The 69,491-nt window shown below is 58.4% G+C and overlaps 1 protein-coding gene across 1 annotated transcript; it reads right to left on the bottom strand.

Annotated features, from left to right (window-relative positions):
- Positions 1-19,872: 19,872 nt before the first annotated feature.
- Positions 19,873-66,823, bottom strand: CDH22 (cadherin 22; the record flags this gene model as incomplete). Its single annotated transcript, XM_081325355.1, has 11 exons — positions 19,873-20,792; positions 21,510-21,761; positions 25,905-26,022; positions 26,324-26,445; positions 44,466-44,602; positions 47,776-48,029; positions 48,243-48,436; positions 48,711-48,878; positions 54,262-54,381; positions 57,015-57,309; positions 66,602-66,823. 11 exons carry the CDS (start codon positions 66,821-66,823, stop codon positions 20,275-20,277), a joined length of 2,400 nt encoding a protein of 799 aa, XP_081181481.1. The 3' UTR covers positions 19,873-20,274.
- Positions 66,824-69,491: the final 2,668 nt, after the last annotated feature.

The raw sequence follows: 69,491 nt of genomic DNA, 5'->3' as shown, positions 1-69,491 counted from the left end.
AGCCCCTGGCCTTGGCCTTCCGAAAGGCCTTGAAAGCCGGGCCCTCTCCCCAGCACTGGGCTGGGGCTTAGACAAATGGCCGGCTTCTCTTCTTGCCCTCGTTGAAGAGTTCTGGCTATTTTTTGCATATCTGAACTAGCGTGATATTAGCCCCCTCCCCGTCCCGTGTCCCAGAGTGGCAAGTTGGGAGACCCTATAAATTGATTGCGTTAATAAATATATGTTCTCCTGTATTGTTGACTCAGCTTTCTATCCTTCTGAGGCTGGTAAAATGAGGATCCAGATTGTTGGGGGAAATATGCTGACATTGTAAACCTTTCAGAGAGTGCTGGAAAACACTAGGAAGCAGCATATAAGTCTAAGTGCCATTGCTGTTGTCCTGGGAACGAAGGCTCCCTTGTGGGATGCAGGAGTGACCACGGACCAAAGCCACCTGGGTCAGCCTTTAGGACAGGGGTCCCCAACCTTGGCAACTTTAAGACTTGTGGACTTCAACTCCCAAAATTCTGGCTAGGGAATTCTGGAAGTCCACAACTCTTAAACGTTGCCAAGGTTGGGGACCCCTGCTTTAGGAGATAACGGTGGGAGCACCCCTCTTCCTGGAAGAGCCCAAGAGACTGTCTGACCCAGCCGGAGCCCTCGCAAGGGTGTCCATGCCCGGCTTTGTCTCGGGCACAAGGGATGGTGGCGGCGTTTTGTGTCTTTTCTACTGGCCAAGGAAGATAGAAGCCGGTTCTTCAGTTGCTGGCCCTTGAAATGTCCAGAAGAACAAATGCAAGAATTATAACACAATCAGGAGTCCAAGGAAATCAAACAATAACGAAGATCCCGGGTGTGCTTAATCAACCAACAACACCCCAAATGCTTCAAGGCAAACTCGTAAAGAACCGTACAAAGATGCCGACTCAGCCAGTTTGACATTGAATGAGCCTTTGATGCTTCAGTTGACTTCTTTACACCCTGAACGAAAATGGCAGCCCTTCCGGTTCCGGGGTTTCAATCAGCCCTGAGGGACCTGTCCATGGTAGGTGACTTACAGGGGGCTGGACTAGAAGACCCCCAAGGTCCCTTCCAGCTTCGCTTCTAGTCTAGTCTAGTCTAGTCTAGTCTAGTCTAGTCTAGTCTAGTCTACATTCTGTTCTATTCTATTCTGTTCTATTCTGCATTCTGTTTTATTCTATTCTGTTCTATTCTATTCTGTTCTGTTCCGTTCCATTCTATTCTATTCTGCTCTATTCTATTTATTCTGTTCTGTTCCATTCTGTTTTATTACTCTATTCTATTCTATTCTATTCTATTCTATTCTATTCTATTCTATTCTATTCTATTCTATTCTATTCTATTCTATTCTATTCTATTCTATTCTATTCTATTCTATTCCTTGGGGCAGCCATGGGAGAAGCTGTTTTCCTCGGATAGACTCCCCATGGGGTGGGGGGAGGAGGAGATAGTGGTGAGGTGGAGTCCTGAGTATCTTCTCGGCTGCTAAAGAGTCAGTTTTTGAGGAGAAGGGCCCAAGGGAAGAACATGGAGGGGAAGGGCCCAGGTGCTGCCCCTGCTAAGGACCCAGGGGTTTTGCTGGCAATGTTTTGCCCTGATTGCAGGGGGATCCTTGGAGGTGCAGCCCCACCATCCCTGAGGAGGGTCCTGGGTTGGGGGCTCAGGTAATCCTTCCCATCTGGAACTGGCTTCAAGCAGAGTCCAGTCCAAGGCAGCCTCGCCCCAGGAAAGGGCAGGAAGGCTGGGACAGTGAGGGCCCCTCCTCAAAAGACAAGGCAGCGGCCATTTCTCCTGGCAGAATAGGACACTCGGCTAGAGCAGCTGCACTGAGGCCGTGTTCATACAACATGCTACACCTTAAGCCCAAGTGAATTAAGAACTGAGGAATTATGTACCACCAAGTCAGTGCCAACTCTCAGTGGCTACAGCCTGTAGACCAGGGGTCTACCTTGGTGGAGCAGTGGGCTAATGCCTCCTTAAGTAACACCAGCTGCCTGCAATTAGTGCAGGTTCGCATCCCACCAGGCTCAAGGTTGACTCAGCCTTCCATCCTTCCGAGGTAGGTAAAATGAAGACCCAGATTGTTGGGGGCAATTAAGCTGACTTTGTAATAACGCCGCTTGGGTGTGTGTGTGTGAAAGCCCTAACAAGCAGGCATATACATAGAATGAAGGCTACTGCTAAGTTTGTAAGCCGCCCTGAGTCTTCGGAGAAGGGCGGGATATAAATGGAATAAAACAAACAAACAAACAAACTTGTGGATTTCAATTCCCAGAATTCCCTGCTGGCTGAGGAATTCTGGGAGTTGAAGTCCACAAGTCTTCAAGTGGCCAGAGCTGTGGACAGACCTTCTCCAGGATGATCTGCCCCAACCTGGTCCTTTGGGTCTTCCAAACGTCACCATCACTAGAGGGCTGTGACAGAGTCCCTCCCCCTTGTTGCTGGCCGTCCTGTTTTTCTGTCCACCTGTCCCAGCATTATGGCCTTCCCAAGGGAGCCACCGGCCTTCGCCTCGAGCATCCAAAGTGGGCCGACTGGCTTTGCACCGTCCCTCGCAGCCAGGGAGGGAGGAGGGATGGTTGGGATGTGGGCTGCACGGGTGCCGTCTGTGTCCTGGGAGAACCTCGACAGCTCCTAGTCGAACGACGACGAGAGCCCTCCGATCTGAGCAGACTGTTTCCCAAAACAAAACGATTGCACTGGCCCGGTGGACACGGGACAGTGGGCGGCCCAGGGGGGAAAAGGAGGGATTTTAACTATGCAGCTTTTTGCACCAACGGCAGAACGGGCTTCGCTTTCTGCTGGGCCTATGTGGATCTGTCAGTACAGTTACCCTCTTGGCAAAATAATGTCCCAGGAGTTTCTTTTGCTGCATGGGCCAAGGGGACGGTTGACAGTAGCATCACTTGAGCCCGGTCATTTGTGAACAAATAACGCCACGGCAGAATCTGCAGGCTTATTTCACACAAGATATCGAACCCGAAACCTCCCATTCTCATTTACGTTTATCGTGTGAACCTGGAAGCAGAGCTGCCCAAGGGACCACCAATGTTGCTTGAGCTGCACCTCTGTTCCCAATCTATCAACAACTGCACCCCCAGCACTACCATCCCCAAAGACAGGGGGGGTTCTGGGCCAGCCCCTCCCCCAAGGGACTACTGGCTCGGTAGCCTCTTAGCAATCAAGTCATTGACAGGGGGCAAGTTGAACTGAGCTACCCACAACTCTTTGCACTTGCTTAATTAAGCAAACATGTTGTATCAACAAAACAAAGAAGACATAAGATTGCCTTCAAAAAACAGGCAGAGCAAAATATTTGTTCTACCACTCCAGCTGCCAGCATAATGAAAACAGCACCGTGTGAACCTCGGTCTCTCCACCCAGCCCCGGCTCCTGGAGTTGGCAGAAGAGTCTCCTGGCATGATCTGCCCTGCCCTGATGGCCCGGCAGCCCCAGGAATGAGGCTGCCAGGCCTGTCCTTACAGCTCAACTGCCAAGCGGCTTCAGAGGGGCAGCAAGTGCATCTCCCCAGCTTAGTCTCTTTTTCCACCTGGGGGAGGGAACCGCCACGTTCCCTGGGCTTTGGCTGCGCCTCAAGCTGCCAAGGTGACCCCGGATGCCTCCGAGCACAGTCCCTGGGTTGCCTGGAGGCCGGAGGGGCACGAAGCCTGGGAGCTGCTTCTGCCCTCTCTTGGGGGCCCCGAGTACCAAAGTGAGCCGAGGGAGGGGGAGGGAGGAGGATGTGGATGAAGGTCCTGGCTCTCTCCTCTGTCACTGACTGTCAGCTGGACACCAAGCACCAAGGACCTGACAGTTTAACCCTAAACTAAAAATATTCCCTTCTATGGGTGGCCCAAATCACGCAGAGAGCTCGACTAGTCTTTTGAAAAACCACCGAGGACATGTTGATGAACCATCTACCCTGCCGGTCCTCCAGGAGACAATCAGGCCTGAACTGGCCAAGCCCTATCCGGAGAGATGCCCCCATCCTGCAGCTGAGCCAGAAGGGCCATGTGGGCAGGGCCTGTACTTAGCAGCCCCATCGCCCCAGGGTCACGAACGAACTGCTATAGAGATGGTGCATATGCCGGGCCTTGGGGGAAGACAGGGACCCTGCTTCAAAAATAAGCCGCTGTGTTATGAGGTTGGTGGGCTGATTTTCTGTCACGCTTGGCCAGGCAGCTGCTAAGCCCTTGGAGAGCTGCCTTTATCCATCATTTTGAGCGAAGGGTGAAGTGAGTCACCAGAACTGCATGGAATCCAAGCGGCAGTCCGGGCTACTCTAAAGCAGGGCCCTCTTCAAGGAAACCAGCCCTGGCTGTCCTTCTGGAGGACAGACGCCGGTGCTGAAGCTCCTCAAGTACTTTGGCCACCAAATGAGAAGAGGGGACTCCTTGGAGAAGCCCCTGGTGTTGGGAAGGATGGGAGGCCAAAGGAGAAGGGGACGGCAGAGGAGGAGAGGGCTAGATGGGGTCACTGAATCTGGGCAAACTCCGGCAGGCGGTGAAGGACGGGCGGGGCCTTGCGTGCTGTGGCCCATGGGGTCACGAAGAGCTGGACACAATTTAGTGACTGAACAGCGGAGACAAAAACCAGGGCCCAGGGCCAGGCTTGGAAGACGCCCAGAGCAGATTCTCTCTCGGCAGATCCCACAGCCTCTTTCCCGGGATTCCAGAGGCCGGATCGGAGCACTTTTCCCCTAAAACATCTTGCAAGGTGGTTCTTCGCTTGAGTTTCCATGCAGTATTTTGTCCGGTTGCAGCTGGTCAGCTCTTTTGCAAATCCCAGTCGTGGAGGGTGAAGGGGGTGGACTCAGCTGCTCGGGACCTTTGGCCTCCACTGCCCAGTTGGACAAGGGATCGGTTAAGTCTGTGCCAGGAAACCGCCTTTCGCTGACCGATCTCAGATTGTTCCATTGCTTGAAGGAGTTTTCCTAGCAGGGCTGAATTAAGAGGTCAAGACGCTGCTTGCTTTAGCCCATCGATGGCACTTCTGACACGGGGGTCCTCTTGAGCAGATAATACGGACAACAGGTCGGGTGGGATTTACTGATTTTGCTCCCTCTTCATCCCAGACCCATCGGCTGTACTTTCCTCTCTTCAGGGATACAGCAACCTCCTTGTATTCTCAGAATCCCACAAGGTTTTTTGAGGCTTGAACATGGGAGATGTGATCATGACAATCCAGAGCACTTTCTGGCTGTGTGTTCCAGCTTAGTGCTGACCTTCCCGGAGGAGGGAAGGAAGGCAGAGATTTCCTTGGAAAGAAAAAAGGGAAATCCCCCTGGGCCGACAATGGCTTGCCTGTTGTTTTTCCCCGAACATGGTGATCTCTGCGTTTTCAAATGCATTCAACACATCACCTCCAAATCTAATCACAACAGAAGCACTTCACACAGAGGATGCAAGACAATCTGCACTCTCCCTTCCCTTCAGAGGCTGAAATGGCTGCAAATCTTTTCTGCCTCACTCCAACTAAAGGCCGGGCTGTCCCTTGAAACAGGCCAAAAGGAAGTACAATTCCTCCCGGGGGGCGGAAGCCTCCCCTTCCCCATGCCAAGAGACCCCCAAAGCCCTGGGCTGAAGTCACCCTGCCTGCTCTACGCCTTTGCTTAAGGCATCTGCATGGCTGCCCATCTTAGGAGGCAACTCTGGGTGGCTCCCAACAGCCGTAAATCCCCACGCATCATAAAACCAACTTGGCCCCTCAGCCGTCCTCCTGGGACTCTTCACAATTCCACCCCCCCCCACCAGCCCCGTCCTGCCCTGCCCCAGCACCTGGGGAAAGCAGCAGCTCCTTATGGGCTTCTGGGTAGCTAAAAGCAGGCGGTCAGGGAAGGGTCTCCAGGGGGCAACATTTAAGGGAAGGGATGCGGAGCGTGCCTGCTCTGTCCAACTGGCGGAGCTCTCAGAGACTGCACCAAGTTCAGCCCAGGCTGCAGTAAAGGCCAGGAGTGGGAGCGGGAGTGGAGGGCTGCCTGCCCGTCTCTCGGTGTCCGGGCTGCCCCTCTGGTGGTCAGGAAGAGGCTCTGAAGCTGAGGGCGCCCCGTGCTCCACCGCCAGTTCCAGCAGGGGGGCGAAACAGCCAGACTGACACCCCAAAAGGGAGGAGGAGGAGGGGAGCGATCCAGCAGGCAGGAGGGAAGGGCCTGGCTCCTTGCTGGAGGGCCATGTTAACATAATCCTCAGAAGGGTTTTCACAAAACTCTTAATTTCCATTCCTTTTTAAAGCTAATTTGTAGAGCCTTTAAATGTCAGGGTCCACAAAGGATGTATTCTAATTGAATCTTGGGTCTTCATCCTGCTGGTGGGGTCCCTGTTGGCCTCTGTGGTTCGCTTCCTCCGCTTAATCGTTTTCGCATCGTCTCTCCGGCTGAGAATCTGCTGTGCTGGGCAAGCCTCTTCACCGGACCCAGTCTGGGCCAGCCAGAAGCCCCTTCCTTCCAACCCCCCCCCCGTCCCCCCCCCCGGTCTCTGCAGAGAGGATTCCTAGCCAAAGCAACCTCACCACTATAGAAAATAAACAAGTACACTGCCAATAACCTGATTATAGTGATATAAAAATGAAATAAAAAATAATAAGGCAATGGCTGCCACCATTAGATTTTTTTCCTCCACCTTGGTGGACCCTTCATTTGCGGGGCGCCCATCCTAAGCAGCCTCTTTGGGCATGGGTAGCAGCCTGCCCTGGTCCAGCATGAGGCGCCTCCGTTTGACCCAGCCTCCCTTCTGCCAGAGGCAGGAACTGACTGCCAAAGCCTTTGCCAATTGGGTGCTGCACCGAATTCCCCAACTTTCCGCTTGGATGTTAGGAAATGCCCACTCAAGAAGGTAGTCAGTACAGGATGCGCCACTCTGTGTTCACCCCCCTGGACTGCCAAGGAGACGGCAACAAGAGGTGAGGACATTCCCAGGAAACTTTCTCTGCCCAGGAGATGAGAAGGGAAGATGCCTCCTCTCTTCCCAGTGGAGGAAGCAAAGCCCCCAATAGGGTCTTGCTGGTTGCCGCGGCTGCATGCAAAACTGCACCCAGGTTGTGCTGCTGGTGCTCTTTCACCACAAGGACTGCAGCCGCCGGCCCAACCAACTCCCCCCGCACTCAGCAGGGTCCCCCCTGCATGCAGCAACAGCCCCCCTGGATTTGTCCACTCAGCCCTGCGGCCACGAGTGGCAGTGAGTGTCCAGGGGTCGTGGTTTCGTCTCTCGCTTTCTAGATTTGCAGAGGCCAAACTGGGCAGGGATGAAAGCGGAAGCCTGCCAGACCCACAGAAAGCCATGGGGCAGGCAGAGGCCAAATTCACCTCCTGCGGCAGAAGGAGAGGACCAGAAAGGAGACCTCAGGGCGAGAGACCCTCCGGGTCTGAACAGGAGGCGGCCACGGCCATCCAGAGGCCGTGGCAGACATGAGGAAAGCAGCCCTTGACAGCCACGACGTGGACAAACTCCCGTGTTCATTTCCATTAATCTGGAGCACAAACCGCCCACATTTTCCAGGTTCTTTTTTCTGGACAAATTTATGGATGTCATAAATGGATGGAAATGAAACAAGACCTCGGCAGCCACGGCCCAGGCAAATGCCAGGATGGGACCTTGCCAAGAAAGCTGTTTGTGCGGATTGGGAGGGCATTGTCGTGGGGGGAGGGGCCAAGGCTTTGGGGGGCGTGGCTGTTCTTGGGGCTCTGGCTGAGTCTCGGGTGCCTTCAGGGCCCTGCACAGCTGGGCAAAACAGCCGCCCGGGGGCTCTGCCAGCTGGGTGGGGGTTTGAATCTCCCATAAAGCTGCTCAGCTCCAGCAGGCAGAAAGAGCAGCCACTGGGCTGGCGCTGCTTCTGCTGCGCTGGTGGGCAATGGCGGAGGGGAAGCCTCGTCCTGGGACACTTCGGCCCAGCTGGGGTCCGTGGAGAACAGATCTGGCTCTGAAGGCCGACACCACATCTTGCCCCCCCAACCCCCCAGCAAGGTCCAGGATTGAGGCTCCTTGGCTGGGCCTTCTGAGCCAATCAGGGCTGGGCGCCTGTCCAAACGCCTTCCCTTCGAGGCGGTCCGAGGGAGCCAGGCCCCAGGTTCCTTGGATGCTATGGTCACAGCCGCTGCGGGTCCTCGGTGTCCGGAAGCTGCAGCCACCCCCCAGCTCGTACCTGACAAGGAGAAACACGGAGACACCTCCGGATCCAACCACCGTCCAGTGCGGAGGAGGCAGCTGGGCTGATGGAGAGAGAGGCAGACGCAGGGACATGCCCTGAGTGCAGGCCGGCCTGGCCTGGTGCCATTGCGGAGCTTCTGCCTCCCACCCACCCAGGGGCTGCAAAATCCCTCTACCTGCTGCCCTTCCAGGCCTGACTGGCCCCTCCCCAGTGCTGGCAGCAGGGACAGAGTCCTTTCGCCCCTTTGCTTGGCAGGCAGCCAAACCCTATTCAGATCCCTGGAGGCCCACGGGGCAGCCCCCCCCTCACTGCTGTTGCTCCGCTGGGAGGGAGTTCTCTGCTTCAGTGTGTGTGTGTGTGTGTGTGTGCGTGCGCGCACGCGTGCTCTTTATGCTAAGTCAGGGAGGCTTTGCCAGTGGATGTCCAGCATCCTGGCAGTCACTGTCTGGGAAAGGAAAGCTGGAGGTTGACCTGGGTCCCTTTAAGCAGCATTCACACAACATACTAAACCACTGGTTTCCCCCCCCCCCAGCCTCTTCAGCTGCACAGCATACAGGCTTCCAACCCACTTTGAGACCCACAGAAAACCCAGCAACTGTTGCCAGTGGTGGCAAAGCTTCTTTGTAAAATACTATGGCTGGTTATAGAGGTCGTGTGAACACAGCCGGTGTGAGCTCGGGAAGTCAAGAGTCCTACATCCGGGAGGGGTCCGCCTGGCTGACAGTCTGAGCGGTCCTGGCCAGCCAGACCGGGTGCTCCAGCTGGAGCTGTGGAGTCATCTTGGGCCCCCGTCCTTCCAGGGTTGCAGAGGCTCCGGGAGGGGGGGGGACCTCCGGACATGCTGTCGCCAGCAGCCACCTCGTAGGGGCGCCTCATCCCAGCCCCGCGGGGAGTGAGTGGGGAGCAGAAGGGGCGAGACTGGGTTAGGCGGTGCTGCCGCCAGGCAAGAGACCTCGCCTGAGGGAGGGAAGGGTGACCCGAGGAAGGCTCAAAAGACGGCGGGAGACACACACACACACACACACGGGCACGACCCTCTCCTCGCACTGCTCGTCCCCCCCCCCCCACAATCGGCTAGCCCGGGTGCCTGACTGGCGGGAAAGCGCCCACCCCACCCCACCGGCTTGGTTGTGCCCGCGTTTTCCGAAGCGGCGCTCTGAAGCTCTCGCAGTCCTGCAGGTTCTGTTCACACAACCGGCGCCGAGGCTGGTTTGGTGCCAGCGGCTGGCCCTCCCCTCGCCGTGGCTGCCTCCTTTTCGCTGGGCCTGGAGGGGGAGGGCCGCAGGCGCATGGTCTGGAGAGCGAGGAACCGAGCTGCCCCCCCCCTCCAAAGCACTGGGGGAAAGTGGGTCGTCTGATTCAATCCTGTCCCACTTGGGGCAACGAATGGAAAAAAGCCCCCTTCGGAGGGGAAAGGGACTTCGGTCTCGTAGCTTTCGACTGCTTTTCCCCCCACCCTCGCGCCTCTTTGGGGAGCCAAGGGGACAGAAGGGGGGGAGCAGCGGAGTAACTGGCAGGTGACTTAACCCTCGCCCAAAATTAGCCTCCCCCCAATCTGTCTGCCCTGTAGGAGCAAGACTGAAGGGCCAGGGGATCAGCCCTTGCACCATCAGCGCTGGCGACCTCTGGATCCCCCCCCGGATTCCCCAGCCCCAGGCTAGAATCTCACCTGAGCCCAATATTTGGCCCCAGGTGCGGGGGCCGGGAGAAGGACGCCCCCTCCGCAGGGAGTACTCAGCCACGTAATCAGGATGTCGCCCCCCTCCCGAAGAGACGCTTAGCGAGCCCGCCAACCAGGCACCCGTGCTCGGGTGGGTGGACTGGGGGACATGCCGGGCCGGTGAGAATAAGCCACCAGCTGGGCCGCGCCCGCCCCCCCCCAGCCGCAGTTTTGCGAGGCTGGGGAGAGCAACAGGTTCTCCATGCCTTCCCCCCACCCCACCCCACTCCCCTCGCTTAACAAAATACACTACCCTTCTTCCCGGGGGGTGTGCTAGCTAGCCAATGAGAAGAGGGCTCCGAGCCCCCGCTGCTCCTTATTGGCCGCCAGAGTTCCCTCGCCCCCACCCGCGGCCCTGGAAGGCTTGAATGGACCGAACGCCGTGCGCGGACTGGCAATTCCGCCCGCCCGCCCGCCCGCCCGGGGGCCTCGTCCGGCTCTGCTCTGGCTTCGCGGCGGAGGCGAGACGGCGACAATTATCCATTTTAATTAAAGGCAGCGCGTGTGGCGAGCAGAGGCCGGCCTGGCTGCCTGACAGCTCGCTGCCACTCCGGGCTGCTGACGCCGCAGAAAGCGCCCCATCCGTCTCCATTAAGGCTGCCTCCCGCCTTCCCCGGGAGAGGAGATGCGGCAGGACCGTGGAGCCCGGGGCGGGGGGGAGGGGCTCCCGGGCAGCCGGAGAAGGTCACCCCCCCTCCAGGAGCGAGATTGCAAAACGCCCGAGCGCGGCGGGCAACGGGCCCCCTCGCCGCGCTCGGAGCTGCGGCTGGAGAGAACTTGGCTTCGCCGGGAGAGCCCTCCGCTGTTTTGTATTTTATATCAACCATTGCTACGCTTTTAATTTTAAAGTGAAATATCCGAAATGACTCACCATGAAAGGCGTCCAATTAAACCAAAGCAGAGCAGCAGCCAAATCGGCTGGAAGGGCCGCCTGGCTGTCCAGCGGGAAGAACCCCCCCTCCCTCCCTCTGAGAGCGGAGGGCCAAGGACCGCCCCACCTCTGGGAGGAAGAGATGCCTCCAGGGCAGGCTGTGGGTGCCCCCCCTGCTCCCAGCCCTCCCTTGGGGGCTGCACTCCCCATGGGGCGCGGAGGGAAAGCCCACTGGGGCTGCTCCCCAGAGCCAGCTATGCCTGGGTAAAGTCCAACTGGACATGCATCTCCATCTCAAAATGGCGGAAGGAGGGCGTGGGGGGTGGGTCTTCCTCTGGTTACTTGATGGAGAAGCTCTGCATTTGGGAGGGGGCGAGGCAGGCATGCAACCCCTGCTGGGAGGCAGTAGGGATCCCCGATGATGAAGCCATCCCAGGCAAGGGTGGGGGCGGAGCACCCTGGTCCTTCTCCAGAGAGCCCACCCTGAAAAGAGGTGGGGAAGGGGCTCAGCTCAAGACCAGGAGGAATCCCCTTACCCTGGGGAGGAAAGCTCTCTGCTCACTCCCCAGAGGAGCAACAGATCTTGCCCAGGATCGGGCAGCTGGCAGGACGGGGGTGCCAGAGTTGGATGCCTCCAGATGCTCTGAACTGGCCACCAAGGTGGCGTCTGCCCCTCCTCGCTGGCGCCTTGTTTCCGGCACCTTCCGGCCTCCAGACAGAGGGCCTCACGCAGACCTTCACCTGCTTTGAAAGCGCCACCGGCTTCCATGGCATGGCCGGCCCAGAGGGGGCCTCCGTGGGATGTTCCCTCAGGCCAAGCCTCGCCTCCCGAGCTCTAGGCATCACTTTCTCCAATTGCTGACCGCGTCTCCTAGCGCCTCTGGCTGCAACGGCACTTAAGCAGCTGTGTTTGCTGCCCTGCACAGCCCGACTCTGTGTGTGTGTGTGTGTGAGAGAGAGAGAGAGAGGGGGGGGTCTTGTCTGCTGATTCAGCAGGAAAAGGGCTGTGGGGAGGAGAGGGACAGAGGTGCAAGGCAATTAATTATCAGCCTTTGAACAGCCATAATTTTTTATTATCCAAATATGCAAATGCGGTATAAGCGGTTGTGTTAGTGTTTGGGGGGAGGGTGGGGGGGCCTTGCCTTTGCTCGAGCACAGGGACAGACGGGATCCCTCAGGGAGCAGCTGGGTGGGGCAGCCCCCCTCCTTGCGTCCTTCTGCCAAGGTGACCGATGCCCGCCCTTGCCTTGGGAGCCGGAGATGCTGGGTGGGCAGCGCAGGATTTCAACATGGACAGACAGGGAGAGCCGCAGGCTGGGCTGCCTGAGCTCCCTGCCCTTAGAAATGGAGCTTCGGGAGGGGTGCTTGAGGCCGTACAGTCCACCCCACTCAGCGTGGGAACCCAAACCAAGTATCCTGGACAGGTGGTTGGCCAGCCTCCCCTTGAACTTACCCAGTGAGGAGGCACCCCCTCTTGGGGGGGTGGGTCAAAGTTCTCTTGAGGGAGGGCTTTTTCCTAATAATCTGCTTGGATCCAAATTTACTCCTGCAGCTCCCTCCTCTGGAAGCTGAAGGGCCAGCCCAGACCTCAGTCAATTGTGCATCGGCCACTGAGGACCCTCCCCATCTTTGCCCTGCCACAGCCCTTGCTCCAAGCAACAGCAGCGCTTCTCTGCTTCCCACTAGGGGGCGCCATTAGCTGTCCAGGGCCCAAATGGAGTAATGGGCAGTCTCCTCTCTCACAGGTCACTTGCAGGCCTTGGGGAGAATATAGGACAGCACCAAATGCCAGGAACCCCCCCCCCCTTGAAACGTCCCTTGCTGGAGAGCAAGAGCCACTGCCCCTCTCCCCTCCTCTGGGGGGGCACTTGCAGGCACTTCCAGATGGGAGGGCCAGGCAAAGGTCCGCTGGGGGGGGGGGGAAACACCAGGAAAGGCACTAAAGCCAGGTCCTTTTATGACTTGTGGACTTCAACTCCCAGAATTCCTCAGCCAGCTTTGCTCAAGGGCTTTGCTGGCTGAGGAATTCTGGGAGTTGAAGTGCACAAGTCATAAAAGGGCCAAGTTTGAAGACCCCTGCACTAAGCCAAGCCCCTCCTCATCCATCCCAACTGCCCCCCCCCAGCATCCCTCAGATGCTGGCAGCACCCCTGGGCCTCCCTGACTCTGAAGGGGCAGGGTGGGGGGTAGCCGAAAATGAATGCAAATGGGGAATTCATGCTTGGAGTCTTGGGGGTGGCAGAGGTGATTCCCCCTCCCCCACCTATCAGCAGCTGGGCCTCCCCCAGGAGTTCCCCCATCAGGAGCAGCCTGGCCCAAGCCTGCCCCCCCCTGCAAGAGGCAAGTGCATCAGTCTCCCCTCACAGAGGCCTTGAGCTAAAGCGGAGCCAGAAGATTTGAGGAGGAAGCTCCGTGAGTGCCCCCCCATATGTCCCTCTCCCCCCTCTGGCTGCAGGTGATGGATTGAGAGGTGGCCCCTGTGCCCCTCCCCCCCAGTCCTTGAGAGGGAGAACAGATGGCCTTCGCACCCGCCAGAATCAGAATGACTTCCTGGAAAATCAGAGCCGGCTGAGGGGGGCCGAGGCCTCACAGGGCTGCGCCTTCCTTGGCTGAGGGGCCGAGCCTTCCGGGCTCCCACCTGGCTGATGGGGGGGCAGGGCCAAAAGGGGGTGCTGGGGGCAGCCATAAGGCAACCCTCCTTCTGCCATGGCAGCAGCCTCCCCCCTCCTCCAACTGCGCTGGGTCCCAGCGTGGCAGCCTGAGCGATGGGTTCCTACTGGCGGAAGCTGCTTGGGAGGACCTGGTTGGGGTCCCCCTTGGGACAGGGACTGTCCTGGTGCTGCAAGGGGCAGGAGGACTCCCGTGGAGCTGTTCGGCCTATGAAGGCTGGCTGGGGATGATGGGTCTTGCTGATAGACAAGTCCGGAGAGACGTTCCCAGGCTGGAGGCGCCCGTCTTCTGGCTGTCCCATCGGGGTCCCTCCACACGCGACTGGGATGCTGGAACCGGTCCCTGCTCAAGGCGGCCTCTTCAGGAGGGGCAGGTCCTCCACCCCCTTCCCAGGCTGCCTCTTCCTCTTCGAGGGGGCTTCCCGGCCGTTCCCTGCCCCCTGGCCTGGACGGTGCCAGCCTTCAAGAGCCTCCTGAATCTGGATTCCGTCTTCTAGGGATCTGATCTGCGGATCTCATTTGTCCTCGGGCCCAGCCTCGGACCTTTCTCAGGACAGAGGTGGCTTTTCTGCACATGGAGGAGAGGATCCTAGATCACCTTTGTGATCCCTTTAATCTTAGGATTCTATGACTCCATAGATTTCCATTAGGTCTTGACCTCTCCACATGTGGGAGTGCACAGACCAGACAGGAGCCTTTACCCAGCAATGACAATTTTCTCAAACCCTTTGCCAAAAGCACACATACACACACACACACACACACACACACACACACACACACGTGCCCGTTAGAGTCCCATCCCTGTTAGAATCAAAGGCCTGGAGCCAGAGAATCGGAAGGGACACTGCAGAGCCACTGGTCCAGCCTTGCTTGGTGCAGAATCTGCCAAAGTCTTTCTGATGCTCTCTTTGGAGGAAGGAGAACTGACCACTTCATACAGAAGCCCGTTTCACTGGGGGGAGGTGGGGACCCCAAATTGTCAGAAAGGGCCCTGATGGCGCAGTGGTCAGAACGCAGCACTGCAGGCTAATTCTGCTGACTGCTGGCTGCCAGCAGTTTGGCAATTCGACTCTCACCGGCTCAAGGTCGCCTCGGCCTTCCATTCTTCTGGGGACCCAGATTGTTCGGGGCCACATGCTGACTCTGTAAACTGCTCAGAGAGGGTCGCAAAGCACCGTGAAGCGGTAGATAAGTCTAAATGCTAAGTGCTATTGCTAAAGTCCTCCCTAGCCACTCTGCCCTTCCTTGCAGGCTTGACCCCCAGGGCCTGGCCTGCTCTCTGGGGCAATCGCCCACCCTTTCTTCTTTGAACCGAGGAGGAATTTCCTGACAGGGAGGACAATCAACCGATGGGACAGGAGTTGCCTTCAGCAGCTGTGAATGCTCCATCACTGGAGGCTTTCAAGAAGAGACTGGACCTCTGAAATGGTTGAGGGTCTCCTGCCTGAGCAGGGGGTTGGACTAGATGACCTCCAAGCTCCCTCCCAACTCTGCGAGTCTGTTCTATTCTGTGAAAGGCTCGGCAAAGTCCAGGGGCCCTACGTCTACCCCCACCCCCTGCTCTAAGCTGGAAACAATCCAAGAGGGGAAGAGGCTAGGCTGGCGCAGTATCTTTGGGGTGACCCCTCGCTGGCTCCTCTTGATTGCAGCCTGCCTACCCAGGTGCTCATAAACCTGCTCCTTGGAGGCCGTGCCCAGTACTGACATGAAGCTGAGGTGGAGCATCGTGGGGGCACCTTTCCCTTTTTAAAGATGGGGCCAACGGTGGCTGTTTTGATGAAGCTTTCTTGAGACTCACCGGTCCTCCAGAGGTTTTCTCAGAGTGTCCATTTGGGGCCCTGGGACATTGACCCCTCCTGGCCCTCAAAGGTCGGATCTGCTGAGGTCAAGATCTCTCCCTGCCTTGCCTCGGTCTCTGCCCTGTGTCCCTCCTTCCTCCAGCAGCAGAATCGTGTCTAGCTGGGCCCAAATAGGAACCCACCGATGTTTGCTAAGGGAGGCGGTCAATTAGCAACCCACCTCGGCTCCAAGTAGTCAGTGCATTATTTTCACCATCCCCACAGACCCATAGTCTGCAGTTTTCTACGCTTTCCGCGCTCTTTCTAAAAAGTTGGATATTTTCTTTATTATTGTTTATCATTTTTATATGGCCAAGCGGGCTCTCGGTGGCCCACAACTTATGAAAAACAATAAATAACAGTAAAAATTAAAGATACAGAAACTTAGAATAGAAATGCAGCATCTGCACTAGCCGCAAGCGCCCCCCCCCCTTCAAACAGTTCCCTTTGAGGCTTCCAGGCTGCTGAAGGGTGGGGGGAAAGTGACTTCCTGCAAGGGACCACTGAGATAGGAAAACCAGGCATCAGGGCCTCACCCCAAACCTCCCCCAAATGGGTGAGAGCCAGCTGCTTCTCCCAAAGGGATGGCCCACCCAAGTGGTCAGAGATATAGGGCTTCCAGCCTGAGCAGAAGACCTAGAAGACCTCCAAGGTCCCCTCCCATTCTGTTATTCTGAGATGCAGCCTGGCAGGCAAGCCAGGGCTAAGCAACAAAGGACTTTTAAACCAGGACTTCGAATGGCACTTGGAAGAAGCCATCAAAGGGCCTTCAAAACGGGTCTGATGTGCGCCTGTGGGCAAGTAACCGGGAGCAGCCCCACCACTGGATCTGGCACCCTCTGAAGGTTCCTGGCATCTATAACGCCGGCCCCACGTAGGGCGTGTGGCAGGCGCCTGGGTGAGTGGGGAACAAGGACCCCAGGCATCGGGGTCAGCTCCTCCTGCCCCAAACAATGCGCAGCTGGGCCAAGAGCCCCCCCGAAGCCCCTTCCCATGGGCTGCTGCAGCTCGTGCTGCTCTCTCTACCTGAGCAGCAGAGATTCCTGAGGTTCCAGAGGCTCAAAGGCTTTGGGGGGTGTTTTTGATCTCGCTCACCATCCTTTGCTCTCCTTTGAAGGCTCCGCGGATGAGAGGCGGCTGGGGCAAAATATGGAGAAGGCAGATCTGTCCCCAGGAGGTGAACTTCCTGTCTTGCTGCTACACAGCATCGTCGTCTTTTATTGTTTTGAACATCTCCGGCGAGCTTTTGTTCCTTCTCTTCGCCCCCCCCCCCCCCCCCCCGTGCCTTCATTCCCCCACTGTGAGCCTCACACCCTTTGGAGACCCCAAAGTGATTTCTTCCCCTTTCTCCCCCCCACCCCCCGACCAGCAGGAGGCGAGAGAAGGTCGGTTGGAAGATTCTGGGGTCCCAGCTGGGCTCCCCGTTCCAGAGCGCAAAACCTCTGGCAATGAGCCCCCGTCTACCATGGGCACCTTTGCCCTGTGCCTGCCGCCCTCCGAGGACCAGGCGGTCTGGCCACCCTCTGTGGGAAGAGCCGGGCACCCCTCCTGCTGGGGCTCCTTCCGGCATCTGCCGGGCTTTCCTATTCTTCTAACCTTTGTTTTTTGGGGGGAGGGGATTCTGGGGAGGTCTTCTTCCTCAAAACCTGTTCCTTTAATTTTATCTATCTCTCGACTTTGTTAGGCTTTGTCGCACAGCCAAATGTTCAGAGTGGATTTGGCATTTTTGTTTGCCTATTATGGAGTCTTTCCTAAGGACCTGGGAAAGGCAGATGTGAATGTTTGATGGCGCTGAAGGCCTCCCCTCCAGAGATCAGCTGTTCCAAGTCAAGCTGCCTTTTGCAACTGACTGATGGGGGGGGGCTCCTCTCTCTCCTCGGGAGGTAAAGGGTCCATGGGGAGGCTCTGACCACCTCTTGGCCCCTCTTTCTATAACAGCCCCCCCCCAACCCAGCCCTGGGATGGTCTTCATTCCTCGCCGGTGCCCAGGAGCAGCTTGTCTGGCCCACCTCTGTGTCTGTCTGTGTGTGTGTGTGGGGGGGGGGGTTCCTTTGGGTCCAGACTGAGGGACAGGACTGCTGCATCGCAGGAGCCACCCGGGTTCCCGGCCCCAGCCGAAGGTGCCAGGGCGGAGGGGAGGGCGGGGGACAGGAGGGAAGCGGGTCCTAAGCCTCAGGAGCGAAGGCAGCAAGAGCCCCTTCCCCCGAATCTCTTTTGCAAGACCGCTGGACGCGTGTTTACGCCCCCCGCCCCCCTCTTTGGGGCAACGGTTCAAGGACGAGGTAGATGGCCAGCTGCACGGAGGGGGGGGGCTGCTTCCTCCGGTTCCGCTGCCCCCTTACCCACGAGCAGCCAGCAGAGACCTGGCTCCAGCCCCCCTCCGGGGTCCGGCCCTCGGCAGAGCCTCCTGCAGCTCCGGAGTAATTTTCCCCAAACTGCCGGTGCAATTACCGTGAATTAGACCGGAGCCGCCGCGAGCAGCTGCCTATTGATTGGACCCAGGAACGGCCGTTTAGAGCAGATTAGGTTTGGGGGCGGGGGAAGGACCGGCGTCAGCCACGTCAATCCCTTCCTTTCAGGCAGACTCTCCCTCTTGCCTCCGCGCTTCCGTGTCCCGCAGGTGCGGAGCGCCGGAGCGCAGCTGGGCCTGCCCGAGGGGGAAACGGGGGTCAGCAAAGATCCCGGACGGTCAGCCTGAGGTCCGCCCAGAGACCTCTGACCAATGGGGGGGCGACGTGCTGGGCTGGGGGCAGGGAGGGGTGGAGGCAGCCGCGGAGAGCCCAGAATCCCCTCCCTCCAGGCTCCTTCCAAGTGGGCTGGTTGACCCCTCCCCCCACCCCAATGTTGGGGCTACCTCTGTTCTGATCAGGCCTGGGCAAGGAGGACAGAACGGGGGAGGGGGGCATCTGGGATGAACATAATTCCCACCCCAAATTCTGTGCATGCCCAAGTCTTGCTTAGACACAATGGAGGGGGGGACCCTGATTTTCCATAGCACTTCACCCAACCAACACCAGCATCAAAGCCACAGCAAAAGCTAGTCTGCAGCAGCTGACTAGCTCCCCCCCCCTTCCTTCTATGCCAGGCACCTGCCTAAAACGGAAGGTCCTTCCTGCTTGCTGGAACGCCAGGAGCGCCTCTGCAGCAGCCGGATCGAACTTTGATGGCTGGAGGACCTGCAACCTCCAGACCCCTCCCACCCCCTGTGGAGAGGGGACTCTCTAGGGTGAGGGTCCTCAACCTTGGCAACCAACTTTAAGACTTGGCTTCAACTTTGCTGGCTGAGGAATTCTGGGAGTTGTAGTCCACAGGTCTTAAAGTTGTCAAGTTTGAGGGAAGACTCCACCTGAATCGGGTGGTTTTGAGTGTAACCAGCTCTGGGAAGAAAAACACCTCACTGGGCCTGGGATCCTGCTGGCCAGCAGGGCAACAGCTGCCAAGTTGGCACTATGCAGCTACAGGGACTCCCTGCTCCCCCCCCCCCCGCTCTCTGCCTTCCTCACCCACCGAACATATCCAGGCCATCTTCAAAGGCCGCTGCTCCTCACGGCCTCTTGGACACCAACTCAAGAAGTCCACAGAATCTCTGGCCGGGATCAGCATGAAGTCGCCTCCTTGCATGCGGTCAGAAGAGTCCGGCAGCAGACAGAGCTCCCCCCCCCCCCGCAGGCCCTCCCTGAGGCTCAGCACACAAAGCCGCCTTTCCCTCCCTCCCTCCCTCCCTGCCTCCCTCCCGCCCAGAACCTGTACTCGTCCAGGTGCCAACGGGACCCCTGGGCCATTCCCACCCTAATAATGAGAATGGAGGCCCCACAGATGAGAAGGAAATGATTTATTTCACGTCCCAGAAGGACCTTGCAGGCTCACAAGGCTTGGGACTTCCAGGGGGGCTGCCAGCTCCTCACCACTTGGAGTGGGGGAAGGGAGGGCTCAGTGCCTGCAGTGTTGGGGGGGTCCGTGTGACCCCCTCCCCTGGCTGTTCTGCGTGCAGCAGTGGTCGAGGGAGGCCGGATGGAAAATGTCAGATACCCTGTTTGGCCTGTCCGAGAGCCCCTCGGCTCCAGCTGCACAGGGGGAGGGGCTGGTTCCCCACCTGGGGCCAGAAAAGAGCCACGGAAGTTCCTGAGCTGAAGGGCCAACAGCCTCCCCTCCGCCCCTGGCAGAAGCGGCCGGAGGGGGGGTCACAGTGGTCAGAGGGGCTGGGGGAGAGGAAGGGATGGGCAGATATCCTGAGACAAGGCCTCTCAGTCAAGGAGGAGTCAGCCAGTCAAGGGGGGGGGGCAGCAGCCTAGGAAATGCCCCGGGCACGGGGCGTAGGGGGACCATCTGCTACCGGAACCCTGGACCAGTTTTGTCCCAGCTCCCCCAGGGCCTCTTCCAAATGGAGTGGGGGGCTGAGGGTCCCCCAGGAAGGCTGCAGGCCCAGAAGGGGGCTGGTTGGCTCTGGCTCCCCACCCCCCCAGCCTGCAGAGGAAGGGGGGCAGGGGCAGCAGGGAGGACGGGGGGGGGAAGGGCAGCCAGGGGGAGCCTCTGCGCCTGGATCTCAGACTGGCCGGAGCGTTTGGCCAGGAGCCCAGGCCCGGGTGCCTCCCTCCCCACCCCCCCACCCCGCAAAAGCCCCCAGCGAGGTGGAGGAGGAGGAGGAGTGCCTGGGCTCTTGGCAGAGACACTGCTTAACAGATCAAAACTTGTCAAAGGCCGACAATCAAGGGACAAAATCAATTTAGCAACAAAAGGCCCCCCCCCTCTCACCCACCCAGGCAGCTCTCTCCTGACACAGATCTATTTAAATGATAATTTGCCAGAGGAGCTGCCTGGCACTGGTCCTTCCTCCAGAGAGGGGGAGAGCCTTAATGGCTGAGGAGGAGGAGGAGGAGGGGGCTCCAAGGGGCTGCGCTGGTGGTCAGGCCAGCCTCCTCCCACCAAGCCCCCAAGGCAGCCCCCTGCAGGAGGGCCAGGGCCCATGGGGGGACTTGCGGGGCCCTGAGGAGCCCTGCTCCGGTGGCATTGCGTCCCCTGGCTGGACCGGGCCTAGGTCTCCCAGCTGTCCCCCTCGGCCCGGGGCCCAGCGTAGAGCGCGGCCAGCTGCCGGAAGTGGGGGCCCCAGCCGCCGAGATAGGAGAAGTCCTGCTCGGAGCCGGTCGAGCGGGAGGTGATGGAGCTGAGGGAGGCCAGTGGGGAGTTGGCCCCCTCGAAGGCGTAGGTCTGGAAGGAGTCATAGGGGGGCACAGAGGGGTCGCCGTCCGCCTGCCCCACTTTGCGGCTGATGTAGTCTCTGAAGAGGGAGAAGTCCAGGTCTGGCACCTGGTGCCACTGGGGCAGGGAGTGCAGCTCCGAGGGCGGCGGGGGCGCCCCCTTCTCGTCCCCCCCCTTGGTCTCGGCAAACTCGTAGAGGCTGCGCAGGGCTGACATGTCGTAGGCCTGGGTGTCCTGCTCGCCCCCGCCCTCGTCGTTGTACTTGATGACGTTGTCGCGCATGTCCTCGTCCTCCTCTGAGGGCAGGTGCCCCTTCTGGTGCCGCTTCAGGGCCAGGATCAGGAGGACCAGCACTGCAGCCGGGGGGGGGGAGACATGGGGGGAGAGAGGCAGGCAGTGGAAGAAGCCCCCTGGCAAGGGCCGACCCCACCCCTCCCTGCCAGCCGAGGGGCTTTGGAAGGGCCCAGAGTTATCCTTGTGCCCGGTTGTCTGTGGTGATAGATAAGCTATCACCACAGGTGCAGAGAGAGCAGGGGAAATGTACAGTTAGAAATGAACTTTTCTGACAAACTAAAAAAAAAACGTGCAGTGACAGCCCCCGGGCACCTGCCCCCTCCACCAGGACCCGGAGACGCCCCCATCTCCTCTCTGCCCAGGCCCTCCTCCCCGGCTGACCCCTGCAAGCAGGCCCTGAAATCTCCAAGGAAGCAGCTCTGGGGAGGGGCCGCTTGCAGACGGGCCTCGTCCATCTCGTGCCCCCTGAACGGAGGGCAGGAAGCCCACCTGCACCACGTTGGGGGACTGGCCTGACTGGGGCCACCCCGGGTGCAGCAAAAAGGACCTGAGCAGCCCAAGGCAGGCCCACCTGGGCCTTGGGGCTGGACGGCTGCTTCTGGCTCTGATTCCCCCCCACCCGGACTTCCCACAAGGGCTGCAGGCAAGATGTGGCCGTGCCAGCTGCAGGCCCTCCCGGCAGCAACTCTTCAGCCAGGCGGCCTCCTGGGGCAGTGCAGTGCAAGGGACAGAGTGTCAGAGAAGCCCAGGGTACCTGGGGGGGGGGAAAAACTCACCCACGAGGATGAGGAGGCAGACCAGCAGGGCGATGAGGGCACCAGGGCTGAGCGAAGGGGACACCACGAAGGCGGTGGTGTTGCACGACTGGATGGTGCCGGTGTCGTCACAGCCGCAAATGCGGACGGTGAGGGTGCCGGTGCTGCTGAGGGTGGGGGGGCCACCGTCCACCACCAGGATGGGCAGCAGAAACAGGTCCTGTTCCTGGCGGTTGAAGCCCAGGTGCTGAGTGTGCAGCCCAGCCGTGTCGTCTGCGGGGAGAGCAAGACCCGTGGGGGAGTGCCAATGAGGGGTACCACCCCTGCAGCCCCCCCCCAAAAGCAGGTGCCGCCCACTCGGGCCCTGCCACCCAACCGCCTCTTCCTGTCCATCCCTCTGCAGAGGGCCCAGAGCTCGCTAGGTGAGACAACCCATTAGGGAGCCCCCCCCCGAGAATTCCCCACCACCACACATACTCCCCTGGAGGAGGAAGCCGGCTGGGGCTACTGCTGCTCCCCCAGCTGGAGCAGGGGGGGGGAAGGACCCTGTCCATCCTGCAGCAGGCAGTGGGGGGGCTGCCCCCTTGGGCTGGGAACCTCAGCCAAGGAGAGCCTCAGGCTGCTGGCCAAAAGAGGGTTTGGCAGTGGGACCAGGAGCCTGAAGAGGTGGGGGAGGGGTCCTCTCCACCGCTCGGGTCGCAGTGGAGGCTGGGCAGCCATTTGGCATCGGGATGTTTTCATTTGGATTCCTGGTCTGAGAGGGTTGGGCTAGATGGCCTCAGAAGCACCTGAGGGTTTTATGCTGCTTTCATCTTTTTGGAGTTGCCCTTTGTATATTTCCCCTGGGAGGGATGAGCGAAGACTGTTGGGAGAGGAGGCCACCAGTAGATATTCCCTGCAGGGTCAGCCAAGGGATGGTAGTCAGTCCAGCGGCAGCCTAGAGGGGAAGACGCTGGAGGAGACCCTCCCTTTCGTGACAGACCCGACTCCTCCTGCATGGGGGGGCGTGACGAAGCCCCCCTGGACTTCACCAGGAGAAACACATGGGTGGAAAATGCAACATGGCTGATGACCGGGTCCCACCTGCCCCGAGGAGGAGCCGAGCAGTCCGAATGGCTCCTCTGACTGTCCGAATGAGACGGCTGCATTAAGGCCTTTGGGACCTCTAGTTGCTGATGCTGCTGGATGGGAAAAGCAAATCCGAAGGCAGAATTACTGTGGAAATACGGGACCCAAGAAGCACCAAGACGGGAAAGCCCCCCCCCACAGAGAGAGATGAAATGAAAGGACTACAAAGTACATCTCAGGCATCAGCAAATTGAGACGGACTCGCACCGGGCACCTTGGGTCAGAGAATGCCGTCCCTTATGACTCAGGACACAAAGAACGAAGCAGACCCAGCACCGCTTTTACCGCCAGGAAGGGCGTAGCGAGAACTGATCTTGGCCACAATGCAATCAAGGACCAAATAATGTTTATTAGACCGTGGACAATCCTTTAATTTGACGAAGAAGAAGCTGAAGCTGATGGCTATTATGGTCAAGCTGCATCTGAAGCGGGCAGACCAGGCAAGGGGGGAGGGGCTGCTCCTGGCTGGGAACCGGATGCCCATGCTGGAAATGCTCGGGAGGAAAACAGATTTGGAAGCCGAAGTGGGAAACTCAAATGAAATGGGAGGATGGGCTATCGGTTCCTGCCAATCTAATTATTTCTTCACGGCTAATCCAGTCTCCCATCTCTCCGTTCACGGGCACCACCAGACGGAGCAAACAGAAATCAAATCGACTGGATCGCTGTTCCGGGGAGAGGGGGCTCGGCTCCAATGGCAAAGACGTGGCGGGGGGATGGCGCAAGCTGCTCGCCCGCAACTTCCCAAGTCGAGCGAAAGCCGCAGCAGAAGCATCAGCGACCGGCTTCCACGATCGGATCCTCGGCACGGACCGCCATCCCCAAGGAATTGCTTCGAGGCCCCGAGTCCCACGGCAAGTGGACCAGAGGAGCCGTGGGCGGAAACCAGTGAAGGACGCCTGTGAAAAGCGATGGCCAACAACGAGCAACGGAAGGAAGTCGAAAGAGATGGTGGATGTTGCCGGGAAGAGAAGGCCACACAAAGGTCTCCTCTAGGAGCTTAACGAAGAACTGCAGAGCAAGAGGCCCCATGCAAAGTGGCCGGCTGGGCGGCTGTAGACAACTCCCCCCCCCCACACGCACTCATTTGCGCTGACGATGTTCCCTGGTTGTGTAATGAAATGCCTGCAAGCAAACAAGTTCAGAGACACCAAGGAGACTTTACAGAGTACACAATATATTCTACTACGTTATCCATAATTTCACATGCTAGTAAAATGATGCTCAGAATCATTCTACACAAATTAGCGCCTTACATGAAACAGGACGTGCCTGGAGTTGAAGCCGGTTTTAGAAAACGCCAAGGAACAAGCGACAGAGCAGCCGAGGTCCGCTGGGTGAGGAAGAGGAAGGAAGACCGGAAAGAGGCCCGCGGCCGCTTCATTGATTAGGGAAAGGCCAGATTGGATTGTGTCAAGCTGTGGAATGCCCTCAGCAAACATGGGAAACCCCCCCCCACACCCCCCTCCTTGTGTATGCCCAGGACCCCAGCCCAGAGGAAGCATGGCGGAAGACAGCAGCTCCAGGCTGGCAAAGGGGTGCCACGAGGCTGCTTATCCCCCCCCCACCTATTTATCCCACCAAGAGACTTCATTCTACACCGAGAGAGGCCAGATTGAAAAAAGATGAGTGGGGCTTTAACGTGGGAGGAAGAAACATCAATATCCCACACCGTGCCGGGGACACCGTCCTGGCAGTCGACAATGCAAACGGGCTGCCGGCTCAGGCAAGAAGAGTCCAGGAGCAGAGTGCAAAAGAGGACCACGGCTGAAGGCGAAGAGGAGCAGGCCCAGAACCACGGCCGTGGCTCCAGCCCTCGAATCCGGGCTTCTGATTTTCAGAATGGCCTCTTAGCAGCAAAGGGACCAGCACCAAAAGATACGCTGAGACTCCTGCAGGGAAGGGCCTGGATAATTTCCAGGTGCCACCAAACGTTCTACCAAATGTTAAAAACTATGCACGGAAGAGTTTCCCTGCAACGCTCGCTGGAAGCAAATCTTGAGGGCTTAGAAAGAATATCGACGTTTTTGAATGATAGCGTTGGAGAAGATTCGTGAGAACACAATGAAAACATATAAACAGGTGAGGGGACAACACCCCCCACCCCCTGACAGTGTTTCCACGCATGTCACCGACAACCAGGCTGAAAGGCTCATATTTTGGACCCATCAGGCCCAGAAGGAAAAAGGCAGCATAAGGTGGACGCGGCTGCAGCAGTGAGGGGGGCACCTTGGGAAGACTGGGGGGCTGGGCTGGGGACAGACCCTCCCAGAGAAGATCCACCTATGTGGCTGCTAAATGTCGGCACAAACCAGATGGCACCTAATCAGTCAATTGATTTTGTATATTAGCGGCTCTGATTGATTTCCAGGGCTGGTCCAGAAACCTCCACAGCAGCAAGGGAGCCGGGAGGATGGAGGGGCCCCGGAGTTGGCTTCACTCAGGGCAGATCTGGAAGACGGGCTGCTACCTCTTCCTTGTTACTCTTGCAGATTGTGAGATAGAAAACTTTTTGCTTTAACCGCCATTAGACAATTGTTTTCCTCTTTTGTGGGAGCCCAGAAACGTAATCCTCACTAACCTTCCTTGCTGAGCAACTCTCGGATGGGAGGGGAAAAGGGGGGTGCAGGGCAGTAAAACTTGCCCATCCCCTTTGGGAGTCAACTTCCGGAGACCCTCCCTGCCCCCTGGGCTCAGGTGGGGAAGGACCCCCGAGAGGTAAAGTGGGGACAATCAGCCGACATCCTCCGGCCACCTGCCGGTCCCAGGCCCCGTAAGGGAAGGGAGCTGGGCAGGGCCACATTTGAGGCATGGCCAGCGGGCCCTCGTGTGCCAGGCCTGCGCTGGGCAGGGCAAGTCCAGGTGCCAGGTGGTGTTCCCGTGGCCCCTTTCGGCCGCTGTGCAGGGCGAGATTTAAGGGAGAGCCTCCATCTGGGCTAGCATCCATCACTGTCTCATCTTGGCTCCTACAGCAATATTTATAAATCACATCTCAAAACTAGCTACAAATTTGTACAAAGAAACAGATGGGCTGTTGGCGGCAGTTTGTCACCCACAGTATTTTTGCGGTGCCTGCGACAGCGAGGGAGGGAGGGAGGGAGGGAGGGGAGCTGGGAGGGCCGAAGGGTCGTGGGGGACGGAGCCCTCTGGGGCAGTGGGAGGGGGGACAGGGAGGACCAGGCCGTGGGCAAAACCCAGGGAGACGTGGCAGATGTGCAGGCAGGCCAGCGGGCGGAGTGGCTCCCTAGGCCTGACACACACACCCCCGGTTCCCCAGGTGAGGCGTACCTGTGATGCCCAGCAAGGAGAAGTGGCGGCTGCCAGGGGCCTCGGGGGCCAGCCTGAAATAGAAGCGATGGCCGCTTGGGGGCTCGTCCCGGTCCACCACACTGATGGTCTGGATCAGCTGCAGGAAGAAGCGTGGAGGGCCGTTGGGGGAGGCAGCAGGAGGCGCTGCACCCCCCACACACACCTGCACAAAGAGGGCAAGCAGGGCCAGGCCAGCCCCAGGTGCAGCCCCCCAGGAGTGGGCCCTGGGCCGGCTTGGGGAGCTCAGCAGACAGCAAAGCAGAGGCGCCGGGAGGCCCAGGAACGGAAGCCTGCAGCTGAGTGCCAGGAAAGGGCCCGGAGAAAAGGGCTTCCCCCCCCACGCCCCTGCCCCAGACCAAACACCCCCCCCCCCGCTCGATGGGGCTGATCCTCTGCACCTCTCCTGGCTTGGCATCCTCGCAGACGGCGGCTTCGTAGGGCATGGCCAGTTCAGGCGGATTGTCATTGACGTCCAGGATGCGAATTCTGAGCACCGTCCTGGACACTTGAGTAGGATTGTCTGGAACGAATGAACACACACACACACATGCTGAGGCAGTGGACCTCTCAGCAGCAGCAGCCCCCACGCCATCCCAGATGCCAGGCTGGCACCACAACCGCAGGGGGGAGGGGAGAGAGAGAGAGAGAGAGAGAGAGAGAGAGAGAGAGAGAGAGAGAGAGAGAGAGAGAGAGAGAGAGAGAGAGAGAGAGAGAGAGAGAGAGAGAGAGAGAGAGAATGAATGAATATCGTGGGGCTTCTGGCTTGGAGTGAGGCTGCCGGATGCTCAGCAGGGCCAGGGAGGGCGCTGGCTGCAGGAAAGTCCTGATTAGCATGCAAGCAGCACACAAAAATGCACAAATTCCCCAAGAGGCAGGGAAAGATCAGTCTTTAGAGGCTCGGCCCTTCAATATCAGTATTCTGTAATACATTGTTTCCAAAATTGTTGAGTTTTACAGCATTGCCAACAAACAGGGAAGATTGTTACATTTCAGCAATGTTCGAAACACAAAGTGCCAATTTTAGCGGTAAATCCTGGATTATTCTTCTTATTTAACTTATTTAAAGAAGTTCTTATTTAAGTCACCTTAATTTTAACAATTGACATATATATGTATTTTCCTATCTGCAAGCCACCCAGAGTCACCTTACAAGTGAAATGGGTGGCATACAAATTTAATAAATAGCTGCCACCCACCTCCCTGAGCCCCCTAGCTGAGCGCCACCCCCCACCCCCCCCTTGGCCCATCAGCAGCTGCCTCTGAATGATGGCCTCCAGGACTCCATTTGCCCCTCCTCCCACCCCCCCACCCCCCACGGGTCAGCTACAACAAAGAAGCCTGCAGGAATACCCCCCCCCCATAGCACAGGGGGGAGGGAGGCCCAGGGCCTGCCAGGTGTGCAAGAAGGCCCCTCCCACACACACAGAGGCAACAGAGGCCCTACAGAAAGACAGCTCTGCTCTGGGAGCAGGTGTGCCTGTGGCCGTGAGTCGGAGCAGGGGTGTGTGTGTGTGTGCGCGCGTGCTCTGCCCTTCTGGCAGTCCTGCCCCAACAGGGTGAGGCAGCTGAAGAGAGATCTTGGCTGCCCACAGACCCTGGGAGACAGCCACGCATCAACCGGCACCCGGGTTCGAACACTCAGCAGGTTCCCATGTTCCTCGGGGGTGAGGGTAGCTCCCCTTCTTATGGGTTCCCGAGGAAAGCTCCCCCCTCCCCACTTTTGTACAGGGGAGGGAGGAATTCCCCCTGCACCTGGCCTGGCCATGGTTATCCTTGGGTCTGAGCCCTTTGGAGCCCCCTCCTGACAACCTCTGCATTGGGGGGGGGCTGCCTGGCCATGTGCACTAAGGGCCTGTGGGGGGAGCACCTGTGCTTGCCCCCAGGCTGTGCTTCCCAGGGCTGGTACCTGCAGGCTCCTCCCATTGGTGAACACTCATCTGCTGTCTAGCTGCAGTTATTCACCATTATTCTGATTTCCTGAATTTATTTGCATCCTGTTTTTCAGGTCACAGGACCTCTTACCTGCCCCAGGTGAATCATTAAGAATATTAAAGTCCCAAGAAAATAGAAGAGTGAGCAAAAGAAACTCGCCGACAAGGTTGGATTTCTTTTTGTGATTCATAATAGCAATAGCCCTTAGACTTATACACCGCTTCATGGTGCTTTGCAGCTCTCTCTAAGTGGTTTACAGAGTCAGCATTTGCCCCCAACAATCTGGGTCCTCATTTTACCGACCTCGAAAGGATGGAAGGACGAGTCAACCTGGAGCCACTGAGACTCGAACTGCCAAACTGCTGGCAGCTGGCAGTCAGCAGAATTAGCCTGCAGTGCTGCATTGTGATCACCAGGGCTCTTAACTGCTTTTAAGGGGTTCAGAATTAAAGGAAACCTGGAAACAGGCTAAGAGAAGGAGCGTTTTCTCCACTTTGTTCCAGAAGGATGAAAGCCTGCTCTGTCAATCAGGCTGTCAGTCAACCATGCTGGCTAGTGAGGTGCACAGAGAGCAGGTTGTGGGCACATCGTGAAGGGCCTGGACCAGTGCAAAGACCCCGGTGCCAGAAGGGGGGGAGGGTGCAGCCAGATGCACTTGGGAAGGTCTCAACTGCCCCCCCAAAGAAGCCTCTCAGGGCCACCCAGAAGGTTCTGGGGCCATTAAATCAGGGGTCCCCAACCCAGGGTCCCTGGACTGGCACTGGTCCAGGGCATGCCAGAAACCGGGCAGCGCAAGAAAGACCAACCTCATCTGTGGAATGCGGGCAGCACACAAAACCAGTCATCCCCCCCCTCGGATCCACCGAAAAACCCTTTCTCCACACAACTGGTCCGTGGTGCCCCAAAGGTTGGGGGCCACTGCTTTAAATCAGTGCCTCTCTTAAGAAAGGAAGAAGCGTGGCTGGGAGAGGAGGCCAGCCGCTTGGAGAAAGTTACTGAAAGCCATAAATCTCCTTGAATGTCAAAGCTGACCATCTCCCCCCCCCCCTGGATCGGGGAATGTCTGTGTATCAAGCCCAGGCTTGGTTTGCAGACAGGCATCAGTTAAGTGGCTCAAAGGGGCCCTTGGGGGCCAGGCGGGGCCCTTCCCTTCTCTCCCCTTGGCCGGCAAGGGGAACGGAGACCCCACCACCCTTCGGCTGCCTGTCTCCCCTGAAGGAGACTTAGCCCAGCCGGGTGGGGGCCCAGGGAGTCTGAGACAATCTCCCCTCCCCTCCGGAGCCATCCAAGTCTGGGGTAATGAATTCTGCAGATTAACTCTGTGCTGTTCCGGGGTGCCTGCCAAGCTCTCCTTCCTGTTTCAGCTCAAACAGGCTTCGTGGCTTTGGGCCCAGCGAGAGAAGTTAAGCTGGGTCTCGGCGGGTGTGTGGACCCCTCCGTGCAGCCCGGACTGCACCAGGGCACCTTCAGGAAACCCCAGCTGGGGCATTCTCCGACTGGCTCTTCCTGGGCCCCGCCTGGCCTCCCCAGTTTTACCACCAGCCCTCCCCAAGGAAAAGCTCTCCGTTGCCTCCAATTACTATGATTTTTTTGCCAATGGCTGAGATTTCACAAACTCCCCAAGCGGGAAAGGGGTTGACTTTCCAGAGGTGCCTTCAGTGTTAACCTCTCCTCCTGTTTTCGGCTGATGTTCACTTAATTGGCTTTATATCTGGGTCATCCAACTTGGGAGCTAATGAGCAAAAGGTGGCTTCTAACTGGACCCCCCCCCCCGACCCCTCCTCCAGGCTTGCAGCTGGATCGCAGCTCTGTGTCTCTGCAGCAGCCGGGCCTGCCCAGGTCAGCGAAGGAGGCTCAGGGCCCACACCTTCCCTCTGGCCCCCCAAGAATGCACTGGGAAGGGCCAGCTTTGCAGGCAAAACGCTTAGAATTTTGAGAGGGAGGGAGGGAGGGAGGGAGGGAGGGAGGGAGGAAGGAAGGAAGGAAGGAAGGAAGGAAGGAAGGAAGGAAGGAAGGAAGGAAGGAAGGAAGGAAGGAAGGAAGGAAAAAGGGAGGGAGGGATGCAGGGAGGAAGGAAGGAAGGAAAAGGGAGGGAGGGAGGGAGGGAGGGAGGAAGGAAGGAAGGAAGGAAGGAAGGAAGGAAGGAAGGAAGGAAGGAAGGAAGGAAGGAAGGAAGGAAGGAAGGAAAAAGGGAGGGAGGGACGCAGGGGGGAAGGAAGGAAGGAAAAGGGAGGGAGGGAGGGAGGGAGGAAGGAAGGAAGGAAGGAAAAGGGAGGGAGGGAGGGAGGGAGGGAGGAAGGAAGGAAGGAAGGAAGGAAGGAAACCTGTGGGAATCTTCTTCCCCCACCCTAAACATTCTCCCTAAAATAGGCCAAAATGATGGTGCCAAAATCTGACTATTTAGTGCTAAGTTCCTGCATCTGATCTGAAGGCTTTTTAAGGACAGAAATAATGGGAGCTGGGAGGATCCCCGTCCCCTCCTCCAAGGGCCCTTTCAAGAGAGACCGAAGCCTCCCCTCTTCCTCCTGATTGCCATGACTGGCTGCAGACCCCCCCCCCAGAAAACATCCTCCCGTACCATACCTAACATGGAGGGTCTTAGCTAAGCAATCTTGGCTCTCCGAAAGTCAGAACTGGAGAAAACAAACCGCACGGGGGGGCCCTTTGGCGTCCCACCTCCCATTTTATCTCGTCTTTTCACAACGGGCAAGGAGAACTGAAGGGGACCAGCGCAGGCCCAGAGCGGATCTCCAGAAGGCAGGGGGTGCTCAGGAGGCCCTGGCGCCCTCTGGAGCTTGGCTGCCTTCCCCGGCTGCAGAGAGGCTCTCGTTTTGAGCCATCTTTGCAACCCTTCTCCAAAGAGGAGTCCCAGCCAGCGCTTACCAGACAATGGGATTGAGCTGGTCTACTTCTCAATGTCTACAGAGGAGGCACTTAGCAAAGAAAGCAACCTTCCCGGAGGGGGGGGGGTTCATAAGTAAAACCACAAGCAAAGCAACTTTAAAGCAAAGTTGAACTCAGAAGAAAAATGCCAAGAACCGAAGCAGCCGGGGAGGGGTCTGCAGTTGTGTGCAGGCTGTGTTGTCGGGTCTTTCGGGAAGACGGGGAGGGGTCCCCAGCCTTGAAAGTGGAGCTGCAGCACACCAACGATTTTCAGTCGGTCAGTCTCTGACCTTGCCTCTCTGGAGAAGACTGTGGAGGCGGTGGGTCGGTCTGCCCTGGGGAGACTCCCGGAGGAAACAGAGGAACTGGACCCATTTGAGTCGGCGGCCGGGCCGGGATTTAGCAGTTGGGTCACACGTGCAGGTGCCCTGTGGCCAAGCCAGGACAGTGGTAGGGTCTCCACCCAAACCCCTTAGCGGCTTTTGGTACTGGTGAGCCTGGTGGTTTTCTTGCAAATAGGTGGGCGTGGAATGCTGCAAGGACATCAGATGGTTGAAAAAGAAAAAAAAATGGCTTTGGAAGAATATCTGAAGGACAACGATGAAGATGCACTGAAATTAGTATATCAGGAAGGCTTTTACTGACTACTGGAGAGACCAAACAGGCCTACGAGAAAGACCAAATGAAGAACAGAATAGAGGCGTGGGAAGACAAAGCACTCCGTGGCCAGTACATTTATAAAAATGGCTGGGAAAGCAGATAATAACAAGACCTGGCAATGGCTAAGAGCAGGAAAGTTGAAGAAAGAGACCGAGGGACTAATCCTGGCTGCACAAGACCAAGCCTTAAGGACAAATGCGTACAAAGTCAAAATTGAGAAGACAGCAACAGACAGTCAGTGCCACCTATGCAAAGAAGCTGAAGAACCAGTGGATCACCTGGAAAGCTGCTGCAAGAAGATCGCACAGACTGACTACAAGCAGCGGCACGACAAAGTAGCAACAATGGTGCATTGGAAGATCTGCAAGCAATATCATTTGTCTGCAAGCAAGAACTGGTGGGATCATAAAATAGAGAAAGTCATAGAAAATGATAAACTGCTTTGGGACGTCAGAATGCAAACAGACAAGCACCTGCAACATAACACCCCAGACTTAACAATTGTCGATAAGAAAGACAAAAAAGTCTGGATAGTGGACGTGGCAGTGCCTGGAGACAACAGAACAGACGAGAAAGAACTGGAGAAGATAGCAAAATACAAAGACCTACAAATAGAAATAGAACGGCTGTGGCAAAGGCAAGCAAGGGTAGTTCCAATAGTCATAGGCGCCTCGGGTGCAATCCCCAAACAACTGGAGCACCACTTGAACACCATCATCGGCATTGACAAATTCGCCCTCAGTCAATTGCAAAAGGCGGCCTTACTAGGAACTGCTTCCATCCTGCAACGAGATCTGTAATACCATCAAACATCCACATCTGCCTATCCCAGGTCCTTGGGAAGGACTCGATAGGTAGAAAAAAATGCCAAATCCAGTCTGAACATCTGGCTGACTGTGTGAATAATAATAATAATAATAATAATAATAATAATAATAATAATAATAATAATAATAATAATAATAATAATAATAACAACGATGATGATGATGTCAGAAGGAACCTTAGAGGTCATCTAGTCCAACCCCCCGCTCAGGCAGCAAACCCTATACCATTTCAGACAAATGGCTGTCCAGTCTCTTCTTAAAAACTTCCAGTGTTGGAGCATTCACAGCTTCTGCAGGCAGGTTGTTCCACTGGTTAGTTGTTCTAACTGTCAGGAAGTTTCTCCTTAGTTCCAGGTTGCTTCTCTCTTTGATTAGTTTCCATCCATTGCTTCTTGTCCTGCTTTCAGGTGCTTTGGAGAAGAGCTTGACTCCCTCTTCTTTGGGGCAGCCCCTGAGATATTGGAACACTGCTATCATGTCACCCCTCGCCCTTCTCTTCCTTAAACTACACATACCCAATTCCAACAACCATTCCTTATTTGTTTTAGCCTCCAGTCCTCTAATCATCTTGGTTGCTCTTCTCTGGACTCTTTCTAGAGTCTCAACATCTTTTTTGCATCAAGGTGACCACAACTGGATGCAGCGTTCCAAGTGTGGCCTTATTCAAGGCCTTGTAAAGTGGTATCAACACTTCACGTGATCTTGATTCTATCCCTCTGTTGATGCAACTTAGCACTGTCCTGGCTTTTTCAGCAGCTGCAGCACACAGCTGGCTCCCAACTCTCCGGGCGCTGGGGACGGTGGCAAATGGCGTTGTGCAGATTCTTCCCCTCTCTTCTCAGGGGTCAGTTCCAGTGGGTGTTGGGGGGAAGGGGAGGGGTCCACTTTGTGGGGTGCTGCAGGCCTTGGTACTTTCTCCTCTCCTGTTCAGCACCTGCATGAATCTGCTTCTAAGCTCACTGCAATCGCTTCTCTGAACCCTGGGCCAGCCAGGTGAGGCTGTCAAGGTTCGGTCCCAGTGCCTGGAGGTGCTGTGGATTTGGATGGGGAAGATCTGCCTCTGGCCCAGCTCTAGCAAGGCTGACCTGTGTGTGTGTGTGTCTGTGTGTGTCTGTGTGTGTGTGTATCTGTGTCTGTGGGTGTTTGGGCTGCCCAGAAGAGGTAGCACCTCCCCCTTCAAGGTTGATGTGCAACCTGAGGGTCTGCTTGGACTCCAGGCCCTTGCAGGTGTCAGCTGTGGCCAAGAAGGCTTTGGCACAACTTCATCTGGTGCGCAAGCTGCACCCTTTCCTAGATCGGGGGGGGGGGGGGCTTGAGACAATGGTGTGAGTTCTAGTCACTCTGCAGCTTGACTGAATGGGGCTGCCCTTGTAGACCAGCTGGAAGCTTCAACTGCTCCAGAAGGCAGAGGTGCGGACGGTAAAGGCGGGCCCACCAAGCAGCTCTGCTGCCCGAGCGGCACCGACTGATGGTTTCCTTCCGGGGGGGGAGTGTGTGTGGTGTGTGTATGTGTGTGTGTGTGTGTGTGTGCAAGTCTCCAGCCATGGAGCGCTGCCTAACGCAGGGCTCGGGTGCCTGAGGGAGAGCCCCTCCCCATAGGATCTGCCCGGCTGACTCAACCTGGCAGGGTTGGGGCCCTCGGGGTTCCTTGGATTAAACAAGCTCCTGAGACCCCAGAAGTCACCTTCCCTGCAGCCTGGCCGGCTCTCTGGAGGGAGGGTCCCCCAGATCCAGAGCCCCCCCCCAGCTGTGGTTTAAAAGAGCCACCAAGACCTGGGGCTTGGCCAGGCCTTTGCAAGGCAGTGGGAGACGCCCACCCTGCTTCCTTCAATGAATGGACTTTAAGCACTTTTTGATTTTAAACCGCCTTAGTTGAGGGGGAGGCAGAATTTACCTTGTCACCCGGTCAGCGGTTTTATTGTAAGCCACCCAGAGTCACTTTGTGTGAAGCAGGGGCCCTATGAATTTGATAGATAGATCAATAGATCAATACAGAGGATAGAAATAAAACGGTTTTAAAATGCTTGGATTGCTGACTTAAATGCCGTATTGTCTACGGCGTGTGGAGATTTGCACCTCCACTTTCAGCCCCCTCTGCCATGCCCTTTGGTCCCTTCCCAGCTTCAGCTTCCCCAGTGGCGCCCACGGTCCCGTGGGGCTCCCGGCCCTGGAAAAGCTGCTGCTGCCGCCGGGTGTGGCCCAGGGGTGTGATGCCATGGGAGGGCTGTGCCCCAGAGTGGCACGAGGGGGGGGGGAATCCATTGCCTCCGCCAGCAGCTCCCTCCCCAGCGTCCCAGCTTGGCTGACTGACATGCAAATTAGTTTAATTATTTCTTCTTCTAAAATAAATTATATTTTGCAGAGACTGCAATATGTTGTGTCAGGCAAAATTACATTCAATATTTTTAAACTAATTGATGTCAGCCTTGAGAAAACGTGATTGACAGTAGCAGGGAAACAAGGCTGCTACCTAAATAGTTTCCTAAATTAAAATTAAACACGCCGTTTTTCTACATTTCCTCCTGGAGTTGGAATCCATTAATCTGAGGACACCATTGGGGGGGGGGCTTGGCACCTGCTGGTCCCAGCAGAAGCCCCCCCCATAGAGGGAGGCCTGGGCAGGAGACACTTCCAGACCCACAGGTGGAGCCAGGAGCAGTGGGAGGGGTGGGGCCACTTTTGCAGAGGTCATGGGGGGGAGGGCAGATCCACCTGGGGTGGGGCAGGGCATGAAGGGCCGGGAAAGAGGGGTTCCCAGGGGGACCCTGCCTACGTGCCCCATTTCACTTGGGGGCCGTGCAAAGCAAGGATGCTTGGCAGGGCAGGCACATCCTGGCCCTGATCAGCCACCCCCAGAATCCTGGGGTGTCGCTCCTTAGCAGCTAGTTTTGGGGGTGAATGTGAGATCCGGACTGGTGATGGGAGACCAGCTGCCTGGGGGAGGGAGGCTGGACCGGTGTGTGTGTGTGTGTGTGTGTGTGTGTGTGTGAACGAATGGATGGGAATGTGGGGGGAAGAAAGGACGAAGGGCTCTTCGGCTCTTCGGGCTCCCCTCTTTGCTTGGGGCCTGAGGGCCACAGGGGAGAAGGGCTTTGGCCTGGAACCCAGGGGAGCAGAGTCCCCCACAAGCCGAGCTGATCATACAAATTGGGGGGGGAGCAGGAGAAGGAATCTATTTGAAGGTGGGAGATGCATTTGAACCGGGAAGGTCCACGGGGACCCCCACACACAGCCCAAGCAGGGAGGAGGTGGCTGCAGCAAGCAGGTAAGGCGGAGGGGGGGAGAATGCCCCACCCCAGTGCCAAGCCCCAAGGCAGGAAAACCTCTGCCCCAGATGGCAGCCGAGTCCCAGGAAAGCAGGGTGAGACCCCCGCCTGCTCCTGGCATGGAGAGACACCCCGCCCAGATGCCCGGTGGTTTTCCCTGGCACTCCTCTTCTCCGGGGTCCGGGACCACCATGGGCACTTCTGCTCCCCTCTTCCTTCCCGGGGGGGGGGGGCAAAGGCAACGAGAGAGCGGCCCAAACTGTGGCTATGGTTAAAGCCGGGCCCTGGCAGGGGATTCGTCCCCTCCGCTCCCACCGGCCGCTGCCAGAGCCAAGGAAGGCAAACGGCTCCCTGGCACAAACCTCAGCCGGGAGCTCAGGTCAACCTGATGAGCCGGCCCCCGTCCTCTCGGCCAGCCACAACCACAGCTCGGTGCCCAGCTGAGAGGGCAGGACCCACGGCAGCCCAGCTGCTGCCCCAAATCCTTGGGCAAGCTCAGCCCTCCTCTCCAAAATCGGGCAGGGGAGAAAGGCCGGACATAGCCGCCACCTCAAAGTTAGGCCACGGCATTTGCGCCATCAAAAATGGAGAAGTTGGGGCTCCCTACAGCCGTCCGTTGCGGGGTTCCTGCTTCCCTCCTACCTGCAGCTGTGCCCCACAAAGGCTGTGCTGGGGGGGGCCCTCCTGCTCCTGTCCTCAAAGGAGGCATGGCCTGGGTGGGGGATGGGCGCCTCTCTCCCACCCTGCACGCCCCTCTCTGCCTTCCCTGCCGGCTCCGGGGGCCGAATCTCCCCCCCCCCGCCTTGCAAGGCACTCTGCAGGCTTACCTTTGCAACTGCCCTTTCCAGCCAGGGATTCAGACATAAATTGCACTTTAAATTCAATATCCGCCATTAATATTTCATGATTACAAAACGTTAAGGATAATGTCAGTAGCAGGAGCGCCTAGACAGCTAAAATGGATGAGTCAGATCTTCCTGACAGGAGAGCCGCCAACCGCCTGCCCAGGCACTAATGCCGCCTGACAGGCCTCCCAGCGGCTGCCCAACCCGTTGGCCCGGCACCTGGCTCGGCTGGGCTGGGAAGCAGAGAGCCTGCCGGCAGCCGAGCCCAGGAATGAGGCCGTCACCCGCCAAACGCACCGTGCCACTCAGTGCCCCCCCATGCCTGCTGATGCCTCCCCAACGGCTTTACCCCCCCTTTCTTTTCTGCACAAGCATTTGCCACTGAGAATCCGCCTGCATTTGTTCCTTGGCACCCGGCACCCGACCTGCCGAGCTGCTCCCTCCGAGCAATGCCCGCTTCCACCTTTGACGCCTTCTGAGCTCGGGCAGAGGGGAACATTCTGCCCTTGGACCAGGGCAAGACCCAAAAGGTTTTGGTGTTGGGGGGGCACCTTTTCTGCCTCTGCTAAGCAGACCTGGAGCCTCTCCTCCCCCTTGGATCAAAAGCCCCCCTCCCCCCCAATTCCTTTGTCCTCCTTAATGAGCAGCCAGAACAAAAATGCTTCCGGCAGAATTTGAACCCTCTTCTGCTGGCACTTCAGCGGAGCAGCCAGTGTTTGGGCCAACGTCCCCCGAGGTTGCCTCCATCTCTTCCTGCCAGAAACAAGCGGAAATTATTCCTGAGGGTTCTTTGCTTGGGATGGGAATGAAAAGCGACCGGAATAAACGGGGGCGCGAAATGAAAGGAATCGGGGCCCCTGGCGTGATGCGGATTCAGGAAAGGCCGACGCAGTTCCAGCTGGCACCCACGCCAAGCCTCACGCCAAGCGGCAGGCGTCCGCCTCGCTCTGTTCTGCCCAGTCAGACCAGACTCGACGGAGGAGAAAGTGGGGCCGAGAAAGGCAGAGACAGCACCAGTGGGGCCCTCCCTGGAGGAAGAGGTCTCCCCCCAATACGGAGGGGGGGGGCAGAGCCCTCCTGGACTGCCGAAAGAGCTTTGCAAGAAGCAGGCCAGGAGTGACTCCCGAGCACAGCTGGATCTCAACGGAAGCGGTTTGAGAACAGAGCTCCCCTCCCTTGGCAGCCGCGGTCGGCCTTTGGGGGCAGGGATGGACTGAATGTCCTCAAGGAGACCCACTAAGGCGAGCATCCTGTATGGTGCCAGCCAGGAGGGATGTGCGGCTGCCCCAGGCGGCCTTTTTCCCTTGTGTGGGCAGCCTCTGGGCACACCCTTTGGCTGGAGGGCAACGCCGAGGGCAACTGAGGCAACCTGGCCAGGGGAACCCATGGCAGGCAGGCCGGGGGAGGGTACAAGGAGTGACTCCGCATAGCCTGCAAAGGGTTCACCTCGACGGGCAGGAGCAGCAGCTATGGAGGGGCTCCAAATTCCCCACAACTGCATCTGGAGGGCCCATAGCATGGGGGGTGTGGGGAGGAGGAGGGCAGCAAGGCTGACTTCAGGCAGAAGCTGTTCCGCAACACAGGACCACCTTCTCCCACCCACCACCCACCCCCGGAGGTGCCCAGAAGGGGGAGGTTTTGCCTGGGAATCTGGGCATTTCATCGACAGCCTGCTGGATCAAGGCGAGGAGGGGGCAGAGTTCCCCTCCCCTCCTGTCAGTGTGGGTCTCCTGCTTCCCTCCCTCTTTTCCCACCTCCCATCCAGACAAGCGTCGTCCTCCTTTCGCTGGCTTTGGATGATGCGCTCAGCGAAATCCGGCATCCGCTGCTGCACCGGCCCCTTCCGAAGCGAGGGAGCGCGGCTTCCACCGGCACAGCTGAGCCCCGAAGGAGGGGAAGCGCCGGGCAGCAGCTTCAAAGACAAGGTGGGGGAGCCTCCAATGGTGGCCCTGGCTTCCTCCGCCTTTGTTTGAAGTGGGGAAGAGCAGCTTTCGTGTGGGGGGGGGCTTCCTCTTTGGGGAGGCAGCTGGGGAAGGGGGAGGGAGGGGGAGGGACCAGTGATGCAGCTCAGCCTCTGCCGAGGAGGGGAGGGGAAAGAGGCCCCCTCTGCCCCAGAAGCACCCAGGTAGCCTGGCTGGGTCCCTCGCCTGCCTTCACCCGGAGCTCAGAAGCGTGGCATGTGTTGTGTGTGCGTGGCTGCTTGCGAGGTGGGGAGGAGGAGAGGGTTGCTGCTCACACAAACATACCCCTGGCTGCCCTGGTTCCCCGGGGTCAGAGGCGAGGGAAGGGAGCCTGCCACGAGGCAGCCACCTCCCCCCACTCCAAGGCCTGCGAGGAGGTGCTCTGGCTGGGCAGAATAGGGGATCTCAAGTCGGCCATGGGTGGGTCTCCCCCTGCCCCCCTCCCTGCAGCCAAAGTGGTCTTGGGACTTCTGCTGCGCGTCCCATCCTGGCGCCAATTCCTCCTGGGCAGCTCTGGATCGGCTATGGGGTGGGGGAGAGGCAGCAGGTTTTCGCTTTCCACGAAAGGAGGCAGGCGTGGAGTCAGAGGGGAGGGGGCGGGCCCCGGCTGAAACAGCCCAGGGGTGTCCGTGGGTTGGCAGCAGAAGGACATCAGTGCTGCTGAAGTGCAGCCCGGAGGAGCCTGTTTTCCCGAGCCCTCCAGAGCCTTCCTGGCTAAACCTGGTTTGGCTTGTAAGGTTCAGACCAGGCGCTGCTGAGTCCTGGCTTGCGTCCCCTGGCTAACAGCTCCCTCGGAAACCGTACCCGCAGCTTTGCAGAAAATGTGTTTGCTCTCAACCTTGAACCCAAAGCAGATCAGCCCCTCCCCCCCCCACAGAATTGCAAACTCAGCTGAGGCGGGTGAGAAGGTTGCCTCCTGGGTAATTGCTGACTGGGGGCAGGCGGATTTCCCAAGAGCTGCTCAAGCCCCCCCTAACCCCGCGTGTGCTTCCTGCTGGCAAAGGAGGGATCGGAGGGAGGCTCCGACAGGAGAGGATCTCCACAGCTCAGGGTTCAGAGCGGTGGCGCCCTCGACGCTCCCTGCGCTTGGTGCTTTCCTGGCAGAGGTTTCACCCCCACACGGGGGGCACCCTTGATGGAGGGCAGGGAGACGCCTGCAGAGCAGCTCGGAGAGTCCCAGGCAGGCCTCTCGGTTCCAGGGAGCAACTTCCCAGAGCCAGGAAACGGGTCTCCCAGCGTCCCTTATCGGTTTCCCCTCCAAATAAGTGGCACACCTGAGAGCTTGAAATGCGAAGAGGCGCATGCCTTCCGTGGCCGACATCTTAAGAAATTAGCCTGAGCATCAGTCCCAGGCATCCACGAGAAGATTATGGAACGATCCTTAGGAGCGCTTGGTGGGAATGGAGCAATTAGCCAGAGTCACCAAGAGTTTCATTTCCTCCCAAACAAATTGTTCTAAATTAGGGGTGTCAAACTCAATTTCATTGAGGGCCACATCAGCATTGCGGTTGCCCTCAGGGGGCCGGGTGGGTATGGCCAGGGTGGGTGTGGCCTACTGGGTGGGCGTGGCTAGAGTGCATATGGCCTACTGGGTGGGCGTGGCCAGCTCTACATTGTTCGCCTCAAGGGTGCCTATGGGGGCCTGGGCAGGAGTGGGACAGATCTGAGGGTCTCTGGCAGAAGGAGATGGGACCAGGGCAAGTGCCAAGGCAGTGGGGGCCGTTCCCTCACTGTTTCCAGGATGGCTTCGCGGGCCACATGAAACCACTTCATGGGCCGCATCCGGCCCCCGGGCATTGTGTTTGACATGTCTGTTCTAAATGAACCTTATCTTCTTGTAAGTGTGGCCTTACCAAGGTATTCTCATCTATAAAAGATGTTGAGACTCTAGGAAGAGTGCAGAGAAGAGCAACCAAGATGATTAAGGGGACCGGAGGCTAAAACATACAAGGAACGGTTGCTGGAATTGGAGAAGTCTAGTTTAACGAAGAGAAGGAGCAGGGGTGACATGATAGCAGTCTTCCAGAATTTCAGGGGCTGCCCCAAAGAAGAGGGGGTCAATCTATTCTCCAAAGTACCTCAAGGCAGGACAAGAAGCAACGGATGGAAGTTCATCAAGGAGAGAAGCAAGCTGGAACTAAGGAAAAATTTTCTGACAGTGAGAACAATTAACCAGTGGAACAGCTTGCCACCAGAAGTTGTGCCTGCTCCATTTTTGGAGGTTTTTAAGAAGAGATTGGACAGCCATTTATCCAAAATGATGTCGGGTTTCCTGCCTGAGCAGGGGGTTGGAGTAGAACAGGGGTCTCCAACCTTTTTGTTTTGGTGGGCCAGTGGCAGAGGGAGGAGCAGGAGCCTTAAGTGCGCACGTGTGCGCACACGTACAAACAGGCTGCGAGCATGTGCACCACACAAATGGAACTGCGAGCATGCGTGTGAGGCTCTCCGACGGCGGCACCTGTGTGATGCTTGAGGCGCTGCCTCCTCCAGGCTTGCAGCAATACCACCACCACCCCGAGAGGCTCACACCGTGGCCTGCAGCAGTGCCGCTCCTGGTGCAAGGATGACACTGCTCCCTGCAGGGGACAGACGGAGGCCCTGCAGCTGGCCCTCGGACCCATCGGCGTGTGGAGAGGGCTGGTGGCCAGAAGCAAGGATGGGGGACGTCGACCAGGCCTGACCAGGATACCTCCTCTCTGATGACAGTCTTCCAATATCTCAGGGGCTGCCCCAAAGAAGAGGAGGGGGTCAACTTATTCTCCAAAGCACCGGAGGGCAAGACAAGGAGCAACGGATGGAAACTCACCAAGGAGAGAAGCAACCTGGAACTAAGGAGGAATTTCCTGACAGGGAGGACAAATAACCAGTGGAACGGAAGTTGCCTACAGAAGTTGTGGGTGCTTCAACACTGGAGGTTTTTAAGAAGAGACTGGACATCCATTTGTGTGAAATGGCATAGGATCGCCTGCCTGAGCAGGGGTTGGACTAGAAGACCTCCAAGCTCCCTTCCAACTCTGTTATTCTATTCTGTTCTCCAAAGCCCCTGAAGGCAGGAGAAGAAGCAACAGATGGAAACTAATCAAGGAGAGAAGCAACCTGGAACTAAGGAGAAACTTCCTGACAGTGGGAACAACTAACCAGTGGAACAACTTTGCTCCAGAAGTTGTGGGTACTCCAACACTGGAAGTTTTTAAGAAGAGATTGGATAGCTATTTGTCTGAAATGGTATAGGGTTCCCTGCCTGAGCAGGGGGTTGGACTACATGACCTCTAAGGTCCCTTCCAACTCCGTTATTGTATTCTATTCCACTCATTTAACAAAAGGCTCAGGGGGTTCATAGCCTTGTTATCTAGTAAATGAGGAACAACAAACGATATTATCGTTAGTATCTACTGTGCTATGGATCATCTTGCCAAAGGGAAGACGTGGAGGATGCTTTCAAAGAAACATGATTTGATTTTAATTAGTTAATTTTCTTGACATCTGTTGGGAGACTCAATCTTCCAAACAGCCCTTTCAGGGAATGCCTGAGGACTGGCCGACCCCATTCTCTCTAGGAAGGTGGGAGAAAGGGCGGCCCCCATAAGGCCAGCAGCCCACAGGAAGACTTAATTAAGGAAGGGGAAGGAGCTGGGGGTGGGTGGGGAAAACTGATGACGTAATACCAGAGTCCTTAATTTTAAGGGAATTTTAATGTGTGTCTCAGATTTCAGAAGACCATTTTTTAATAAACGGACCTCTATGGCAGGAGAACTAAAGAGAAAAGAGCTCACAAGATTGCTGGTGGTGGGAGATACTAAAAGGAGAATAGCAAATAATTGCAATGAGAAATTTAAAAACGGAGTAGAAAAAGGCATTGTGTCTGCTCAGAGGATCTGCAGACTGAAGAGGCGGTGGGGAGCGGGGGGGGGGGGGGGAGCCGGAACTGCAGAGGCAAGGAAGGTTCCTAATGAGCGGAGGTTAGCCAAGGAATCTGAAGAATAACAGAGAGGACTTTTCAAAATACAAGCAAAAAGAAAGGAAGTCAGTGCCTCGCCGGCTGCTTTGCAAGGGTGGCAACATGCTAACAGGTAATAAAGGAAGCGCTGAGCAGCCTGAGTCTCCCGGCACCAGGCTGAGCTTTTCAGGAAGAAATTGCAAAGAGCAAAGGGGAGACGGGCGGAAAGACGGTGTGGGAAATCACCATTTACTACCAGTCAGTTTAAACCTCCTGGCCCAGATAAACAGCATCCAATGAGAGTGAAGATTTGGCTTCGGGGAGCGGGGGGGGGGGAGGGGGGTGCGAAGCGGTAGAAAAGTGGAAGAGAGCTTTGAAAGAAGACCAAGGAGGTCCAAGGGAGCTTCAGACCCCCATAAAAAGTTTTAAAACCACAAATAAGTGTAAGTACCCCGAGAACAATGTGATAATTCCCGAAGTCAGAAACAACCTTTACCAAAAGAGCCCTGCCTAATTTCTCTAACGGGTAACTGAGATTGCTGGAAGGCCACAGGCGTTTGTTGTTGTTCAGTTGCTAAGCTGTGTCTGACTCTTTCAAATCCCACTGACCCAAATACGCCAGCCTGCCCCCCCCCCCCCCGGCCCTCCATTGTCCCCCTGAGTCTGCCCAAAGTCAGGCCCTCTCTGTCGACGTTACACCGTGCGACAGGCCTAATATACCTTTACTTCAACAGCAACCCTTTGACAGAGTCTCCCATGATACGCTGATGACACAGCCAGTTGAGGGAAGGCTAGATGGCACAGCAGCTGAGTGGATGCACATCTGGCTTAAAAATCCTAGCCAAGAGCCAGTCCTCAACCTTTCCTTACTGATGTCTATGGAGGTTCCCCGTCATCCTGGTCCAGGTTGTCCCAAAGGTGCTTTTTCAAGAGGCGACTGGACTTTCCTGTTTTTCTTTGAAGACGTTTCGCTTCTCATCCAAGAGGCTTCTTCTGCTCTGACTGGACGGTGGGGAATGGGAGGATTTATACTCCTTGCAGACCGCTGGTATTTGCTCCACACCCATTTGCACCACTCAGGTGACCTTGAGGACACAAATAAATCTCCAAGTGGTCTCAGCAACTCTCTAAAAGAATGCAAATGACCAGATGTCTGCAAGGAATATAAATCCTTCCAAATCCTCAGACAAAAACCAGAAAGTCTACTTTAAGATAAGAGAATCTTTATTGTCATTTTACTGTGGGCACAACGGCATACATCAAAAATGAAATTTAGTTGCCTCGTGAAAAAGCACCATTGGGTTTCCTTATCAATGAAAACAAGACGAAAAACTCTTGAGAATGACAGCCGTCCATTCCAACTTATCAAACACAACAAGGGTGGTTGAACTAGGATGGTCTTCACGCAATGACCAAAGACTGACCAGAGAGTGAGGAGAGGATCTTGGGGTCTCTGCAGTCCAGGTTTAGCTGTGCGGATCCACAGGACTTTGAGTGGACCACGATAACGGCACTTACACAACAGGCTTTCTCAGTTAATACGCAGAACCATCGTGGCCTTGCACAGCAGACTACCTAAGACCACACTAAGCCAGCTGCAAAGGCATCTTTAGCCGATAAGCCAGTTAGACCTGCTGCGTGAACTGAGCCCTCACAGAAGCCCCCGAAACGGGCGACCAGGAGGACTGGTTGGCCTCATGCGCAGCCTTGCCCCCCCCCAGACCCCCCTGGGCCTCCGCAAGGCCACTCCGACCCACCCTGGAAACATGAAGAGCCCCTTGGGACGGGTGGCACGGCCAAGGGCTCAGCCCTCCTCCAGCCCTTTCTCTGCTCCCCCCCCCCCGCAGCCCCTTTTCCCCACAGAGGCCTCTTTCAAAAAAGCAGAAGGGAAACAAAGCAGAAACGGGGAGGGGGAGAATCAGAGGGGCAGGGGCAAAGCAGACACACTCCATACAGAGCTGTGGGCAAGCTGGACGCCATTGGCACACCCAGGACCAGCCCTTCAAAGGTAGCCCCTTCTTGCCCCCTCCCCCAAATCAAGATGGTGCCGCTCGTCCTGAGGACCCCCTTTTTGCTGCAGGGTTCATACAACCACTCTGGGGCGCTTCTGCCAGGCCAGCCTCCCCTCTGGGGGTGGGGGCAATGCCAGGCACCGGGTGAGGCTCCAGCAGACCTCCACTCGCAGAGGCCTTCCATGCAACCACCCCCCCACCCACCCAGCCCTCTCACCAGCCTCCATGGCCAAGACGGTGATGTTGTGCCAGCCAGCCGTCTCTCGGTCCAAGGCCTGCCTGGTCAGGATGGCTCCAGTCTGGGCGTCGATATCAAAAATCTGCTCCGTGTCCTCGGGGCGCTCGAGGGCATACCTGAGGGGCCCAGAAGACGGAGCAGCCATGAGCAGCTGGCCAGACTAGGCAGGACTAGACGGGGGGGGAGGTTGGGCAGCGCAAGGTGGGCAGCCTGACTGGATGGGAGACCCGGCACTGGCACAGACCCAGCAGCAGTCTGGCACCGGGCGTGCCCGGGTCCTTCCACGAGCCCCGCCTGTCAGCCCACCCCCTGCCGTGCCCTGCCTGTGTGCAGGAGGTGCCCGTGCCTCTTCCTCCCCTCGGGAAGGCCTAAACAGGGCTGCCAGGGCCGGGCCCGGCAAGCTGTCCCTTCCAGCAGTGCCCTTGTGCAGCCCAGCCACCCGAAGCCAGGGAAGAGGCAGAGGCCGTTTCGTTTTGGTCTCCCCTCTCCGTCCCAGCCACAGGTCTCCCCTCCTGCCCCCCCCCACGCATGTGCACAGAAGGGTTCATCACCAAAGAGCAGCAGCTGCTGCCAGGGACAGGTGGGGGAGGGTCTGCCCAGGCGGGAGCAGGGCAGGCATGATAGGCAGGCAGCCTGCAAATTGGCGCTGGGGTCTCTTCTTGGCTTCCCTGCTTCTGCTGATCGCGAGCCAAGGGTTGGGCTGCGAAGACTTCATCAGATGAAGGTCAGCATTGGGGGAATAGCTGTGCGTCCCCCACCATGGAGCTCCAGCTGACACTGCCGGTTCTTTGGATGCCCACCCCAGCCTGGTGGCACCCAGAGGGCAGAGAGGCCGCATTTGTCTAGCTCTTTGCCAAAGTGCCTGTGCAATAAAGTTAATGGCCAAGAGGAAAGAGCGGCCAGGCGCTCATCAGATCTGCAGACATGTCAAACGGGAGGAGGCCCCAGAGAGGGGGCAGGAGGAAAGGAGGCCGGAGGGAGGCTCCCTCTGCCCCATAGCCCCAGGCCCTAGCAAGCGGGCACCCTGCCAGCCCGGGTCCCACAGAGAGCAGCCACCACAGGCCAGCTAGGAACTGCAGCCCCTCCGTGTTCGCAGCACCAGAGCTCCTGCGACCGGCAGAAGCCATGAATCCCTGGGGCAGAAATCCACTCGCCCAGACCCCTCTGGCCTTTCCAAGCCCCCCACCCACCCACCCACCCCGAGCCTAAGTCCCAGCCTCCTGGGGCAGCAGATGGAGATGCTGCAGGGCAGGTGGGCAAGGGGGCTGCCGCAGAGCTCCTGACGGCCGTGGGCCGGAGCTTCTGGGGTGGGGAAATCTGGTCACACGGCCACCATCTGACACCTGCCTGTCGCCGTAGTTACGAAAAGCAAGACTCCCCTCTCTGCAGAAGCCCCACCAGCTCTTCTCCACCTAGTTAGGGCTTCCTGCCACCCTCTCTCTGTCCCATCAGGTCCGACAGGAGAGGGGGGTGACGGGCCCTGCCTATCACGGAGCTTCCTCTGCCAGCTGGGGGGGGGAGAGCCTTTCCTGCCCGCCCTTGGAGCATCATCGCCCCGGAGGTTGGGTTGGCCTGGACCGGTTTGCCTCTGAAAGGCTCCCACGCCACGGCTCTGCCCACCTGCCCGGGGGTCCGGTCGGGGTTCGGAACACGCTAGAGAAGGCTGGGACGATCGATGCAAGGCTGGCCTGCTTATAATGATGCGTTATCTGGTTTTAAAGGAGGTGTTGTTGGGTTTTTTCCTATATATTTGTGCAGGTTTATTAGCTTTGTCGTTTGCTTGGTCACCTAATTACGTGAGCTGCCCAGAGCCACAGCTGGGAGACGGGTGGATGTGCCCATCGCACAAACAGAGGATGGAGTAAATAAATACAAAATGTCACCACTCTGGCTAATTCCAACCGTGCTTTCCAGAAGCAAATGCTAAACTCATTTCAGCTCTGCCCCCTTGACTGACGTTAAGCCCGCCTGCGCCCCCCAGCTCAGATAGTGCAGGCTGGCCTTCCTTTCCTGGACAGGCTGTTTTATTCTCCGGAGCGAAGGCGGCCTCGGTAATCGCTTCCTGGAATGGCTTTTTAACCAGCCTGCTGACTTTCCACTCTGCGAGGCCCCGCCTGACCTGCCGTAAATATTTCAGCCGCCCTTTTCTCATTCGGAGCCTGAAAAAGCGCCAAGAGCTGCGCCCCCCTCGCCCTTTGAGACCCTTCCCCACCCATTTCCAGACAAGAAAGGAAGTGTTTGTAAGCCAGGCTGAGCTGGCAAATAAATCTAATGAATGAACGGAACAAACAAAGAAAATGTGACACTCCTTGACCATCTTTCCAGGTGTGTGTGTGGGGGGGCAGTGTTCCTTGATTTTAATCAGCTCAGAACCCCCCACCCCTGCTCCTGGGCTAAGCCCTGCGGAGACAGGGGGATGCCGGCCGGCCTCTTTTTGTGGCCAGGTGTGGCTGTCAGTGGCCCTGACCGTGGCGGGCGGGCAGAGTCAGATAAGAGGCCGCCCAGCTGTGAGGGGGGCAGAAGAGGCTGGGAAGAGATTTTTGGACATGCAAGATTCTGTTTATGGAAGCTTACACTAAAGTAGACGCGGGTCCTCTGGCAGGGTCCCCGTCTGGTCTGCCTCGCAAGGCTGATGCCAGGAGACGCCTCTTTTCACTCCTGGGGATCTGGATGGCCACGGGTGCCACACCACACCGGTCGTGGTCTCTTGCGGCCGCTGCACAACCGTGGAGAGTTTCCTCCCTCCCTTCTACGCTTCCTGCCTTTTCAAAAGGGGAGGGGGCTTCCTGGGTTCTGATCTCCCCCCTCAAGACCACCCTCCGGGAGGCCTCTCTGGCGTGGGGCTTCCTGGGCTTTGGGGCCAAGTGTCCGAGGGGGGGCTGTGGGCTGAGCCCATCGGAAGGCTCCAGGCAGCTTCCCCTGTTGTCCGGCCTCACATCCTCCTTGACACACAGGGTCACACCCACAAGGTCACACCCTTCGCAAGGAGCCTGAATCCCACCCCCGGCGTCCATCATGGACTGTGGCCAGCTACCCCACTCCCCTCTTTGGCCCTTGGAGGCCTGGTGACTGGATTGGTGCTTCCAGTCCCCAAACCACGCAAAAGAGCCAGGTCAGCCCAGGAACCACAGACCACCGAGTTCTCTGGAGTGGGCAAGGTCCAGCCATTTGGCCAGCTTTGCTCCGGCTGTCCAAGCCAGCTGGCCACTCTCCCTTCACCAAATCCACGTCCCCCTCCCTCCTCGCGCCACCAGCCCTTCTCCCAGAGGGAGGAAATGACCTCACTGACCGAATGGGCCTGCTGGCCGCATCAGGGTCCACTGCAGTGACCACCCCGACCAGGGAGCCCACCAGCGCATCTTCCTGCACCTCCAACAGGCCGCTGGGAGGCCGGAACTCAGGGGGCTCGTCCGCATCCAGCACAGAGACCAGCACGATGGTCTGGTCCCGGAAGGTGTCCAGGTCCATAAAGCGGGGGTCCGCAAACTTATTCAGCGCCTCCAGGACCACGGTGTGCACGGCCTGGGCCTCGAAGTTCAGCGGCTGAAAGAAGGAGGCGGGGGGGGTCACTGTCTTCTTATCCCCCCAGCCCCCCTCCCGTGACCGACCCCTTGCATTGGGGCCCATGCAGGGCAGGGGAAGTGGGTCTTTCCCGTAGACCCCTCCCCAGAGGATGCATCCACCACGGCTGTGGGGCGGGCACATGCTTCTGCCTCCTGGGCAGGGAAGACCTGCGGTCCTGGGCTCGGGGCTCACCTGCTGCAAGGAGACCAGGGCTTCCTGCGTGCTGCTGTCTGTGGCCACCCGGAAGGGTCCCGGGGCCCCCTCCTCCTCCTCCTTGATCTGGTAGGCCATGTCTGTGTTCTCCCCAACGTCGGCGTCCTCTGCCCTCACTCGCCCGACCAGGGTGCCCACCGGGGCCGTTTCCACCATGCTGAACTGGTACATCTCTGGGGGGGAGGCAAGAGGACAGAAGAGCTGAATTCTGATGGAGCGGGGGGGGGCTGCCAGGAGGAGATCAGGGCATGAGACGCCAGGCGTGCCCCCCCGCCACCATTCAAGGCTCTGCACCCCCTCCCTCGAGCTGCACATGGGTGAGAGCAACCAGGCGCTGTGGCAGTGGGGGTCCTAGTCAGCAGCAGCAGCCCACGCCCCCACACCTGGAGCCCATCCTCCCTCCATGGCAGCTCCCCCGCCCCCCAAAGCCCCAGGCGGAAGCCTTACTCTGGGGGAAGCGAGGAGGGTTGTCGTTGACGTCAGTGATGACGATGGTGACGGTCGTGGAGCCCGAGAGGCCCCCCAGCTGCCCCGCCATATCCGTGGCACGGACCACCACCTCATAGTGGTCCTGGGTCTCCCGGTCCAGGTTGGCCACGGCCGTCCGAACCACACCTGCAAGAGGCCCAGGGGTCTGTGAGGTGAGGGAGTCCCCCAACTGCTACCCCCCTCCATTCCAAGCAATCCCATCCTGTCCACAGAGCTCCATAGAGCCGCAGGGGGGGGTCCCTTAGAAGGAAGATGGGGAGGGGGGAGGGCAGGGCATGTGGCTGAGGGGGCAGGCTTGCTAGAGGCCACTTTCCTGGACATCTTCTGCTCGAGGTCCCAGCGGGGGCTCCTCAGCTGCCCAGCGCTCTGCCCCTGGGGAGTGCCCAGCTTGGGACCAAAGAGTCTTTCTGGATCCTTTGGATGAAGCCCAGAGCAACATGGGGGGGCAAGGGGAGCCCCACCCCCACCCCACTCCTCTCTTCTGAATGCCCACAGCCGGAATTAGGAAAGAAAAAGCAAGAAAAAGGGGGGGTGGGGTGGAGGCAACTGGGAGTCCTGCTGGGGCTTCACCAGCGGCAGCCCCTCCCCCCCCACCTGGGCTGAGCCACGGAAGGTGTGGCAGCTGCGGATCCCTGTGAATCCTTGCGTGGCCTGTGGGGGCCAGCCCTGGGCTGCTGCCCTGCGCAAACTGGATGAGAAAAAGGGGAGGGGCTGTTGAGTGTGGGGTCTCGAAGAGGCAAGCCCACCCACCTGTGGGACCCCTTTAACGGAGCCCAGAGGGGGACATTGCCACGTCTGTCTGTCCACGAGGAAGGCTCTCACCGGCTGCAGCAAAACGTTTGCCTTAATCTTGGCAACAGCAACCAAATCAAGGCGTGAAAATGCTGCCCTCGTAGGCAACTCCCACGCAGACCAGAGAAATAGGATTGCTGGTCACAACAAACAGGGAACATTTTCCAGATCCTCCAAATTACTGTGCTTAAGAACGGTGGGCCACGGCGCTGGCAGGAAGGCATCACGCAGAAGGCAAAAGGAGGCTGTCCGGTGAAGATCAGACAGGGAGAACTGGGGGGTCCCCAGACTACCCTCCTCCCTCTGCAGCCCTTCGGCTGAAGCGCGCCTGTCGCGGTTCTCCAAGCTCCCGGCACCCTCTGACATGTCCCCTGGAGGTCTCCCGACTTTTGTGGTTTGGTACTTTACGTTTTGCAAAGACTTTGCAATTTGTTAAGAATAATCTCAGACTTTCTCGTAGATACCCGGCAGGAGTTTCCCTGAGCCGCCGCCCTGAAGTTGAGACAGAATCACGATGTTCCTGTGACATGCGCGGCCCAAAAGACCCCGGTGGGGTCTAATTGGGGGGATACTCTGAGCCCCTCTGAAAGGGGAGCGCTTTGGGGTCACTTTGCTAAGTGGAGGAAGATGGTCACAACTGGCCAGCCAGCCAGGCCACCTAGCCACCGGGGGTCCACAGGCCCCGAGGGGCAGAGCACCTCCCTTGCTGCAGCCCCTCCCTCCCAAAGACGGGGGACAGGGGGGCAGCTGGCCAGAGGAAAGGGTATCAGCAGGGATGCCATGGGCAGAGGGGCCCAGCGGGGCTTACAGGCTCTGCCCAAGAGGGCCGAAGGGCCCCCTTACCTCCCCTGTCTGAGCCTGGCCAGGAGACGACGGAGCCCAGACCCAGGAGAGGGAGAGGCTGGGCGGGTGGGGTGGCCTCCAGGGTGCAGGAAGACCCCCAGTGCGGAGCCCAGCAGGGCCTGCAGCTGAGGACGCTCCGCTGCCTCCCGTTCCCAGCTGGCATTTCCTCCTGGTCCTGGGCACGGGGCACCGACAGGCGGGCAGGCCTGCACCCCGGGCTGCCTTCCTTCATGAAACCTATTTCCACCTCGCTGCAATCCAAGAGTACTCCTGGCAGCTTGCAGAGAACAGATATGGGCTAAATCACCCATACAATAAAAGTAAAAAAATGTACAATACACAACATAAGGCACAAATAAAATACACAGAAGCGAAGATGGCCACATTTGACCCTCCCCCGATCTTCTGCAGCTGCTCAGCCAGGCAGTCCTAGCTGCTCCCTCGAAAGAAGGTCTGGAGTCCTGAAGGGGGGGAGGAAATGCAAGAGGGGACCCCCAGCCATCGGAAGGGGGGCAGGAGGCACTTCCTGCAAGGCCCTGCAGGCCACAGCCAACCAGAATCTCAACCAGCTGAAAGCTTTCTGGGTGGGCAGTGGGTGGAAGAGTTTAAATTAAGCAAGATGTGGAGGAGGAAAAGGGGGGGCAGCCTCTGGCAGAACTGGTGCTCTTTGAAGTCTTGCAAGAGGGAGGGAGGGAGGGAGGGAGGCCCCAAGCAGAGACCACTACCACTTCCCAGCAGCGTCCCTGGGCTGAGGAAGGCCCAGGGGCAGCTGTGGGGTCTCCTTCACCTGCAGCCAGAGCTTTGCCTGGGCTGTGTGAGCCAGGGACCGATGGGGCGAAGGCAGCCGCTTCCCCACCACCACGTCCGGGTAGCTGGCCACGTGACCCACGCAGAGACTGCCTGAGCTGAGCGGCCTGGAGCGGCCGGTGTGTCCCCTCCTCCAGAGACGCCTCTAGCAGAGGCAACCTGCTCCGTGGGGGTTCCAGGGCCAGGCAGGTGTGGGGGCAACCCCCCCTTGCATCGGGCCTGATACTGAAGCCAAAGTGGTCTCATCGTTAGATAGTTGCCTCCAATTTAGGTTAGTGAATTGGAAACTTGCAGGGGGGGGCTGGGAGGCTGTGCAGGCGGCCTCTTCCCTCCCTCCCTCCCGTTCAAGACAAGACTAGCCACTAATGCCTCCCACCGCCCGGGGCCTTCGTGGCTCCCCTCCAGGGACCCTTCAGAAAGTGCCTAGGACAATTGGCCGTGGCTGCCTGGCCACGGCCGCTTCACCCAGGCCCCCCAGCCACAGCCGACCCACCCTGGGTGTTCATGCTTGGCTGGCCCTCCTCCCCTGCCCTGGTGGGTGCGGTGTGGAGCTTCCCACCACGTCACCCCACTCAGCCTGGTCAGGAGGGATTTGGTGATGTGGGGAGAACGGGGAGCCTGGGCCAAGAAAGGCAGCTGAGGGGACGGCCAAGGCAGAGACGGCATGGCCTGCAGCTGGATGGGGGGGGGTGTCAGGAGGCTCCGGAAGGACCCCTCCCTGAGTTCTTGAGTGGTGAATAAGGCTGGGAGGGGGCTTTCAGACTTGCAAGACTGCTGTCAGACGTGGGAATTCTACCCTATTTTACGTTAACGGAATAATTATCCTCCTATCTCCTTTACAGCCCAAGAATCCAGGGAGGGTCTTGTCTGAGCCGGTGCCCCCACCCACTATGCAGCCGGGGGCTGCTACACCTCTTCTCTGGCCGACCCTCGACCCTCGGCCAATTCCCTTTTCCCAGTTTCCCAGATGGCTCCCGCAGGCCGTCACAGGAAGCTCTCTGGAAGCAGGGCGGGCGATGGAGGCGCACTGCCCAGACTATCGCCTCCACGCACGGGCGCCTCCCAAGCACATTTGTGCGAGGGTGTCGCTGCCCCTGTGTTGGCCCTGGGCGCCCCGTGCAGCCAAGGTGGCAGCTGAGGTGCTCCTCCTGGGCCCCCCTGGATGTACAGGAGAAATCAGGTCAAAGTCAAAAAGGAAACGCAAACAGCTCTCATTATCATACATTACAAAAAATGAATGTGCCAGGTTTTATGGCTCCTTTTACAGCATTAATGATCACGATGGCTCTGCCAGTTAAGCTGCCGATCCGGGCAATTAAACCGTGAGCTCCAGGCCCAGGAAGGCTCTGCCCGGTGCATGGCGGGAGATGCTCTCAGCCCCTGAACGGCAGGGGGGCCCCAGGGCACGGCTTGGCTGCTGGGCCAGGAAAGGAGGGGCTCTCCCCCCCAAACACAGAAGGGGAGCCTGCAGGTAGGGGGACCCAGCCAGGAGAAGCAGCCCTCCCTCCTCGCCTTGAGGGGGGGAAGAGAGGGGTCTCCAACCCCCCCCCCCCCCGTGGCCCCTGCACCCTCCCCTTGGCCTCCCATCAGTGGAGCAGTCAGCAGGAAGTCCCAGCCTGGCATTGCCTGGTGCCCGGGCACCTTTCCCAGTATCTGCTGCTCTCCAGCTGCAGGTCGGGAGGAAGCTGGGTGAGCTTCCACATTCACCTGCCTACTGACCTCTGGCCTTTCCTGCTGGAGAAGAACCCCCACCCCCTCTCCCAGCTGCCCCTGCCCCACTGGAAAGGCAGCCCCCCCTCCTTTCTGGCTCTGCGTCCAAAGCAGCGTTTCCCACCTGAGCCTGGCTGGAGGGGGCTGCCTGGTGGGCCTGCTGGTTGGGGTCCCCCTAGGGCCGCTCCTGACAAATGTTTCCCAAAGGAAAGCAAAGACCCTCCCCCAAAAGAGACCCACGGGCTGTTAAGGCAGAACCTTTGGCCTGCCGAAGACCGGCGGAAACCCAGTGGGTCCCTCCTAAGAGCACCTCCACCTCCAGCCACTTCAGTGGGGCAGTAGCAGCTGAGAGCCCCCAGGCTGCACGTGGTCTTTGCCTCCGATGGAAAGCCCTGAGCCCAAGGACGGGTACATTGGGGGGAGTGGGTGGCAGATGTGCTTCTCCCGCAGCCCCACCGCCTCCTTCGCAGCCCTTTGGGGCAGGGCAAAGGCCACAGCCCCACCGCCTGCCCCACTGCCCCTCACAGAGGCCTGCTGGTCACGGCTACACCGCGGGACCCGAAGGAGGACTGTGGTCCTTCTGGGTCTCCATCTGGAGAAAGAGAAACCCCCCCAGTTCCCCCACTGCCCCACCCGCCTCACCTGACCCGTGTTGCTGCCCCCTGCTTGGCAGGTGGCCCCTCCCTCTGTTGGACCCTCTCTGGCCTGGGGCACCTCCCTCAACCTTCACAACTGGGGGGGGCGTCGTGGTGGGGGGGTCTGTTTGAGGTGGGGCCTGCTGCTCTCCCGAGGTCTGGGGGAGCTGGGACCGAGGGAGGAAACTGCCCCCTCACCTTCCCCCCTCCCCTCTGCCTGGGAAGCCCTCTCGCCTCGGCTCCTGGCCCCTCGCGGTGACATCATCTGCTTGGATTCATCACGGACAGATTTCTACAGCAGCTTTATTAGGAGTTATTAAAGGATGGAGCGGCTTCCACTGTTCATTCATTAAATATTAATAGAGCATTTATAAAGCAATCCTTAATTTAAAGTGTTACCTTTAATCAAAGGCCTGATGCTAACCAGCCAACTCTGGAAAACTGAGGAGGGGGGCTGCCCTGCTTCCTCCCACATGTAGCACCCCCCCAAAGAGTCCGGGGGGGGGGCAGGGAGCTGCTCCGGAGGATTCTGAGAACCGGAAGCGGCCTGTCTGCTACTAAGGGGTGGGGGGGGGGACAGGCCAGGGATCTGAGCCACGCACACACGCACAAGCAGACCCCCGAGGCCAGCCTGGATCCTGACCGCTCCGGCCAGGGCACCCGAAGCCCTTCCTGCCGCCTGCCTTTCCTCTTGGGGGCCCAGGGGACCCACTGGCCCTTACCGGTCTTGCTGTCCACGGTGAAGTGGCGCTCCCCCTCCAGGACGCTGTAGACCACCCGGGCGCTGCTCCCGTAGCTGGGGTCGTCCGCATCGGAGGCCAGGAGCTGCATCACCGAGGTCCCTGCAGGAAGGGAGGGGGGGCAGGTGAGCAGCAGGAAGGGCCTGGCTGCAGCCCCCACCCCATCTGCCAGCCCATTGCCTCCTCCGGTGGAGGCTCCCCTTGAAAGGGGACCAAGGCCGGTCAGACGGCCCTGTTAAACCATGGGTCAAGCCCTGGCTTGTTAAGGCAGCTCTCGGGCCTGGCTGCCCCTGAGATCTGACCCCCTTCCCCTTCTGACAAACAGGCAGCACGGATGTGGGGGAGTGGGGAGGGGTCTGAACAAGAGGAGGGGCCGCAGAGGAAGCTGACTGGCCCCCAGCAAAGCATTTGCCCAGGTAGAAAGGAAAGTAGGAAAGCAGGACAGGATAAAAACAACACGACAAACTGCCCACGAAGAGCAGAAACTTCAGACACTCTTAAATGTGGCCAGGATCCCCTTGGAAGGTCTGGCCTCCGGATACGAGGAACCAGCGGGTCTGTCCAGTATTGGGCCCACTCCTCGTGGCAGTCCATGTGAGACGGATCCAGGTGCCAATCCAGGGGTGCGAAAGGACCACCAGCCAAGCCCGAGCCAACCAGGAGATGCTGCAGCTCAAAAGGCCAATGCAATCTCGGGCCGCACAGGAGATCGTGCGTCTATTGTGCTGGTGGGGCTGGAGGTGAGCCCCGAGTCCAGTTCTGGGCACCCCACTTTCAGAGGGACACGGAGAAGCTGGAGCGGGTTCCCAGAAGAGTTGCCAGCAGGGGGAGGGAAAGCCGGTCCTGGGGAAGGGCTGAAGGAGCCGGGCAGGGTCAGCTTGCAAAGGGGAAGAGTCCGGAGAGAGACAACTCTTGCACCTGTCAAACCTGTGTGCAACATGAGGCACACCTGCAACAGGGGTCAAATGTGTGTCCCATCCTCGTCAGCCTGCTCTGTTATTCGCCCCCTTGCACACACCCCCACCCCCACCCGAGAAGCTGCTGGCAAGAACTGTTATTCAAAATGTGGTGGGCCAGTGCAGTGAATTCCTGTCCGGGGGGGGTGGGGGTTCAATTGCATGAGGCATAATGGCCCCCCTCCGCCTGCCCCATTCGGGGCTCCTTCTGTGCACCACGGATTCTGCTCCCGGCAAACCCAGGCGATGCTTTGCCAAGGGCAGCGGCAGCCCCCTCCCCACCCTGATGCCCCCCTGGGAAGCCCAGGAAGAGGCTCCTGGTGGGTGCAGTGCCCAGTGGGTGGGTGGGCGCTGCTGCTAACCCCCCTCGCCCACAAGCGTGGCTGCATCTTGCTTAAGACAGGTTGCTAGTGCCTCCGCAAGGACAGGAGGCCGGACTCATGTTTGCTGCTGCAGTCAGCGAGACAAAGAAAGGCAGGGAACCGGCAGGCAGATCAGAGCTGCCCACCCACGCGCTCCAGTCCTGCCAGCTCAGCTTGGCGCTTCCCGGGTCCCTCGGAGGCCGCCGGGCACAACAGCCCCTCCCTTGGCAGGAGCCCCTTTGTTTCGCCTTGGCAAAGCACGTTCGCTCTGCCCTGCCCGCCCTCCCCCGTCTGGCACAGCCGCTGCTTCCTGGAACGCCTGAAGACCCCGGGCCGTTTTCAAAGTCTCCCGAGACCACCTGAAGCCCCCACCCCTCGGAGCCCCAGAGGGGCCCACGGCTGCCTTTCGCTGCCTGCGTGCCCCCCCCCCAGAAGGGGGCAGGGAAGGTCTGGGGCTCAGGACCTGTGCTGAAAGAATCCGCACCTGGGGCAGGAGCTCCAGCCCCAATGATGCCCAGCGGCTCCTTCTCAAGGGGGAAGCAGAACAACAACAACAACAGCACAACAGAGTGTTTCCTTATAGTCAAAACCATACCAGCCCATTGATAAATAGTCCTAGAAAGACACCCAGCAGATCAAAACAGTCAACCCAGTGCGGTCCAGGCGTGTAAGGTGGATCGACGGACTGTCAGCACTTACGGACTCTCAGACTTGGGGCCCGCCTGAAAAACGCCTTGGCTGCTTGTCCACCGCTGCCCTTCCTGGCGCCTGGCGTCTTCAGGGTCGGGCTAGGGCTTAGCCGGGCTCCCTGTGCGGGTTCTGGCTGTAGCTTCACTGCTGTGCAAGAGAAGCCCTGAAACCGGCTCGCCCCGGTCCTGGCCGAGCAGCCACGCGTGGGGCTCATTTTCCAGGGCTGCACAATAAATATATCCACCCCTAACTTGCAAGTAAGGGGGCACTGGGTGGGTGCTTTTGAAGAGACCCAGAGGGATTATTTGGGGGCAGAGGGAGCAGGACCAGGGCCCCCTCCTTTGCACCCAGATGCTGCTCCTGGCAAAGGACTGACACCCCCCCCCAAGAGAGACACAACTCTAGGTGGGGGCTGTGGGGCTGTAGAAAAGACTAAAACTGCCCCATTGTGCCATTTCCTGGAACACCGCCTCGTTCACTTGGGGGTTCAGGCTTAAACCCTCGTTTGCGCTTCTGGCTGTAAAGAAACGCATCCTCCTCAAGCTGCAGCCACCTGGGCCAGGCACGAGGCCTGCGGAACCTTTGCCAGCTGTGCTGGGGCCAAAGGGGCCGGAGAGAGCCCGGTGCCCACTGGACATTCCAGAGCTGGGCAGGCGCTCCCCCTCCCTGGTGGCCCTGGCTGCTTGGGTGGAGGGTGCAGAACTGGCCAGGCACCGCCGGGACTCACCAATGGGGGAGAGCTCGGCCACACTCCCGATGTAGGGCCCCCCCAGGAACCGGGGTTCGCTGTCATTGATGTCCTGCACCTTGATGACAAATTCTGACTCGGGCTCCAGCAGCCGGTTGGTCTGGCGGTCCCGCGCCTGAGCCCGCAGCGTGTAGAAGGTTTTTCGCTCACGGTCGAGGCGCTCCGTGGCGTGAATGTCCCCCGTCAGCTCATCGATCAGGAAGATGGTGCCGGCCCCCTCCCCGGAGATGGTGTACTTGATGGAGCCGTCCCCCTCGTCGGAGTCCGAGTGAATCTAGGGGAGACAGGCGCAGGTCAGGCGCAGGGCGGGCAGCTAGGATTGGGGCCCGGCCGGGGGGGGCTACTGACCACAACGCCTGCCCCCTTCACAGCAGGGAGGCCTCAGAGAAGATGGGGCGCACATCCGCATCTCAGCCCTCATCCTTGACCTTGGCCTGGCCATCAGGGCTTCGCCTAGTGCTTAAAAGAGGAGCCGGGCGGGCGGGCAGGGGGCTGTGTCCCAGGAAGCAGAAACCTTGAGGACCCTGCAGACCCTCCTCTTCCCGTCTCCTTGGTCAGGCAGGACTGGCCTCCCTCTCGGGGCCTCCCTTCCCTTGAAGGCAGAGGTCTCGCCCCTTGCCCTGCCGGGGCACCCGAGAGGCCTCCTCCTTCACTGGCCTCCAGAGGCGAGTCTACGCTTCCCAGGGCTTGCATCGATGCTGCAGAAACAAGCTTCACGCTGGCCCCTCCAGCCCTCTCTTGGGAGGGCCTGCCTGGGGGTCCCCTCTGAGGAGAAACCCGCCTCTCCTGAGAAACTTCGGGGGTCACCACCCGGCCTCCTGCCCAAGGTCCCCGAGTGGCCACGTGGAGGCCTCTGCAAGAGACACTCTGGAGGAAGGGCCGAAGGCTGCTATCCCTCTTCATCAAAAAGGGGGGCCCCGGCTGAGGCCAGAGGCTCCTGGGCAACGTCTAAGCAGTCTCAGAAGTGTGCAGCAGGTGGCCGTCCCCGTGGCCCAGAGGCAAAGCCACCCAGATGGCTCCCTCTGGGGAGTCACTCCAGATCACCCCTTTGCAGAAACGGGATTTTTTTCCCTTCAGACAAGGGGGACCCTCGGCCCCCCTTAACCCTCAGAGCAATCTCCAGGCACCAGACCGCTGGTCCCAGGCCCCTGGGCGTCCTCTGAGGAAGCCCTAACCAGGTCATGGGTCAGCCAGGTGGCCAAACTGGCAAGAACGTTATGAGACAACCCAAGAGTGGTGGGAAGTTCCTAAGGCCCCAGAGCTGGAAGGGGTCCTGGAGGCCAGAGGGCTGCCCAGCCTCCCCTCCGGCCTTTGCAGCTGAGCCCCATGATTGGGGTTTTGCCCTCTGGAGCTTGTTAAGATGCATTTTCTGCTCCCTGATCACCCCGCCTGCCCGTCTCCGATCCGGCTCCAATTTCGTGGCATCCAGAAGAGGACCCGGCACTTGAGGCATGTTCCAGCCAGCACAGAGCAGATCATGTCCTGGGCCACTCAACTTCAGCCTGAAATGGCACTGATCTTTTTGCCCCACACGGCACTTCTCCCTCACATTCAGTAGAGCAGAGGTCTCCAAACTTGGCCGCTTTAAGACTTGTGGACTTCAACATGGCTGGCTGTGGAATTCTGGGAATTGAAGTCCACAAGTCTTAAAGCGGCCAAGTTTGGAGACCCCTACAGTAGAGGATCAATGACTGTTTCAGCCTTCAGCTACACCTACATTTGATTCCTGAAGGAGGAAGAACATTGCGCTTGTCTCTGCTAAATTTCCTCTTCTGATGTTCAGTCCATTTCTCTATTCAAGAGCTACATCTGCATCTAATCTATACCTATTTCTTTACCTAAACCAAAACCTCACTTTAGGGGGGAAAACCCTGGAAAGGCTTGAATCTTACTGCTGTTCTCTCTCCCAAAGTTCCATGGGCCTAAAAGAACAATGAAAGTTTAACCTGCCAAGAGTTATCCTGCTGCTGCCTTCAGATGCTGGTGATGACCTCGTGGCTTTCAAGGCACTGACTGGCTTCTCCCTCTCCTTCCCCTACCTCCATGCCAGACCGGAGCATCCTGGATTCCCCCCCCCCCCCGCAGTTCTGCCATTTTATCACTTCAGGGGCCTCTTATGGCCCTGAAGCTGATGTCCTGCTGGTCAGCGATCACAGTGAAGAAGGGCCAGCAAAAAAACCAGCAGCTTGTTCCTTCGGGGCCACAGGAGGCCTCCCCTCTGGCCCTGGACACGTAAGCCGGAGTAAGGCAGATTCCCTGATCCTGTTTCCGTCGATCTGGGGCTCGGCTCCTGCCCTTCACCGGCCCCGATGCAACAGCCTCTCCTCTGGTTCTCTCTGCCCGGCTGCTCCCCCCCCCAGTTTCTTTTCTCCTCTGACCGTCTCTCGGCTGGCTTTGGGCTGCTGCGGCCACCTTCCCTCCCACGTTCCAGGCGGCTGCAGAGCCTCCCCCAGCTTCTCCTCCAGCCAGACGAGAGCGTTTCGGCTGTCCTCTTTCTTATTCCCGGGGGAGCCTGGCAGAACCCAAGGCCCACCCCGAGGGGGCTGCAGCTGCTGCTCACGTTTATTCACTGCCGGCTCAGTGCTGCCCCCTCCTTGGAAGGGACACGTGAGGAGGGGGAACATCCTGCTTGGTAGCATTCTGTCTCTGCCCAGGGCCCACTAGTACAGGCATCAACTCCCGGAAAGCTCTCCCCACCCCCACCCCCGTTCCTCCCAGGGCAGCCAAGAAATTGAGACGGGGAAAACCTGTCCAAGGGGGGGGGTCCCTCCTCAAGCCTTCTTCACCAGGAATCACGGAAGGCGGAGCTGGAGAAGACCGCAAGCATCGCCAAATAACCGCTTAGAGAGGGCACTCTGCAGCGGTATGCAGCGTAAGTCTAAGGGTCAGATGCAACTCAGCCACGCCCGTGCAGGATGGGTGGCTGCCAGCCTCGTCTTCCAAGGCTGCAGAGCCCACAGCCTCCCAGGGGGACTCTTTTGCACCTCACCATCAGGACAGTTAGGCTGACTCCAAGCGGCCTCTGCAACTTGTCTCCATGATTCCCTGGCCACATTCCCTTTGTGGACCTGAACACGGCTACTGGCCATGTCCTCAAGACCGTGGTTGCTCTGTTATCCTCTTCCAAATGGTGTCTAACCCACCACGATCCTTCGGGAGGTGGGATCCTCTCCTAACCCTAATCCAGGCCCATCCTTGGGGTGTGTGGGGTCCCAAGCTTCCCAGACTCTCCTTCCCAGTGCAACCCAGTCAGGGTTGGCTGGGTGCTTCTCCTTCCTCGGGGCCAGATAACTTCCCCCAGGCTGTGCCCCTCAGGCCGGGCAGAGGGCCCAGGAGCCAGACCCTGAACACTGGACTTTCTCCAGGCCTGGGGGGCAAGGAGGGGAGGGCCGGAGGGCAGCTGCAGTTGGCACCCAGCACCAGGGACATTTTCCCAAGGGCTGCCTGCCCCAACCCTCCTCCTGGCCCAGACTGCAGCTCCTCTGGTCTCTCTCTCTCTCTGTCTCACAAACACACACACACACTGCGCGTGTATGTGTGCCAGAAAGAAAGGAAAGGCAGAGGTTAACTCCCTTTGACCTCCTGAGTGCCCAGACGTGGGGCCAAATTTCCTGATAAAGTCTTACAGGCGGCATTAAACTGAGTTACGAGGTTTTTAGAATCCAGCCACTTGCCAGAAATCAATTGGGAGGGGAGGGATACCTTGCGCCAGGCCTTAATGGGAGGGTGCCTAAGGGGACCCGCTTCTGTAGAAGCCTCACCCTCATTTCCTGCCCACCATTTTTGCTGAGAATCAGCAAAGTTGCCAAAACTGCGAGTCTCCCATTAATTGGCTAATGAAATATGAGGATGTTTATGGGCCGCTCTGTCTTCTTCCAGAGTCTGAAGCGGCTGCAGCAGCCAGAATTTATGCCCAGTGGCCACTTTCACAAGCCCCCCACTCTATCTGTCTTGTTAGGGACCATTTATGCCTCTATCTACCCTGGGGGGGGAAGAAGACCCCGAAGCAGGGTGAGGGCTGCCTTAGCCCAAATGCCCACCCACCAGTCGCCCAAAAAGCCAAACTTCAAGGCAGCTGCTGCCCAGCCAGTCAAAAAGGGACTCACGCTGCTAGGATCTAAAGAGGAAGCTCAGCCCAACACACACACACACACACACACACACACACACACCCAGCACCCTCAGAAGGCATACAATGCCCATTGTATGGTTGACTTTCAACCAGGGACCCACTTTGAACAGCCGTTCCCCTGTTCCCATTCAACCCACTGCAGGGATTTTTTGGCCACTGCCTTGTCCCCAAGGTGGGATTCCCTGGGGACCCCCGCACCAAGCAGGCCCCCCTGGCCTCCCAGCAACACGTGCGGCAGCTTCTTGCTGCAGAACAATGAGGAATGAAGGCCATCCAGGCTCTGAATGGATTCCCTTCTCCTGGCCCAGACGGACGGCCCGTCCCAGAGTGTCGCCTAGGAACCGGTGGGCATCGTCTCAGAGCACCTGGCTGGACTCTGCCTAGAGAAGCGCAGAAGACGGGAGAGGAGGAGCCGCCAGTCTCGTTGCAATATGTCAGAAAGGGGGGGAAGCAGACTCGGGAAAGGAAGACCAATCACCCTGACATCAATACCTAGGAAAACGAAGCCGTGGGTTGGTAGGCCTTTGGAAAGGGGCAAACTGGTTCCCCAGATCCTTCAGCATGGGTCATGCCGACAAAACATACTGCTTTCTTTGAATTAATTTAAATAAAATTAAATTAATTTAAAATAAAATAAAATAAAATTTTAAATTAATTTGATATTGATCGGTGGACCAAGGGAACGAAGGAGCCCTGTGCTTAGACTTCAGTAAGACATCTGATAGACAACAGTCTCATTGATAAACCGGAACAGCGAGAGATGGGATAGCCTCATTCCCAGACGGATTTGCAGTTGACTGAATGACTGTGGACAGCATGTGGCCCTGAAGGGTCCACGTGGAAGGAGGGATGTGCAGCAGAACCCAGGGTTCTGTCTCGGACCTTCATGAAAGACTTAGATGAGGGAACTGAAGAGACGTTCTTTGGGGGGGAGGGGTTGCGAACTCCAGAAGACATGCTCCAGGCTCAAAAAGATCCCGACAGACTTTTTTAACTCTGGCCCTGAGGCAGCACCATGTTCATCGGTGAGAAATATACGTAGATTCTGCACTTAGACAGGAAAAAATGGGTGCAAGAGGCAGAGGACAGGGGACTCGGCCCAGTGACGGTCCTCGTAAGAAGAATCTGGGCGATGCAGATTAAATGTGAGCCAGAGAGCCAAGGCACTCCTGGGCTGGGCCAACAGCAGCACGCAATACCCGAAGTGACAGCACTGACGGGCCCACGTGTGGAATATCGTGGCCAGTTACCTTCACCGCAATACCAGAAAGGATGCTGAGGTCCCTGCAAGAGTGCAGGATGGTGAGGGGCTTGGGGTTTAAGTCCCAGGAAGACAATTTGGGGCTTCGTCTAAAGAAGAGGAAGTTGAGGGAAGATACGGCAGCCTTCCAACAGGTGAAGAGGGGGTGGATTTATTCTCCGTGATGTCCAAAGGCAGAAGAAGCAAGGGCGGATGCTGACAAGAGGGAGAGCCAAACTCCAAATCCGGACAAGTGTCCACTGAAGGCCTTCCACCCTGGAGGCTCTCAAGAACAGTTTGTCCAGAACACCAGGTGGATTTCTGTCCCAGACACTGGATCGGCTCGTTGGCCAGACGTCTGTGGGGTGGAGTCCAGAGGCAGCATCCAGGGGCCTCTTACAGCCCCATCACCTGACCTCCTTCGCTGCACTTCCCCAGAAGGGCAGGGACCCGGCCCACTCGTCCATCCTGAACTTTCTGTGTTTTAACCACAAAAAGCCCACAATGGAGGGGAAGGTGAGTGGTGGGGCTATTTGGAGAGGCAGCATCATCTAAGAAGAGGTCCCCAACCTTTTGGTCACCAGGGACCGGTTCCGTGGACTGGAGAGTGCGTGGTTTCATATACTGCCTGCATCCTGTGGTTGGGGCTTTGCTTGTTTGCGTGGCCCGGTTTCTGGTATGCCGTGGCCCGGTGCCAGTCCAAGGACTGGGGGTTGGGGTCCCCTGATCTCCGAGTCGTAAGAAACAAATGCTCCACTTTGTTCCTCCTAGACTTCCTCCGGAGTGCGAAGTCCAGTTCCAGATTTGCACCTTAAGGAGGGTCCCGGAATCCACCAGCGGGGAAGGTGGTCAGAGGACCCGGCAGGGAAAGGCTGAAGGAACAGGGGAGGCTTTTAGCCCAGGGAGGAAACCCGGAAGGAACTTGCACAGAACTGAGCAAGGCTTCCGCAGAGGTAGCGCTCCAATCAAGGGTACGTGAAGAGCGATTTCAGGCGAATGGCAGGAGACTGTTCTGAGGATTGGACAAGGGGGGTGTCTTCCCTCTTCCTCCCTGGTGGCCTTCAAATGTGGGCAGAAAGCCACTTAATTGGGAATGCTCCAGTTCTGACCCGCTTGTGTGGTCTCCGGGCAGCCCAGTCAGCTCTGGAGGGAAACCAGAGCAGAGCAACGCTAGGAGTCTACTACTGCTCTTCACGGAAGACGCCCCCCCCGCCCCCCCCTGGCCTGCTGGACTTCTGGGAAGAGGGACTTCAGCAGGGACTTCTCTCCCAGAAATCTCTGAGGACGAGTGACATCATGCTAAAAACACACAAAGCCAGATTCAGCCAGACTTGCACATGTTATCTTGTCCACGTATGTGGGATCTCACTTTCCACTTTGGAGGCCTGGAGAGGTGGACGGGACTCTTACGGTTGCCTGGCCTGCAACACGTTCTCTTGACCCTTTGCCAATTTTGGCCTATTCAGGGGACGATGGACACAGGAGCGAGGACAGCCCTCTCGGCAATGGCGTGTTCAGTCCTAATAAGGCCTGATGCAGGGCCCCGTGGCAAGTGCCTTCCCGTCACAGTGGCCCTCTGGGAGCCAGATGTTCGGGCACAGCTGCAGGAGTCTTTGGAGGAACTGATTTTCATCAAAGCTGAGAGCCAGTTTAGGGAGCTGATCCTCCCTGGGGATGCGGATGGACCCCCCCCCCCCGCAGAGAACAGGCGGTGGAGCAGAGCCCCGGGGCCTCCGAGGCCCCTCCCGGCCTCCTTAGGGCTACTGGAGGAGGTGCCTTCGGAGATGCCTTGGGGGAGGGGCGTTCGGCACCTGCCACTCTCAGGTCAAGGTCAGAGAGAAGCAGGGGACAGCTGAACCTCTACACCCTGTAGGTGCTATTATGGGATGCAATAAGGAATGACTGTAGCCGTCTGCAAAGAAATGTAGAGCTGCCCTAATGGAAAGACTTTGCACGGCAGACACGGCAGGAATCTCTTCATGGAAGGAAAGGGGAAGGCCAGCCACCATTCCCTCCTCTCCCTCTCAGCTGCTTCCACATGCAGAAGCTGGAGGAGACCTCGGTGCGACTGCTGGGCAGCACAGACCACCTCACCCCCCCCCCAGGCCTGCTGGTGCAAGAGACCCCTGGCAGCCCTGCAGAGCAGGCCAAGGAAAGCATTTGACCTCGCAGGAGACGGGGCTGGGCTGCTTGGCAAAACCTTTTAGGGAAGCACAAAACGCCTCCCTGAAGACCTGCACGCTTCCTTCCCTCCCCCCCCCCATACTCTGCACGAAACCACTGGAAATTGGCCTCAGGAGAAGGGCAGCAAAGCCCCGTCAATACGCAGAGGAGCCACAGCTTCTCCAGAGGGTCTCAGCCAGGAAAGGGCCGGGCATGTCCTACGCCGGAGCCCCAAGGCAGCGATGGGTTGGAAAAGGGCCAAGACTGAAGGGTGACAAGGGGAGGAAGACCTGGCGGGTGTTCATCAGAGCCCTGACGTGCCCCCTCCTCTCTGGGCCCTGTCCCCACCTGGCCCTGGAGAGCCAAACCAAGGTCCTGGGCCCCCCGCCTTCCCCACTACAGGGGCTCCCTGACTTATGACCGCTTTTGCAACGACAGCTTGAAGTTACTTAACGGTGCTTTAAAAAATGGACATAATGGGTGCCCAAAGTTATGGCTGCTACAGCACCACCACCATGTTCAAGGGATTAAAATTTGGGTTCTTGGCTTTCGATTCCCCACCTGCCCATCCCCCCCATCCCCATATGTGCCCTTCCGGGGCTGCTGGCTGTCCTGCAAGGGCAGAAGTGGGGGGAGGCAGCCCACTACCTCCCCGAGGCCCTGGGTTTAGGGTGACCAAGCCCGGAATGACTTGGGGTTTTGGGGCGGGGTATCCGCACTTAGCCTGCAAGTTTCTGTGAATGACCTCGATGGGAAGTGCTGGGATGGCAACCGCCAAGCGAGGCATTTAGGTGAAGTCTTGCTTAACAACCACGTAGCTTAGCGACCAAAATGCCGGCCTGTGTTCATGAGGACTGCTCAACTTCACCCCTTCACCCACCCAGCCTTCCTTCCCCGTGCAAATGGGGGAGGGCATCCTCCTCCTCCTCCTCCTTCCGGCCTCACTGGACAGCGAGTTTGGCATTGCAACCAGCTCCCCCCCCAAGGAGGGCCCTGCTCACCCACCCTTGGCCAACTGGTCTGGCCCTGGTCGTGCCAGCTCTGACGGGCCAGCAACCCCCCTGGCCCCTTCCCCAATTTGGAAAGCCTAGCGCAGCTGCCGCTGGAAAAGAGAGCCCGCCTCTGCCCTGGGCTGCCCTCCGGGCCCCAATCCCTCCGGCCAAGTCAAAGTGCGGCTCCCCTGAAGGGCAGCTGCCTGGGATTCTGCGAGGCCATCCATTACCTCTTGCTAATTAAATCAAAATTAAATTTGAGCAGAGCAGCGCTTTCGGAGAGATGATTAAAGAGATTCCCAAACACAGGACGGCCCGGGGATGGAGAGAGAACAGACAGGGCATAAAAGCTGCCCTTAATGAAAGGCGCTTCGGTGTTTGCTCCAACTCATAAAGCCGGAGTTCATCAATTCCTTTTAAATGGTAGCAACTTAATTAAATCTGTTTTTCCCCTTTAATCCCCTCCTCTATCTAAAATAGATCTGTCCAACCAGCACAACTTTGTAACTCATGCTGACCCCATAATTCTATTTTAAAAACACAAAAATCCACATCCACCCGACAGGGCCCTCCAGGGAAATTCCGTCTCAGAAAAAGGATTAGAGCGAATATCCAGATTTTATGAAAATGTTATTGGGCGTCTTTGGTGAGCCCGCTTTGTGGGAGGGGGCGGAGGAGGAGACCCGCTCCAGCAGGGGCATGCTCATGGGGGGGGGGAAAGGCTACTCCTGTCCAGCCGGCAGAAGTGGCGTGGGGGGGACCTTCCTGTGCTCTGCTGCCTGCACCCCCGTCTTCTGCAGGGCTGGGTGGTTTCCGGGGGCTGCAGCTGCCATGGTGGGAAGGGCTGCCGACGGGGGGGGGGGACTTTGGAGGTGGTTACTGAGCTACCTCTGGAAGCTGCCAAGGCCAGGTCCTCCCCCAGGGGAGCTCGCCCTGAGCAGAACTGCCTTGCCCGGCTGCCAGGCCCTCTTCCCCCCACCCACCCCCACTCCCACCCCCTGCAGAAGTTCCGAGTCTCCCTCTCCCCCACGGCCTTTACCTTCCCCACGTACAGTGGTTCTGTGCCCGTGTACTCCTCCACCACAAAGAACTGGTTCCAGACCCAGCCACGCTTCACCCGCCCAGCGCCGGGCAGACCGCCATCCCCGGGTGCCCCCAGCAAAGACTGGGCTGTTGGCAGACGGTCCGGGCCCCCCAGAAGGCACAGCAGCAGCAGCAGCAGCAGCAGGGGCCCACTTCCAGGGGGGCGATGGGCCACCATCACTGCAGAGTCCCAGGAGCAGGGAGGGGGCCCACAGGCATCCTTGGGGGGGAAAGGGCAGCAACCGGCCAGGGCTGTGGGTCAGTCATCCATGGGAGGCAGGGCTGGTGACTATCCGGAGCAACTCCACTTCCCAGGCCGATGAGCTTGAGGGTCACACTGATGCCCACCGCCCAGCAGTCCACGTCCTTCTGCGCAGGTGGGTGGGCATCGACTGGGTCAGACCGATGCAGAGTAGACCCCCTTCTTTCTCTGGGTCAGGAGATCCCTGGAACTGACCCCCAGGCAGCTACTCCCAAACTGGCCCAGCGTGGCCTCGGAGGGGGTGTGGAGGTGCACACCGGTCTCTTGGTTCCGGCCACGGCTGGCTCCTTGCGGGCAGCTGGTGGGCACAAAGCCCCATCAGAGCAACGGCCTGGCACACCCAGTAGACTTTGCCCAGCTACAGCTGCTCCTGGCTGGGGTGGCACTGAGGCTCCATGACGTCCACTGGCCAGGCGGCTCCTACGCAGCCAGCAGCGGCGGCCACCGTCCTCCTCGGGTCAAGGGGGCAGCGGGCAAAGGCATCCTCCTGGCACCTGGAAGAGATACAGCACCTTCGCTGGGGGCAAGGCAAGCCGAGAGCCCGAGAGAGATGCCCTGTTTCCCTGCCATTTCCTCAGCTCGGAGCTGCTGTGGCTGGCTGCCCACCGAACACCCAGCCAGAGCCCCCTTGCCCAGGCCGGGGGGGGGGTCTGCAGAGATGCTGCTGCTTTCTAACATAGGCAGAAAGTTGGGATAATCCTCCCCAGGACCATCCTGGACTCCCTCCCTCCCTCCTCCTCCTCCACCCATAGGATAAAGTGTTCAGCCCATAAACTTTTGTCACTGGTCAGGGCTGGCCGAGACTGGTGGAGAGGGAGGTGGCACTTTTATGGGCCAGCAATTACATGAGTTCTCCTAAAGATGGAGGGTGTTGGGAGGGGGGAGGGAAGGCAGAAGCTGACCAGCTCGGCTTCTGTGCCCAGCAAAGTGGTCAGGCTGTGAAAGTGGTCAGAGTTCCTCAGCAGCAGCAGCCTGCCCTGTTCCTGACCAGGGGAGGGCTGGGAGACACACACACACACACACACACACACACACACACAGACACACACACCGCCCCCAGAAGGCCAGTGGTTCCCTGGCAGCTTCCTCGGAAGGGAGGGGAAATGCTTCCTCTCCACATGTGCCAGAGAGAGCGAAGCCCCCTCCCTCCTCTGTTGCCCAGGGATGCAAGGGGAGGTTTCTGTGCAGTTTAAAATAATCCTTCTTAAAACAAAAACACAATAAAACAAATTTCTTTCATTTCCTGGTATACACTTAAAGATAATTTCTTAGCTTTGTGCGAACTGTGGAAGATTTACAAATGCAACCCAAGGAAGAAAAAAAAGTTCCCCCGCCCCTGGAAAGCCAGCCTGGGAATTTCAGCCCCCTGGGAACCACCGACATACCCAGAAGAGGGCAGCGCCCACGAGGCTGCCCTTGCCCCCCCTTTTGTCCGGGGAGGATAGCCGGGGCTCACTTCCCCCACCTCCCACCCCGCTCTCCTGCAACCTGTGCACTTGCATTCCTCCGCCCCAGAGTCCCCGCCGGGGACCTGCTCTGGGCCCCGCCTCTCCGCCCCTTTTCTGGGGAAGGAGGGCAGGTTGGGGGCCTCTCCCGGCTGCGGCTTCCCACTCACGGTCCAGGCACAACCGGGGCAGCCGCCTGGGACCCTCCGCTGTCTTCAGCCTTCTCTCCCGCGAGCCTCCAGCCGCAGCAACGGCCCCTCCCCGCGAGCCCAGCCCGGCAAACGGAACCACCAGCCCGCCGTTCCTCCGCGGAGCCGCCGGGACCCCCGGGCCTCTTGCGCCTCGGGCGTCGCCTCGCAAGGCCGGGAGTTACGGATCGCTTCCTCTCGGTTCCAGCCGATTTTGGCCCACTTTTCCAGGGAATTCGTGGCCGGCTAACGGCAGCCCAGACTCAGCCCCGGCTGAAGCGCAGCCCAGAGGCCGCGTGCGGGGCGGGAGCGCCGGAGAGGGCCGGTCTGTCGGGCGAGCCTTGCTAAGGAGGACCAGGGCGGGCAAGGAAAGGGGAGCCGAGCGGCTCGGAGCAGGAGGAGCCATCGGCGCTTCCCTGCATGGGAGGCCGTGCTGGGCGCCGCTGCTCCTCCAAGGCGGTAAGACGGCCGATCCCAGCCCGGGCTGGAAGGCTCCTTCCCTCGCCGTCCCGGCAGCGCCAGCAGCTTCCGAGAGCCGGTTCGCTCTTTGGGAGGGAGGTTAAAACTCTCCCTCCTTCTACGCCGCTGAGCCCAAGGTCCGCGCTGATTTCGCACCCCGAGCCCCGCACCACCGGGCTGCTTCCCCCGCCCACCCTCTCCGTCAAGACCCCGCAGAAGAGACCTCCCTCTCGAGGAGCACGGAAAGAAGACGCGTAGCAGGGACCCCCAGGTTCAGACACGCGGTCGGTCTGAGCCGGTCAGTTGATGGTCCAGAACCAACCAGCAGCGACCCCCGCCCCGCGCTCCGCTCTCCGCCTGCGGGAAAGAGGCTCGCTCAGACAACGTGCCAAACCCTCCACCGGGGCTCGGAGAACAAGAGCGCTGCGCCGGCAGCCTGACCCCTGCTTAGCAAAGGCCACACTCGAAGATGATGGCAATGTTGAATTTATC

Source organism: Vipera berus (genome assembly GCF_964194415.1).
Source record: "Vipera berus genome assembly, chromosome: 3".
Taxonomy (NCBI): Eukaryota; Metazoa; Chordata; class Lepidosauria; order Squamata; family Viperidae; genus Vipera; species Vipera berus.
This window is presented reverse-complemented; position numbering and strand designations above follow the sequence as displayed.